Genomic DNA, 72,089 nt, shown 5'->3' on the forward strand with positions numbered 1-72,089 from the left:
GCCATCAAGGTAGAGATGCGACATACAGATGGGCTCGTGATCGAGGGGTGGACCTGACCATGGATGTCGGATAACCCGACCGAAAGCCCTGGGACAAACGGACACAACGACCAGCGTTCTGTGCCGTAAGCCAATTTATTACTGCGTGACAGTATCTTATATAGTGTCAAAGCGTCCCACCCAGGAACCCAGGACCCCTCCCACTGTGCTCGCAGGCACCCCAGACCCTTCCCCTCGTGCACGCAGGCACGACCCAGAATAACCCCACAATTGACACTATAGCACAGGTTATTCATGACTGTGAATCATGTGCTGCAATCAAGCAAGCCAAACGGTCAAAGCCTCTTTGGTATGGAGGACGATGGCTGAAATATAAATATGGGGAGGCCTGGCAGATTGATTACATCACACTCCCTCAAACTCGCAACGGCAAGCGCCATGTACTTACAATGGGGGAAGCAACCACCGGATGGCTGGAAACATATCCTGTGCCTCATGCCACCGCCCGGAACACTATCCTGGGCCTTGAAAAGCAAGTCCTATGGCGACATGGCACCCCAGAAAGAATAGAGTCAGACAATGGGACTCATTTCCGAAACAACCTTATAGACACTTGGGCCAAAGAGCATGGTATTGAGTGGGTGTATCACATCCCCTATCATGCACCAGCCTCCGGGAACACTGAACGATGCAATGGGTGCTGGGACATTCAAAAATTGGGATACGCATTTGGCAAAGGCCACCTGGTTAGTCAATACTAGGGGATCTACCAACCGAGCTGGACCTGCCCAATCAAGCCTGTTACGTACTGTAGAAGGGGATAAAGTTCCTGTAGTGCACGTAAGAAATATGCTGGGTAAAAGAGTCTGGGCTACTCCTGCCTCAGGAAAAGGCAAACCCATTTGTGGAATTGCTTTTGCTCAGGGACCTGGATGCACTTGGTGGGTAATGCAAAAGAACGGAGAGGTCCGGTGTGTACCTCAAGGGGATTTAATACTGGGTGAGACTAGCCCATGAATTGAATTGTATCATGTTAATTACTATATACTACTGTATGTCATCACTACCATGATTTCTATGTACCCTAGATGAAGATGGTGATTAATTAGAATGTATGGGAAAGAGTGTAACCTGAGCATGACATAAATGGTATGGAATAAGGGGTGGATAGATGTCCTGGTTTTAGTTAGGACAGAGTTAATTTTCCTCCTAGTAGCTGGTAGAATGCTATGTTTTGGCTTAGGATGAGAAGAGTGCTGATAACACCCCTATGTTTTAATTGTTGCAGAGCAGTGCTTACACCAAGCCAAAGACGTCTCAGCTTCTTGCTCTGTCCTGCCAACAGGCAGGCTGGGGGGTGCCACAGGAGCTGGGAGGGGACAGACCCAGGACAGCTGACCCAAACTAGCCAAAGGGGGTATTCCATCCCATCTGACGTCATGCTAAACAATGTATAGGGGTGGCTATAGGAGCAGGTGATCGCGGGGGTTGGACCCCAGGGGGTCCCAAGCCAGACCAACCCGCTCCTGACGAATAAACCCCACGGCACAGACCCACACCTGGAGCAGCTCCCAAAGAGCCTGTTTTTCGCTGCCTGTGGAGAAGCCCACACAGGACCAGCCCAGGAAGGTCGGCACCCCACGAGAGGGACTCCACAACAGAGCAGGGGGGAGAACGATTGTGAAAGAGCAGTGGAAACAAAGCACCACGGACCGATGGCAGCCCTCACTCCCAGCCCCCCCACACCACTCAGGGCAGGGAAGAGGTGGAAGAGAGTGGATGGGGGAAGGTGCCCCCAGCTTGTTTCTCTGTTTCTCACTGCTCCAGCCTGTCAGAAATAGGTAATAAATTTTATTAATCTTCCTATGCTAAGTCTGTTTTGCCCGTAACGATAATTGTAGAGTGATCCCCACTGAGGTACACTTGAGGAGCCCTTGAGGTACACTTCTTCATTTATAAGGTGAGAGAGGGAGTTAGGAGAATCTTATCAAGTAGAGATAGAGCGCTGACAGCATTAAACTAGGCTGCTACTTAGTGCTTTTGCATTGTCTATGGTGTCATTTCCATAAACTCCTCCCCTCTGCGCTTGCGCGGTGCCTTCTGGTGGTGGGCGCTGAGGGTCGTGAGGATGAAGTAAGATGTCTTCATCAGGGTTGAATTTTTCACATCGTCTCCTTGTGCATGCTCTCTGAGCCCCTGGTCACAATCTGGGCCATAAGGTTGCTTTGGTCCGGTTCTCTGGGTCTGAGGGGCCCCTGTTATCTCGAGGCCTTGCATGTTTGACATCCTCTTTTAAGAACAGTCCTCCTTATCTCTGAGCCCTTCGTCACAGTCCAAACCATATGGTTGGTTCGATCTGGTTTTTGGGGTCCCAGGGGCTCCTGTTATCTGGAGGCCTAAGCACAGCACAAGCACATCACAAATGTAGCACATATTAAGCAATGAGTGTTGCCTACATATTCATTCTTAATCAATCGCTCTCTAATTTCTAATCCCACGTTTCATGATGGCCTCATCGTTAAGAGTCTGATGTTATCATCAACCATGGGGCCTGTCGACCCCCATGGCCACACTCTCACATCTCCCCCTTCTTTATTAACATCAACCATCTTCTTGACATGAATTATTACTTCATATATCACAGTCACAATCTGGGCCATAAGGTGTTTTGATCTGGTTCTCAGGGTCCGAGGGGCTCCTATTATCTGGAGGCCTAAGCGCAGCACAGGCACAGGACATCGCAAATGTAGCATATATTCATTCTTAATCAATCGCTCTCTAATTTCTAATCCCATGTTTCAGTAGGTTGATAGTTGGACTAGACGATCTTGGAGGGCTTTTCCAACCCTAATGACTCCATGATTCACTCAGGCTGCGGAGCGGGCCCCGTTCCCCCCACAGCCACCCGTTTGCCGCCATGGCAACGGCGGGGCGTGGCCGCCATTTTGTGTCCGCCCCATCGGGGCCTCCTTGTCCTTCAACGTCCCACTCGAGCGCCACTCCCTCCTTTTGGCGCGTCGCGGCGGTGTCATGGCGTTCACACTGTACTCGCTGCTGCAGGCCGGGCTGCTCGTCGTCAACGCTGTCGCCGTGCTGCACGAGGAGCGCTTCCTCCGCAACGGTGAGTCGCCGCTACCCTGCCCGCCCTCAGCGCCGCCAGCCCCGGGCCCCGTCCTGTCCCCCTCCCCCCCCCCCCCCCCCCCCCCCGCCACGGTCCCGGGCCCCGTCCCTGAAGATGGCGGCTGGGCTCCTGTCACTGCTTTGTGTCCCCTTTTTCTATTCCCTTCTTGTTGTTTCCTTCCCCTTCTCCCCTGTATGTTTCTGAGCTGTTTTGAGAGAGGGAGTTAGGAGAATCTTATCAAGTAGTGATAGAGCGCTGACCACATTAAATTAGGCTGCTACTTAGTGTCTTTGCTAATTATGGTGCATTGTGCAAATTTACTAAAGCAAGAAGCCTTGGGCCCCTTACCAAGGCCAGTCTCCTAATAAGAGTGTGAGCCTATCTTAAGAAACTGGCAGAAACTGGTCCTGCGGATGGACAAGAGCCAAGGAGCAACTGAGTGTGCAAAGACAAGATGTCAGCCATCAGTGATGAGGAAGAGTCAACCTTCATCCCCACGACCCCCGAGGGCCACCACCAGGAGACACTGTGCAAGCACAGATGGGAGGAGTTTATGGAATTGACTCCTTGGAACTAACTTTAATACAAAGCGGGGACAGGTTATGAATATGTACAGCCGTATTGTGAAACTTCATGCATATGTAACTCTTTACTGCATAGAAGCAAGGCAAGTTGCCGCGTCAGGTGTGCACGACTTTGGCGGGACTACCCCCCGTGCTGCCCAGTGCTGAATAAACATACCTACTTTACAGTCTTATTGACTGTGGAGTCTGTTTTCCTCAAGTCAGTTTGGTGAGCCAGCCAGGAGATGCTCTGCTCGGCTGTGGGATTGACTGCGGAGTGGACGCCCCTAGGTGCACCCCGAGTATTTTCCTCGGAGGAGCCTCCACTATCAGCCGCACACTGCGGAAGCAGACAAAGACCTCCTGAAGCCACGGGCAAATGGTATGTTTTACAGTAGAGGAAGGGCCTGTAAGTCGTATGCGTGGACAGGGCAGCTGGTAAATCATGCAGAGACATCTGGCGTGCAGCACAGTCCCCATATGGGAGGAGGGTACCCTACAGGCTGACCGGTAGCCAGCCGGACTACTTGGGAGCCAGGACGGACCTGCTAACGACTATAAGAAGCAGGAGAATGGTAAGCGGGCCTCTCACAATTGTGACAAGGTTATCTGGGTAATATTTGCAGCTGCTGGAGGGATATTAATTGGAGTGGTAATAATTGTATGTCTTATTTGTGGATGGCTGGGTATCTCATGTTGAAAGCATTTGTGTAAGTGTATGTGTTTGAGACCAAGTATTGTTGTGAAGTGAATTACTCCACGAGGAACACGGTCAGAGACGATACAAACCAGTTTGGTTATTGTTTAAGTGATATATTCTTGTGGTATGAACGAGAAGCGCAAGGGGCCTCTCTGTGTGATTGCATGATTGTGCTGTGTGAGTGAGATGCAGCATCGCTGCAAAGCGAATGCAGAGTTCCGATCCGCGGTTCCATATTCTCCGTGAGGGGATCGGCCGGAGACGAACAAAACGCATGACAGACCAAAAAGAAGTGCTGTTTTATCCAAGTGTTGACTGGTGGTGCCTGATATACGGGCCTGGCAGTGCATCTTGTAATCCTATTTTTGTTCTTAAATACATAAATGCATATATTTATTAAATAAATAAATAGGAGGGGGGCTGACTGATTATCAAAGCGGTAGAATGGAGAGTCGCTTCTTTAGTGGTTCGGGCTTGAGCCCTGAGAATTTGGTAAGAAGGGGGAGAGCAAATTTATTTAGGCCTCAATACTTTTTTTAACCCCCATATTGACTGATACGCAGATGTGATTCCTTGTTTTGTGTGGGCTTACTAACAAAGTGCATGAGAAAAATTGTCATTCGGTTTGAAATTTGGTCCTGTTGAAATGAAAGTTTTGTGGAAAAGGTGGTATTGTTTGTCTAGAAGACAGAAGGCTGAGTGCTTCAGGTGTTTTCCTGAAGCCCTGTGGATTTATGATTGGAACAGGGCTCATTAACAATATGAAATAGTAAAGTTTGTATGCGGAAGGAAGAGTTTAATCCCAGAGAACTGGGACATTTGGGAAGAAGATTAGGAAAAGATAGTAAAAACCCGCAGTAAAAAGGTTTGCGTGGAAATTGAAACAAGGGACAGTAACTAATATAAATAAATAAAAGGGAATGAATGGGAAATCAAGGAAATGGGTAATATCCAAAACAAAGACGTTTTAAAGAAAGCCTCCTTGGGTGCATATTGGCACGTTGGAAGGATATTGTTAGAACTGGGGGCACAGAAAGCAAGAGGACTTTCATTAAGTATTGCAATCAATGTTGGCCACTACATAAGCTAAACGGCCACTTTATGGACCAATCGACTATAACACTATCTTGCAAATAATGTTGGTTTTGAGGAGAGAAGGGAAATAGGATGAAATGTTGTCAGCATCTTGGATGGAAAAGGCGTGGAATTAAGTTGGCCCCTGACTGAGCCTTTGGTGTTGGCATGAGAAAAGCACAGGCTGGAGAAAGATAAAGGAAGGGTTAAAAGGGTTGTCGAAGGTGTTAAAGGTGTGGCATGTAGTATTTGACAAAGCTGTTTGAAGTTGAATGAGCAGGGAAAGAGCATGTAGGAATGTTAATAGTTCTGCCTCAACCCGAGGCCGAGATCTCAAAATCACAGGTGTGAGCCCTCTGGGGCAGAGGGACCATGATTGGTCCGAGAGAGTTGTCATGGAAACAGAAAAGCAGCTAACTCTTAAAACAACCTGATTTCATGTGTGAGCTCAGATTGCCAGTGGGACCGCTCAGGGAACTGTTAACGATTGCATTCCCCTGACTGACCCCCCACTGAGACCCTAATCACCCCGGAAATAATGAACGGTTATGTAAATACAAAAATCTGGTTAAATTGGGAATTGAGAATCTGTTCCAACAAGGTCCAAAAGAAACCCCTATGGAATTTTTGGACCAACTTCAAAATGCAATGGAAAACAAAACAAAACAAAAAGAATTTGGACCTGGCTTCAGAATACAGAGGCAATTGGCTAGCCTCTTTCTAGGGCAATTGGCCCCTGATATCAGAAAGAAATTGTCCTAGGCTGCAAGATAAATTTACAGCAGTCAGGAATGATGGGGACCTGGGGCATCTACCCTAGCAGGTCCACTAGTTGAAGAAAAACTAGGAAACGAAGAGAGAGGCTGGAATTTTTTGTTGGTTAAGGGAGCTTCTTTCCCTGTGTTAAGTAGTCTGTAAATGTAAGAGGAACAACTGGCCAACAGGAAAAGGCGTGGTTTTTCTTTTGTTTGTTTGTTTGTTTGTTTTTGTGCAATGCTTGAAATTTAAATTGGGGAAAAATGATTGGAATTACAAAATGGGAAAAACAGACAAGTTTGGTTCACGGTACTAGATTTACAGGCTGCCTTTTTCTGCCTTCCTGTGGTAACTGAAAGCCAGAAACTCTTTGCCTTTGAATGGGAAAATCCTAATAGAGGATGGAAAACTCAGCTTACTTGGACGGTGTTACCACAGGGGTTCAAGAATAGCCCCACCATATTTGGCACTGTGATCTTGAAGCTTGAAAGACCCCTTTGGGAAAAGGGGACATTGTTGCAACACACAAATGATAGCCACTGAAGAAGAAAAGGAATGTGTATAATGGACTATTAATTTACTATATTTTTTTTTTTCGGCACCAATACTGTGAACCCAGCAGCCTCTTTCCTTAGTAACAGAGTTTCCAGATTACCCGTTCATGATTGCATCAAGACCACGGACATGGTATACTCCAGCTGACCAGACTTAAAGGATACACCCCTAGAAGATGCAGAGGATTGGTATATAGATGGCAGCAGCTTCATCCGACAGGAATTTCGCCTCACAGGATATGCGGTAACAAACATCAGCCCAAAAGGTGGAAATCATCGCCTTGATAAGAGCTTTTGAGCTGGCAAACATTTGGACAGATTTGAAATATGCCTTTGGTGTGGTGCATGCACATGGGGCAATTTGGAAGGAGAGAGGACTCTTATCTTCCTCAATTAAACATGCAGAAGAGATATTGCAGTATACCTGCCTACATCAAGGAGGGGATACTGATATTGAAAGGGAAAATAGAATGGCTGATGCAGGAGCCAAAGGGGTAGCAGAACGGGCATCTGAGAGTCAAATTTTGGCATTAGTATCAGGAACAGAAAACCAGGCATTAACAAAAGCTTTTGAAAATGAGTAGAATACTCTAAGATGTAAACGGAAAATCTTACCTACAGGTTTAACATAAATAACTGTCCTGGTTTCAGTTAGGACAGAGTTAATTTTCTGATGGGAGAATTGTGATACCATATTAAATTGAATGGTAATTGGAGAACATAATAAAGCATGCTGGGGAGCTGAAGTAGTGTAAGAGTTTTTAAATAGCAAATGGATAGGGCCTAATTTGTATACCATTGTTAGACAGGTATAAAAGTAATCAAGCTCCAAACAGCGGTAAATTATTTTTTTTTTGAACTCCCAAGAAAAGGGGGTGTCAGTATTTGTCGGTATTAACTGACACCTTTTCAGGATGGCCAGAAGCATTCCTGACCAGAGCAGCCAAGGCTCTGGAGGTAATTACAAGCAATAAAACCTCATTTTGCAGTTTCAGCAACTATATCCTCTGACAGGGGCAAAAGTGGTACAACAAATTAGCTGCCATTTGGGTATAGACTGGCAACTTCATACCACAATTGCCCTCAGTCGAGTGGCCAAGTAGAAAAATGAACCACTTAATCAAACAGAAAATTGTGAAATTGGGGCAAGAATCAAGTTTGGTCTGGCCTCAGTCTATTCCTTTAGCCCTTTTGCATATACCAAGGGCAAAGGAAGGGCTAAGCTCCTTTGAAATCTTATATGGACGACCCTATGGAATACAAAGAGGAATATCCATGCAAGCTGGGGATGAACCCATGACCTCCTATATGGTGGTCTTAGGTAAACAGCTTAATGAAATTGGAAAGCATGTGAGTGGGACTCCGGGTAGAGGGTTAGATGGACCACTGCACAATAGACAAGCTGGAGGTTATGTGCATGTAAAGTGTCTTGCAGAGAAGACCTTGGAACCTCAGTGGGAAGGACCATTCCAGGTCACAGAGATCAGAATCAAGGAGCAAAACGCCTGGATCCATCACACCAGAGTGAAAAAGGCACCCAAGACCCCATGGAACATTACTCAGGTGTGACCTGGAAGGTTACATTTCTCACAGTCTTAATGGTATCACTGGTCAAGGAAACTGAACAGTGGGTGCACAATACCTATGTGAAACTCACCCAGGCAGTGAGTGATAGTTTCAACCTTTCTGACTGTTGGGTGTGCACACTGCTGCCTAGAGGCAACCTAGAATTCCCCATGTGGGGCATACCCAGTATGAATTGGACATTGACCTTTGCGCACGCAAGAAATGGAACATGTCCATTTGGCAAGGATGATTGCGAACATCTAGGGGAGAGATCTGAACTACTCCCATGTGAAAATGTTAACATGTAACTTTTAATCTTACTAAAACTTGAGATTATGGTGTAGGTGTCACAATATGTGCTGATAAAAAGGATACGAACTCAGGATCTCATAGCCTCAATTCTCTCGCACAAATTTGCAAGCTACAAAAAGGATTCTATTGGCTATGTAGAGATGGGCATGCTAGAAAAGCTTACCCTTAAATTGGAAGGGTCATTGTATCGGGGGCTGTCTTAGCCCTTGTGTTGGGTCTGTCTGAGCTGGAGTCACCTTTTCCCTGCAGCAGCCCACACAGTGCTGTGCTCTGCACTCATAGCTGGAACAGCACTGATATCACTCCAGTGTTGTGTCTATTGCTGCGTAGTGCTGGCACAGCATCAGGACTCCTTCCAAGCCCCCAAGAACCAGCAGGCTGGGGGTGGGCAAGTGATGGGGAGGGGACATCGCCAGGGCAGCTGACCTAAACCAATGTCGTGGTTTAACCCGGCCGGCAGCTAAACACCACGCAGCCGTTCGCTCACCCTCCCCCCTCCCTCTCTGGGACGGGGGAGAGAAATGGAAAGTGAAGCCCGTGAGTTGAGATAAAGACAGTTTAATAAGACAGGAAAATAATAATAACAAAATAATAATAAAATAATAACAATAATAATACAATGGTGATAATAGGAAAGTAATAATAGTATGTACAAACAAGTGATGCACAATGCAATTGCTCACCACTCGCTGACCGATGCCCAGCCTAACCCCGAGCAGTCCGGCCCCCCTCCCCCCGGCTAGCCACCCCTATATATTGTTTAGCATGACGTCAGATGGTATGGAATACCCCTTTGGCTAGTTTGGGTCACCTGTCCTGGGTCTGTCCCCTCCCAGCTCTTACTGCACCCCCAGCCTGCCCGTTGGCAGGACAGAGCAAAAGGCTGAGATGTCCTTGGCTTAGTATAAGCACTGCTCTGCAACAATTAAAGCATCGGGGTGTTATCAGCACTCTTCTCATCCTAAGCCAAAACACAGCATTCCACCAGCTACTAGGAAGAAAATTAATTCTGTTCTAACTGAAACCAGGGCAGGAATTCAGAAAAATATTGTTACCAGCAGCTGGCTTCAAGGACAAGGTCTGTGTGACTGCTAATCACAAGGGGGTTGTTTTCTTGCAGTTGTTTGTCTGAGTGCTTTTGACCAATAATCTTGTGTGAAACACTGTCCACCCCTGTTAAGTTCTTTATAAAAGTTAGGCTATTCGGGCAATAAGATGGAGCATGATCTGACCATACTGGTGTTTGTTGTGCTTTCGGCCGTGCTTCCTGCAACAGGCAGCAACAATACAGGCTACTCTGCACCCGTAAATTAACCGTGGTTGGACCATTCCCCACGGCCACACGGTGCAGAAGAGCTGTGCCCACACCACGAAGCACTCACCTTTCAGCTCAAGGTGGCCACATCCAGGCTGCCAGTGGGGAAAGGCTGCAGGTTTTCGCCGACTTGCCATCCGTGCCAGGAACTGTTCCCCAGGGCATCAGTGGGCTCACACACAGCCCTGTCAGAGACACTACCACAACTTATCTACAGAGTTGATTTCAAGTACAGGGCAACATTAGGATAGGCATACACAACCATATCGACTACTAGGTAAATTTTCTGGTACTCTTTTTGTTTTCTTTATGATGACAGTTGGTGGAAGAAAATGTTGAGGGTTGAGTCTGCAGAACATGACAGTTTAACACTACAGTGGGGTCCTCATCGCTTTAACACAGACAAACTTTGGCACAAGAGGAGAGCAAACAAGAACCAACAGCTGATACGAAGCTTCCTTGGCTGTTTACTGAAGTAGATTTGGTTAGGCGGTGGCTGTTCTGTGTTTGTTTTCTAGGATCATGTTCTTGAGCTTTATCAGTGTGAGGGATGATTTTTTAATTTGAGAAACTTCTTTCACGCTTCATTCTGAGACCTATGTTCCACCTTAACTGTTGCAGTTGTGGTCTGCACGTTAGTTACAAACCAGACAAGTGGTGTTTCCATTTCCTGATTGGGGAGTTTGGCCTAAGTAACCAAGTAAGAGTGCAAACTGAACATCTGAGGTTTGAATGTTCAATTAGAATCATGCAGGTTATACATCCAATCCTTTATCTGTGTGAACTGTATAGTTAGTGCACAGCTCATCACTTCTGCAGCTCACAAAAACAATATGTGGATGCACAACTTGCTTTGGAAAGTCACTTGGAAACCTGATGGTCTGAGCTCTACTGAACAGAACATAGAAAACAAATCTGCTGCAGATCCCTCATGTCTGTTCCTGGGACTGCACAGGCTGGCTCTCAAATGGTGAGGGACAAGGAATTACTGTGCTTGCCTGACCACATCCAGGAGCTTTGGCACTCTAAAGCCATTAGAGCAGTAATTTCTTATTGAGCAGCATGATTACTTTATGTCTGGGCAAAATTTTTGATCTGTAGCGGTAAGATATTTTACCACAACACTACAGAAGAGTTATTCTTCACAGAAAGTATGAGAAAATATCATAACGTCAGTCTATGCTGTAATAAATGACTGAGTCCCAAATAGGATTGCAATCAACGTTCACAATTTATTAAACGAATAGAGGCAAGCAAACAGTGTTGGGTGTGCCGGGAGTCTCTGCTCCACCAAGATGCACACCAGTTACATCAGGCGGCTTGTTTTTATGCTCCTAGGATAATACATATTCATTAATACTTCTAGAAAAGGCAGGGTTATTATAATTAGTTCCCGGAATCTGAACCCTCCCACTGGAGCATGCGTATCAGTCTCCGGTGGTCCCTCTGGGGGTTGCTTGTGCTGAAGGCTCGTAGTCTTCTTCCCAGGCTTTGTCCTTCAGTTGTCCTTCAGCTTCCCTTCTCTCCTTATTTGATAGTCTCTGGGCCAGATGTCAGACTTGTGCAGCGTCTCCTGCAATAATCAGCAGTTATTTTGAAACCCTTTTGTTCTCTTATCTCCTAGACCCGAGGCTCAAGGTTTATCCTTCAAACCTTCTATTGACACAAATTGCTGGACCATTCCTTTGCAGGATACAAGAACTATATACATTAACCACTCTGTTTTTCTTAGACTTGTGCTTATACAAGGGTATGTAAGACAGAAGGTCATATTTCATCATGTGGCCCTAGCATTGTTCCATATCGACACGAATCAGATGAACACATTTCACAATCCCCCATCTCCTTTTTCATGGCATTGATCCGTGTTTTCCTTTCCAATTGAGTTAATACTTGCCAAATTGATATCAATTTTGGATCTTCTTTTGTTTTTATTATCATCATGGAATGGGTTTTCTCTTTCCCTGGTTCTGGGTAAACAGGTACCGCAGATATTTGCATTCCTTGTATAACCGAGTGTATTAGTCTGGTAATACAAGGTATTAAACATGGAATTATTAACAATCCTCCACATATCCCCAATACAACCATCCCTATTTTATCAAGCCAATCACCACCCATAACGTTCACCCCATAATCCTCCTAGATCAATTCCATTCCAGGTTTGAACTGGGACATGTGCAATTTTCTTAATTTCTTTTACAAGCTCATTTACAGCTTTTCCTTCATCATCAATCTCTAAAAAGCAATTACTAAAGTTAAATTTTCCACAGACTTCTCCTTCTTGTGCTAGTGAATAATCCAAAGCTAAGCGATTTTGATACAAAGCAGTTCTCATCTTGGTATTTTGCTTTGCAATTAACATAAGTGTATCTCCGGTTTTATTTACAACTATTTCTACTACAGCTTCTAACCTAATTATTCTATTAAGCATATATATTGGGGTCTTATAGCCCCAGGATCCGTCTTCTGCCCATGTAGCTGGATTATAATAGGCAAATGCTTTCAATAAAGGGGTTGGGCCCGCTTTCAGGGTTGATTCAGGCTTGTGTTACCGTTCGGCCTTTCGGGGTGATCCAGCTCCTGGAAAACGAATCATAATTTTATATGGGTTTAAAACAACCTGACCTTAGTGTGGGAGAAGTCCGGTCGAGGCCCTCTCACTCGGCAGTCAATACCCATAGGGGTTGCCTCCCTTGGTAGACCATACACACCATAGTGGGGGGTCCTGCCCCTGTCTTGCCTTCTCCCTTTCCTCCCTTCAGGCTTGTCCTCTTTATTTGGCATCCTTAATTCCTGCAGAGCTTCATTGCCAGAATATTAGTCCCTCTTTAGCCTTAGTTTCAGTTCCCCAAGAGTGGACTCAACCCTCCAAGCTTTGGTAGTTATTGGTCCCTTTACTCTGGATGCAATGGTCCAACCCCTTTCTGCTGTTCTCACAGCTGTTTCAGTAGTAAAACAAGGTACTGTCCCTCCCATCAATGATTCAATGATTCAATGGTTCAATGATTCTTCCCTCCAGCTTTTTATTAAGACCTTGTCTCTTGGTTGTATCTTATGAATAGCAAACCCCAGTGGGGTGTTAGAGTGCGTTGCAGGAAGCACGGCCGAAAGCACGACAGACATCAGTAGAGTCAGATCATGCTCCTCCATTTTATTGCCCGAATAGCCTAACTTTTATAGTGAACTTAACAGGGGCGGACAGTGTTTCACACAAGATTATTGGTCAAAAGCACTCAGACAAACAACTATAAGAAAACAACCCCACCTGCAAGAAAACAACCCCTTGTGATTAGCAGTCACGTAGATATTGTCCTTGAGGCCAGCTACTGGTAACAATATTTTTCTAAATTCCTCAATTGGGCGATGTGGGAACACTGTCATGGGAACTTCTCATAGTTGCCCTGGTAGCTCGGTTTGCTCAGCTACAGCAGGCCATGGGATTTGCTAAGGCCTACTCCTGGTTGCTTAAAGCAAGCTCAGATTGAGCAATTGTTCCCCGGACTCATGTCCACGCCCTTTGTGCCAATTCCCAACAGTGGGGTGTTTTGTGCTAAAATTCCCTTTTCCCTTAATTGTTGTAGTTGTTTCCCTGTCATGATCCCATATTTCTGGCTTTCATAGTTCTCTATCAAAGAAAAATCCCATGGCTTTCCTTGGGAATATGGCATTCCATATATCATCTTACAGGATAACCGTTTCACTATGTGGCATAGTCCTAATATTCAATAATGCCAATGGCAAACATTTTATGCAAGACAGTTGGGTTTCAATCATTAATTAAGCCAACTGTTGTTTAATCATTTGATTCATTCTCTCAACTCGACCTGAACTTTGTGGATGCCATGGAGTATGGTATTCCCATTTAATGCCTAAGGCTGTGGATAAGTCCCGTAACACCTTAGGTGTGAAGTGTGTCCCCTGGTCAGAGTACCAGTGGACCTGCTAGGGTAGAAGTCCCAGGTCCCTGTCATTCCTGTGATTTAAAGATCAAAGCCGAAATTTCCTTAAGTGGTATATTCTTTATTGCAGCGCTGGATGCATGGGGGATCTTTCCGCCTATCGTGCATGTTCGAAGCGACAAACTATCTCATATTTATACAGCAAAACAATGAATATTCTATTAGCGAATATACATATTCATTACCTAAACCCGCCTACTCTCGCTTCGTGTGCTAATTAGCTTATCAGTCCTTGCGCTTGCGCAAAGCCTTCCAAGAATTGTGGGCCGGGGTCTTCAAAATGTGGGCAGTGGTCTTTGGGAGGAAGGCCGTAGATCTTCCTCGTAATGCACTTTTCACCTTTTGCTTAATCAGTTGTTTTCCAAGCTGTAAAAATGCTGAGTTGGCTTTTGGTTTAACTGAGGGTCGGCAGACAATAGGATGTCTCAGTTAACAAGACATAACAGACAGTTGACTCAAGTTATCTCAAGTCTCAGCCTGACTGAGGGTTAACAGATAACGGGATGTTTTCAAATAACAAAATGCTTCAACATAACAGAAGGTCAACAGATAGCAAGATGTCGTTTACTTTGTTCTCGCTAACTTTTAACCACAAGTTTTATTCTATCCTAAAGTGAGTTTATACTATATCACCTGCCTGCAGCCCAAGACAATTTCTTTCTGATATCAGGGGCCAATTGCCCTAGAAAGAGGCTAGCCAATTGCCTCTGTTTGTATTCTGAAGCCAGGTCCAAATTCTTTTTGTTTTGTTTTGTTTTCCATTGTGTTGGGAATTGGCATACAGGATGTGGACATGTGCCCGTAGAACAACTGTTCAATTTGAGCTTGCTTTAAGCAACCAGGGGTAGGCCTTAGAAAATCTCAGGGCCTGCTGTAGCTGAGCAAACCAAGCTGCCAGAGTAACTGTGAGAAGCTCCCATGGCAATGACTCCCACATCGCTCAATTAAGGAACTCAGAAAAATATTGTTACCAGCAGCTGGCCTCAAGGACTAGGTCTACGTGACCGTGACCGCTAATCACAAGGGGGGTTGTTTTCCTGACTGCTAATCACAAGGGGGGTTCTTTTCTTGCAGGTGGGGTTGTTGTCTTATAGTTGTTTGTCTGAGTGCTTTTGACCAATAATCTTGTGTGAAGCACTGTCCGCCCCTGTAAAGTTCACTATAAAAGTTAGGCTATTCGGGCAATAAAATGGAGCAGCATGATCTGACTCAACTGGTGTCTGTCGTGCTTTCGGCCGTGCTTCGCAACACCATTGCATTTTGAAGTTGGTCCAAAAATTCCATAGGGGTTTCTTTTGGACCTTGTTGGAACAGATTCTCAATTCCCAATTTAACCAGATTTTTGTATTTACATAACCGTTCATTATTTCCAGGGTGATTAGGGTCTCAGTGGGGGGTCAGTCAGGGGAATGCAATCGTTAACAGTTCCCTGAGCGGTCCCACTGGCAATCTGAGCTCACACATGAAATCAGGTTGTTTTAAGAGTTAGCTGCTTTTCTGTTTCCATGACAACTCTCTCAGACCAATCATGGTCCCTCTGCCCCAGAGGGCTCACACCTGTGATTTTGAGATCTTGGCCTCGGGTTGAGGCAGAACTATTAACATTCCTACATGCTCTTTCCCTGCTCATTCAACTTCAAACAGCTCTGTCAAATACTACATGCCACACCTTTAACACCTTCGACAACCCTTTTGACCCTTCCTTTATCTTTCTCCAGCCTGTGCTTTTCTCATGCCAACACCAAAGGCTCAGTCAGGGGCCAACTTAATTCCATTCCTTTTCCCTCTAAGATGCTGAAACAACATATCGGTATATTACATTTCATCCTATTTCCCTTCTCTCCTCAAAACCAACATTATTTGCAAGATAGTGTTATAGTCGATTACTCCATAAAGCAACCATTTAGTTTATATAGTGGCCACCATTGACTGCAATACTTAATTAAATTAAATATACAAGTGGCGGGCGATTCCGTTAGTCCCAGCCAGGCTGCAGCATACATGTACTTGCTCTCTTCCGGGTCCACAGGTATTCTACTATTAACAGGAATGTTCAAAGCCTGACATACCCAGTGCTCCGTGGACCCAAATGTTGAGGGATTTTTTGAAACAGCAAAAATCCCATGGCTTGCTGCAGCTGAGCAAACCAAGCTACCAGGGCAACTATGAGAAGTTCCCATGACAGTGTTCCCACATCGCCCAATTGAGGAATTTAGAAAAATATTGTTACCAGCATCTGGCTTCAAGGACAATATCTACGTGACTGCTAATCACAAGGGGGTTGTTTTCTTGTAGTTGTTTGTCTGAGTGCTTTTGACCAATAATCTTGTGTGAAATACTGTCCGCCCCTGTTAAGCTCGCTATAAAAGTTAGGCTATTCGGGCAATAAGATGGAGCATGATCTGACTCCGCTGGTGTTTGTCGTGCTTTCGGCCGTGCTTCACGCAACATATGGCGCCCGAACAGGCTGAGATCCGAATAAGCCGGGAGCCCGGAGCGGCACCGAGAGACCGGAGCAGCGCCGAGGGACCGGAGCGCCGCCAGGAGACCCGAGGCACACGGAGGGACTACCGCTGCACGGAGAGAGCCCTGAGAGATGCTGCAGAGCCACGGACGACTCTGAGAGACATGGAGAGACCTGGCAGAAGCCAGAACACCTGAGAGACATTGAGAAACTCCAAGCACCGACCCGGAGAAAGGACCTGCGGTGAGATGCGGGGAAAAGAAACCGCGGGGGGACGCGGGGAAGGAAACCGTGGGGGGACGCGGGGAAAAGATCCGCGGGGAGATGCAGGGAAGGAAGCCGCGGGGAAAGGAAACCGCGGGAAACGCGGGAGCCGCAGGAAACGCGGGAGCCGCGGAGGGATGTGGGAAATTGACGTAGTTGCAGTGTAACGCGGGACATCTGAGATCTAGTTGCTACAGGAGACCAGAGGTGTCAGTGGACAACGGCAGCCAACCCTCACCGTGTGGCGAGTTGGCACATAGCAGTGGGACGGACATCAGGACCCTGCAGCCTGTCTGACATAACCATGGAGGCAGCAGCGGCTGTGCTGCTTCTCTCTAGCATTCTTTTTATAAGAGGTTTATCTTGCAATGCAAAAAAGACTTCGTCCCCAAATCGGTGTTATAACTATGCTGTTACATAATTTGATAAATGTACAAATGTTCCTGGATAACATTCTGTGGGGTTGCCACGTTGTACGGATTACTAATGACGGCTTAGCTCTATTACTACCTTTATTGCAGGGCAGGAATGCAGAGCCGTGGATCACACTACCAAATGACCACCGGCAGGCTCTTTCACAAACAGCTTCTAAGGTTGCAGCTGGCACTGCCTGGAGCCGTATAGCAGACGTTACACTCTCTTTCCTAACTAGTAATCATGTGTCTCATCCATTTGTGGTGAATGGTCAGTGGCAAAAAGAAAAGGGGGAGAGTAAGGGGCGACAAAGACAGAAACGGTACCAGGAGGATGCCACTGACACTAACAGCACGGGTAATAGGAGTAGTATAAGTGACACAGGTGACAGTGCGGGGCGGCGGCGGGCACTGCTGCGCTGCGGGGCACTCTGTCTGCTGCTCGCCCTCGCCTGCCTGTGCACTGCTGCCGACGGTGCTAGAGCAAAATGTGAAGACTGCTCAGATGGCAGTGATGAGAGTGCTTGTGTGAAGAAGACGTGTGCTGAATCTGACTTTGTGTGCAACAGTGGTCAGTGTGTGCCAAACAGATGGCAGTGTGATGGGGATCTGGACTGTGAAAATGGGTCTGATGAGAGTGCTGAGCTGTGTAATATGAGAACATATGAGAACCAGCTATACTCTGCGCTGGTGAGGCCTCACCTCGAGTACTGTGTGCAGTTCTGGGCACCACAGTATAAAAAGGACATGAAACTGTTGGAGAGTGTCCAGAGGAGGGCTACGAAGATGGTGAAAGGCCTGGAGGGGAAGACGTACGAGGAACGGCTGAGGGCACTGGGCCTGTTCAGCCTGGAGAAGAGGAGGCTGAGGGGAGACCTCATCGCAGTCTACAACTTCCTCGTAAGGGGGTGTCGAGAGGCAGGAGACCTTTTCTCCATTAACATCAGTGACAGGACCCGCGGGAACGGGGTTAAGCTAAGGCAGGGGAAATTTAGGCTTGACATCAGGAGGAAGTTCTTCACAGAGAGGGTGGTTGCACACTGGAACAGGCTCCCCAGGGAAGTGGTCACTGCACCGAGCCTGACTGAATTTAAGAAGAGATTGGACTGTGCACTTAGTCACATGGTCTGAACTTTTGGGTAGACCTGTGCGGTGTCAAGAGTTGGACTTGATGATCCTTAAGGGTCCCTTCCAACTCAGGATATTCTATGATTCTATGATTCTATAAGAACATGCCAGGTAAATGAAATCAGCTGTGGTCCTCAGTCAACCCAGTGTATCCCAGTGTCCTGGAAATGTGATGGTCAAAAAGACTGTGACAGAGATCCTGATTGCAAGGATGGAAGTGATAAAATTAACTGCCCTTCTTGGACCTGCAGGCCAGACCAGATATGAAGATGGGAACTGTGTCCATAGGAGTAGGCAGTGCAGAGGTGTGAGAGACCGTCTGGATGGCACTGATGAAGCAAACTGTAACAATGTTATTCAGTGCTCTGGACCTGGCAAATTCAAGTGCAGAAGTGGAGAATGCATAGATATCAATAAAGTGTGTAACCAGCAGAGAGACTGCAAGGACTGGGGTGATGAGCCCCTGAAGGAATGCAACAAAAATGAATGTGACTGTCCAGCTGGGTTTGACTTTGTAGACAAGAGAACCTGTGGAGATATTGATGAATGCCAAAACCCTGGTATCTTTAGTCAAATCTGTATCAACCTGAAAGGTGGCTACAAATGTGAATGTAGCCGTGGCTATCAGATGGATCCTGCTACAGGAACCTGGAAAAGGCCATACCGGTACAAAAATACAAATAACACCCGTGATTACAATGACACTGCTAAGCAGGGTTTAGGGGCTTATGGCATGGAGACAAGGGGTAACAACTGTAGTGTTTGGAACAACTGTACAGCTTTGGCCTTACCTCTTGATGTTTTTCTGATTTGTGGGGATAGGGCCTGGCAAGGTATCCCTGCAAATGCTATCAGATGTCCATGTTACTTAGATAAACTCATTATATTTGCTCCTAGCTTGTCACAGTTGCTTGAGATCACCAGACATAAATGGGCATTGCTCGCACCGGATTGCAATGCTAATGTTGAATTGCTTGGTGTTGCAGCTAGAGTGGCATTGGCAATTTTAGTGCCAGGAGTGGCATCTGAGGCCGCACGTAACAACTTAGAAAAATTGGTATGCTGGGCCGAGAAGCAAGCCTATGCCACGACAGAGATACTTGAGGAGATGTTACCAGATCAAAATAGTCTGCGACATCTGCTTTTACAGGATCAAGCTGATATTGACTACTTGCTTTTGGCTCAAAGGAATGGGTGTGAGGACTTTAAGGGAATGTACTGTTTAAACCTTTTTGATCATAATGAGTCAATTCACAAATCCATTACTTTCCTGAAAGAGCACATGGGAAAGATTCAATATGGTATCAATCCTTTCAATCAGTGGTTCACTGATTTGTTTGAAATGATGCATAGATGGTTACTGGGATTAGTCAAAGAGGGATTAAGGATTCTGTTTGCTGTGGTGTCAGTCATCATTGCATGTGGTATTGTGATAAATGTGGTTAAAGGCCTACTTGCAAAAATGTTATATTGGGCGTGGTTTGCTCAAAAAAGGAAAAAAAAAAGGGGGGAATTGTTGAGGGATTTTTTGAAACAGCAAAAATCCCATGGCTTGCTGTAGCTGAGCAAACCAAGCTACCAGGGCAACTATGAGAAGTTCCCATGACAGTGTTCCCACATCGCCCAATTGAGGAATTTAGAAAAATATTGTTGCCAGCAGCTGGCTTCAAGGACGGGATCTACGTGATTGCTAATCACAAGGGGGTTGTTTTCTTGCAGGTGGGGTTGTTTTCTTGCAGTTGTTTGTCTGAGTGCTTTTGACCAATAATCTTGTGTGAGACACTATCCGCCCCTGTTAAGTTTGCTATAAAAGTCAGGCTATTCGGGTAATAAAGGAGAGCATGATCTGACCATATTGGTGTCTGTCGTGTTTTTGGCCGATCTTCCTGCAACAGTTTTACTACCATGTTGTTAAATGCAGCTGGACAAAATGCAAGCCAGCCAACACCAAGGGTATGACCAGCACAGGGCTCTGTGAGAACACACTGCCACTACACACAGGTGCATGTATTCCTATCAGGTCAGCAAATTCTTCAAAAGATCTTTTTGCTCTGTGTTGAGACTTTCTAGGCAAAGGGAAACCTTACTTGCATCTTTCAAGTGCATTAGCAATATAAAAAATTAAGGTGCAAACAGCAGAAGACAAGGTCTGCTGCTTTATAAATGATCACAGCTATACTTGAAGCAGGTCAAGCCACAGAAGCGAGCAGCATTCTGTTGCTGAATGAGCTTGCAAATAGGATCAGTTTTCATTTAATATGGCTTTCCATGACAAGAACATGGAAACTGAAAGCCATTTACACATGAGACTGCCTAGCAGTGCTGTGGGTGGTGGTTTGATGCTATTCATGTCAACTGCCCCCAAAATGCTCAGTTCCAAACGTGAGACCCAAAGAAAGATGACTTTAGAGTTAACTCCAGGTAACCTGTCAGGAACATTTTCTAGAGACATACAGCACTACTTTCCATGTCTCACATGTTGACTCCCTGCTGAAACAGGGATAAATTTTATCCTTTTTAAAACAGATTGAGAAGATTTAAAAGCCAAATGACTCTCATTTACCAGCGCAAATCACAGTGAGAACCCCTACCACCCGAGAGTGAGAATTACCCTGGCAGTGTTTCTGTCCCCAGCAGCTTCAGGGCTGGACAGAGGTTCAGTCCCCATGGTCACTCAGCCCTCTGCCCAATGCTGCAGTGAGCCAGACTGGGATACGAAGCCTGTTACCCACCAGCTTTTTTCTCCCTCCTCCTTTTGCCTCAGGCATCTTCAAGCCACAAGCAATACAATTTTACCTCCATGTTCCTTTCACTGGATTTCCTAAGATTTCTCTCCCTAGCTCCTTCTTATCCAACACCACCACAGTCCGTTAGTAACTTTGCCAGGAAATCCTGGCAAAACTAAGAGCTTCTAACCCCCAACCTGAAGCAGCAGCCCTGTCTGGCAGCGAGAGCCTGGAGCAGACCCCATCTCTTTCTGTGCAACACACACTTCTCTAGAGGAAGAATCTTGGATTTTACACTTACCTGCTTTACAAAGACCCATTTTCTTGTTTTATTATATGGGGAAGGTTTTTTTTTTGGTAAGTCTAAATCTGTAAATAGGTTTTATGGTCACTTACATATATTGTTTATAGCACATTATCTCTTTTCCATTTTAATCCTGAAGAAAATTGACCAATACTTTGTGGTACATTGAAACCACATATTTTTCAAGCTGGCATACACAGTCGCCACTTCCTTGGTTGGCCATATATGTTCTTTTCTTTTATTTGAATTTTATTTCATGTAGTTCAACTGCAGTGTTTATTTACATGGCAATGACAGAGCATTAATTTTACTGTAGAAGAACAAAAGGATAATGAATGGCAAAACTCCAAGATGCCATTTCACCAATACCACACATCAAATATTTTGATCTACACAAATTATTTGAAAACTACCTCACTCCCAAACCCAAGTAATGACTGAACTTATACTGAAGGATGAGGTTATCACCTTTCATTAATATCTACACTACCTCAGGCTCTTCTTTATTTATGAAGCTTTCAATATTTGGGCTAAAGATGGAGTAATTTCCAGAGACCTGCCTTGCACTGTCTTGCTTCCCTGAACTTACCCTATCTGATGCTACAGAAAGTAGGAAAACATGTTCTTTAAATAACAGGAAAACACCGTCTGTGTTCCCACCTCTTCTTTTGATTCAGGGAGGTGCAACATTTCTGGAGAACAAGTCTTACGAGGAGTGGCTGAGAGAACTGGGATTGTTCAGCCTGGAGAAGAGGAGGCTCAGAGGCAACCTTATTGCTCTCTACAGGTACCTTAAAGGAGGCTGTAGCGAGGTGGGGGTTGGTCTGTTCTCCCACGTGCCTGGTGACAGGATGAGGGGGAATGGGCTAAAGTTGCGCCAGGGGTGTTTTAGGTTGGATATTAGGAAGAACTTCTTTACTGAAAGGGTTGTTAGGCATTGGAATGGACTGCCCAGGGAAGTGGTGGAGTCACCATCCCTGGAGGTCTTTAAAAGACGTTTAGATGTAGAGCTTAGGGATATGGTTTAGTGGGGACTGTTAGCGTTAGGTCAGAGGTTGGACTCGATGATCTTGAGGTCTCTTCCAACCTAGAAATTCTGTGATTCTGTGATTCTGAACATTCCTTTGCTTGTAGCAGCAGTTTTTGTTGAATTGTTTATCTCAGGGTACTGGCCATATTGGTTTTTGTCCCTGGAGTTTTTATGAAGGAACTTGGAGGTCTAACAGAATGAAGAGTTTCTGAACTCTTCAATAAACTATGGTAAACCATCATGAGGGTATTTTGTCTGAGTGTTGGTGAGACATTTCAGTCATGCAGGAGTTAACAGAAGTTAGCAAAAGGCAGAACAGGCTGACAATTAGTCTGGGAAGGCTTTAAATATCTATCCTGGTTTGCTGTGAATCATATAGTGCTTCATCTATTTCTCAAAAGAAAACAAAGACAAAAAGTGAGAGTTTAAAAAGCAGATTAAAAACACATGCGTGCGCGCAAAACAAACAAACAAACAAACAAAAAACTCCAAAAACCTGACAGTATCAACATCAGTAAAACAGTGAACGGAGATGCTGTCAGACCTCCTTTAGACTTTTGGAAGAAGCAAAAGGTGGCCGCAAAGAAGCTTTTTTCCTTCATTTTACATTCAACACAACTCAGGAGAATGTTGGGGCAGACAGCAGCAAAGCTGTGACAGCCAGGCATGGAGAAGCCTGCATGACAGTACTGATCTCTGTGTTGTGCTGTGCTATAGACTGGCAGTGGAGATGCCCCGATCATTCCAGCTCCATAACACTACGTTCAATAAATGAATGTAGTTCATCTTACTGTGTCTTCTAGGTTGTCCCAATCTATGTGGGATTTTTTTCTAAAAGCACATTTTCCCCTGTTGCTGCCAGTGTAATTCAAAAGGCTTTAACTGATAGGTCTTTTACCATTTCCCTGTGTATGCAGTTCAGTGTTCTGGTAGCTTTATGAAAACCCTTCTAATTGACTATTTTGTTTTCTTTTATTTAACACATGGCCAGCACATTCCATACCTCCCAGGCAACACCCTGTCGTGGTTCCGCTCGAGTGGGCAGCCGAGCTCCACCACAGCCGCTCTCTCACTCCCCCTCCTCAAAGAGGAATGGGGAGAAAATACGATGAAAAGGGCTCAAAGGTTGAGATAAGGACAAGAAGATCACGCTGTAATTATTGTAACGGGCAAAACAGACTCGGCATAGGGAGATAGTAAGATTTATTGCCTATTACTAACAAGCTAGAGAAGTGAGAAACAAAGGAAAGAAAACAAAAGCACCTTCCCCCCCCATCCACCCTCTTCCACCTCCTCCCCCCGAGCGGTGCAGGGGAACGGGGGAATGGGGGTTATGGTCAGTCTACAGCGCTTCTTCTCTGCCGCTCCTTCTCGGTCACTCTCGTCCCCTGTGCTGTGGGGTCCCACCCACGGGATACAGTCCTTGATGAATTGATGCGGTGTGGGCTTCCCACAGGCAGCAGCTCTTCCAGAGCTGCTCCAGATATGGGTCCGTACCACGGGGTCCATCCCTCAGGAGCAAACTGCTCCAACCTGGCTCCCCCACGGGCAGCAGCTCCTGCCAGGTCACCTGCTCCTGCGTGAGCTCCTCTCCATGGGCTACAGGTCCGGCCCAGAATCTGCTCAGGCAAGGGTCTTCCACAGGTGGCAGCCTCCATCGGTGCAGGGCCACCTGCTCCACCATGGTCTCCTCCACGGGCTGCAGCGTGGAACCCTGCTCCTCCATGGTACTCCATGGGCTGCAGGGGGACAGCCTGCTTCACCATGGTCCTCACCACAGGCCGCAGGGGACTTCTGCTCCGGCGCCGGGAGCACCTCTCCCCCTCCTTCTGCACTGACCTTGGTGCCTGCAAGGCTTTTCCTCACTCCTCTCACTCTCCCAGCTGCTGTGTGGCACAGCGTTTTTTTCCCTGTCTTACATATGCTCTCACAGAGGCGCAAAACAACATCGCTTATTGGCTCAGCTCTGGAAAACAATGGGGCCCTTACCAAACATGGGGCAGCTTCTAGATCCTTCTCACAGAAACCACCCCTATGGCCCCCTGCTACCAAAACCTTGCCACATAAACCCACTACACACCCCATTCATCAGACATGGGGCAAGAGCCCTCTTAAACAACCCATTTCAAGATGAAAAATCCAAACTGTTATTTCCACTCCTTAAACACGCTCCTTAAACTCCAAATCAATTCTCCAGCATCAGCTAGAACCACAAAAACATGTCCATAAATTACCCTGCCTTCAAAAGCCTCCAAGAAGCTGGTTAAGAACACTGACATCCCTGTACCGCCAGAAGTTCCCAACAGGTTTCCTGATATCCAGCCATTCCTTCCTGCAGAGAGGGAGTGTGGCACAGGAAGTGGTGTAATGGCTCTGTGCTAGAAGACCCCCTCCCTTCCAACAGGCTTTAACAGATTTTTATTAGATCTGGGATCAAAGTTCACTGGGAGGCAGAGATACCCCCCATTTTCTACTCCTGATGACGCACTGTTTTCAGTGTTATCAAATCCAGATACACCAAAACAGACATCCAGCTTCAGATTTTCTCTACAAAAGACCTGCTTAGGAAGCCTGAAAAGCTACAGCAGATGTTCCATCAACCTCAGTAGAACTAAGCCAAAAATCCTGGCAAGATAACTGAGAACATACTGCTCCCGCTTTTAACAGTCCAACAACAACCCATGAATAACACCAAAACCACAGATAAATGTCTTACTGAAGACAGGGAATGATGCATTTCCTTTCAACGCCTGGAATTCCTGTTCTAGCCTCCTCTGTAAGTCAATTTGTTCAAATTTGTTCAAACCTTCTGGAGTTCCTCTAACAAAGAGAAAAGTGCTTTTACTAATCTGTATAAATAATTCTTGAGTTAACAGTCGTAAAGCAATTCATTACTATAAGACAAAATATTTTAGCAGTCATTAAAAAAGCGTTGCATAGACCTACAAGAACAAAAGACCTCCAGAACAAAAATGCCCCCTATTACACTTATATTTTATTAAAACAAAGACTAGTTTTATAACATAAGAGGCCCTTATTTATTTTACCTTTCCCCATGTTTTCTACATCCTTCTTCAGTGAATGATGTGAATTGGTTTCTTGTGTGTGTTCACCTTAAAAAAAAAGAAAAAAAAAGTTACTGATTTACCGATACTGCTTTCCACCAGTATTGTCTTTATTATGCAACTGCTTCAGAGAATATGGAATGAAAAAGGAAAAAAAGATACAAAGAAAGAATAAGATTAGGGTTTCCTTACAGCATCCAAGTGTCATTCACAAACAGGACAAGCCCTGCCTGAGACCAAAGACGTTTTTCCTCATACGGGCTCTGAAACCCCAACTGGGTACCACCTGCACTCCTCTGAAGCTCTGGCTCCTCTCAGGGTCTCAGGCATGCTACTGCACACTGCTCTCTTGGATCCAAAAACACTCTGCCAAATTTTACTTCTTGGACACATTTTGTGAGTACAGCACATTTTCACGTGCCTTGTAGAAGCAACTGCAGGACTTGCATTTGCTTCTAGTTCAGTAAAGTGTTTACCCAATCACTGCTTCCTGCAGGTGAGACTTGAGGTCTCCATGATACCAAGGAGAGTTCCTCTTCCACGTATGCTGCCAAACTGGTCCACGCTTTCATTCCAACCCCTCCTGAAGATGCTCTTATCGGAGAATGACTAGAAGTGAGCTGAGAAAGGGGCAGAGCTTTGTCTACAATCTCATCTCCTCTCTTCACAACAGGAAATCCATGCTTTCTAGATGGGTAGGATCCTGTTCCAGAATCCACACGCAAAATCCTTTTCCATAAGCCTCTTCGCCTTCCTTGTCTCTTTAACTTTATAATCTTCTATAGCTCCATGCCAAGGAGCATGTTGTTAATTAAAAAAAAAAAAAAAGGCGATCGGCTCTGGGGCAGACGTGTTCTGCAGCGGAGTGGGGAATCGGACAGGCAGGGCTTTTTTTTTCCGGCATCGAGCCCACTTGAGGAAGCCGCCAGGAACCCGGCAGACCTCGCGAGGGAGGCTGACGAGGCGTAGGCGGAGCCAGCAGCGCCCCCTCCACGGCCGTTCAAAAGGTGCCCCTAGGGAGCGCGGGCGATCAGGGACTGGCGCGGCAGTTCATGTGGCAGCAGAGCAGAGCAGAGCGTTCCCCCCGCCCATACAAACAACTCCTCTAACGGCGGTCTATTGCTACCTAGGCTGCAATGGTCTCCACCAGGCACAGTGCTCTCTCTAGGAAGTCTGTACGCATCCAGACTGACTGCCAGCTCAAAAATGCAGCAGTTCAGGTCTCTGGATGCAGGGAGTGTCTGAGCCTTTTGCTACCATCTATGGGAGGCAGAGAGACTGTATGCGTGAGGTGCGAGCAAGTGGATGACCTGGTCCGCACGGTGGCAGAACTCACGGAGGAGGTGGAGAGGTTGAGGGTTATCAGGGAGTGTGAGCAGGAGATAGACTTGTGGAGCAACTCCCTGCAGGGCCTCAAGGAGAGGTACCGGGGTGAGACACTGTACTGGGTCTGGCTGGAATGTTAACTTTCCCGGCAGCAGCCCATACAGTGTCATACTCTGTACTTGTAGCTGGAACAGCAGTGTTATCACACCAGTGTTGTGTCTACTGCTGAGCAGCAGTGGCACAGTATTGGGCCTTTCTCTAACCCTCCTAGGGGGTGGGCAAAAAGTGAGAAGAGAAACATCACTAGGGCAGCTGACCTAAACCAATCAAAGGGATATTCCATACCATGTGATGTCACACAGCAATAAAAGGTGGAAACAGGAAGAAGAGGGGAGGGGTGGGCTCTCGCTGAGAAGATGTCGGTCCTCTTCTCGAACACTGGCTGCGTGCGTTGAGGCCTTGCTTCAAGGACGTGGTCAATCATCGCTCATTTGTGGGATGTAGAGAGTAATTTCTTTCCTCTGCACTTCCATATAGCTTTCATTTATTTTGTTTGTTTGTTTTCCTCCCTTCTTTTTATTTTTCCTTTTCCCCTTTCCCTTTTTATTTCCCCTTAGTTAAATTGTTTAGTTCATGGTAGTCTTTATTTAATTATTATAATTATTTCCCTTTAATTAAATTATCCTTATCTCAACCTGTGAGTTGTTCTTTGCTTTACTTCTCCCCCTCCTCATCTAAAAGAGGGGGAGTGAGAGAGCGGTTGTGGGGTTTAGCTGCCCAGCACGGTAAAACCACCACAGACACCCCAAATGGGGGTGGACCCCCTGCCCTGTTGCTGTCGGGCAGAGAGAGGGGACCTAGGAGTTGAGGAATGGAGACAGGTCCCTGGTCGACATCGAAGGTGAAGTCCCCCCCTGCTGGACCCACCTTCCCAGGTGCCCTTACACAACAGGTTTGAGGCCCTGGAGCTTGAGAGACTGGTAGGTGAGGAAGAGGTAGAAAGTGTTCCCAGGAGGATGCCTAGGGCGAGGAAGTCAACTCCCCGCCTCAGGACTGCTTCCACCAAGAAAGAAAGAAGGGTGATTGTTGTAGGTGACTCCCTTCTCAGGGGAAAAGAGGGCCCTATTTGTCAGCCTGACCCTACCCGTAGGGAAGTCTGCTGCCTCCCTGGGGTCAGTGTCAGGGACATTGCCAGAAAGCTTCCCAACCTGGTTCGCCCCTCTGACTATTATCCTCTTTTAATAATCCAGGCTGGCAGTGATGACATTGAAGAGAGAAGCCTGAAGGCTATCAAACAGGACTTTAGGGGGCTGGGACGATTAGTGGAGGGAGCGGGAGTACAGGTGGTGTTTTTGTCTATCCCTACGGTGGCAGGGAGGGGTACGGAGAGGACACAGAAAGCCCACCTGATAAACATGTGGCTCAGAGGCTGGTGCCAACACAGAAATTCTGTTTTTTTTTGACCATGGGGCGCTTTACTTGGCACCTGGCCTGATGGCTGCAGACAGGTCCCTATCTCTAAGGGGAAAATGGATACTTGGCCAGGAGCTGGCAGGGCTCATTGAGAGGGCTTTTAACTAGGTAGGAAGGGGGACAGGGCTGAAACGAGGCTTGTTAGAACTGTGCCAGGGGGAACAATGTCAAGGCTGGGAAAGAAGGCAATGGCCCAACTGAAGTGCATCTACACTAATGCACACAGCATGGGTAACAAACAGGAGGAGCTGGAAGCCATTGTGCAGCGGGCAGGCTACGACTTGGTTGCCATCACGGAAACGTGTTGGGACCACTCTCATGACTGGAGTGCTGCAAAGTCTGGCTATAGGCTCTTCAGAAGGGACAGGCAGCACAGAAGGGGTGGTGGTGTGGCTCTCTACATTAGAGAGTGTTTTGATGTTGTGGAACTTGAGGCTGGGAATGATAAGGTTGAATCCCTATGGATTAGGATCAGCAGGAAGGCCAACAAGGGAAGCACCCTGGTGGGGGTCTGTTATAGACTGCAAAACCAGGATGAGGAGACTGATGAGTTGTATAGGCAGCTGGCAGAAGTTGCGAAATCCTCAGCGCTTGTTCTCATGGGGGACTTCAACTTCCCTGACATATCCTGGAAGCACAACACAGCCCAGAGAAAGCAGTCTAGGAGGTTTCTGGAGAGCGTGGAAGATAGCTTCCTGACGCAGCTGGTTAGTGAGCCTACCAGGGGAAGTGCCCCGCTAGACCTTCTGTTCACAAACAGAGAAGGACTGGTGGGAGATGTGGTGGTTGGAAACTGTCTTGGGCAGAGTGACTGTGAAATGGTAGAGTTCTCCATTCTTGGAGAATCCAGGAAGGGGACCAGTAAAACCGCTGCATTGGACTTCCGGAGGGCTGTCTTTGAGCTGCTGAGGACACTGGTTGGTAGAGTCCCTTGGGAGGCGGTTCTGAAGGGCAGAGGGGTCCAGGAAGGCTGGGCACTCTTCAAGAAGGAAATCTTAATGACGCAGGAGCGGTCTGTCCCCACATGCCCAAAGACAAGCCAGCGTGAAAGAAGACCGGCCTGGCTGAACAGAGAATTGTGGCTTGAGCTTAGGAGAAAAAAGAGGGTTTATAATCTTTGGAAAAGAGGGCGGGCCACTAGGGAGGACTGTAAGGATGTTGCGAGGCTGTGCAGGGACAAAATTAGAAAGGCCAAAACTCATCTGGAGCTCAATCTGGCTACTGCCGTTAAAGACAACAAAAAATCTTTTTACAAATACATCAACGCAAAACGGAGGACTAAGGAGAATCTCCATCCTTTCCTGGATGCGGGGTTAAACTTAGTTACAAAAGATGAGGAAAAGGCTGAGTTGCTTAACGCCTTCTTTGCCTCAGTCTTTAGCGGCAATACCGGTTGTTCTCTGGATACCCAGTACCCTGAACTGGCGGAAGGGGACGGGGAGCAGAATGTGGCCCTCACTATCCATGAGGAAATGGTTGGCAACCTGCTACAGCACTTGGATGTATGCAAGTCAATGGGGCCAGATGGGATAACCCGAGGATACTGTGAGAACTGGTGGAGGAGCTGGCCAAGCTGCTTTCCATCATTTATCAGCAGTCCTGGCTACCGGGGGAGGTCCCAGTTGACTGGTGGCTAGCAAATGTGATGCTCATCTACAAGAAGGGCCGGAGGGTAGACCCAGGGAACTATAGGCCTGTCAGTTTGACCTCAGTGCCAGGGAAGCTCATGGAGCAGATTCTCTTGAGAGTCATCACACAGCACTTGCAGGGCAAGCAGGTGATCAGGCCCAGTCAGCATGGGTTTATGAAAGGCAGGTCCTGCTTGACGCACCTGATCTCCTTCTATGACAAAGTGACGCGCTGGGTGGATGAGGGAAAGGCTGTGGATGTGGCCTACCTTGACTTCAGCAAGGCTTTTGACACCATTTCCCACAGCATTCTCCTCAAGAAACTGGCTGCTCTTGGCTTGGACTGGCATACGCTTCGTTGGGTTAAAAACTGGCTGGATAGCCAGGCCCAAAGAGTTGTGGTGAATGGAGTCAAATCCAGTTGGAGGCCAGTCACTAGTGGCGTTCCCCAGGGCTCGGTGCTGGGGCCGGTCCTCTTTAATATCTTTATTGATGATCTGGATGAGGGGATCAAGTTCACCCTCAGTAAGTTTGCAGATGACACCAAGCTAGGTGCGTGTGTCGATCTGCTCGAGGGTAGGAAGGCTCTGCAGGAGGATCTGGACAGGCTGCACCGATGGACTGAGGTCAACTGTATGAAGTTCAACAAGGCCAAGTGCCGGGTCCTGCACCTGGGGCGCAATAACCCCAAGCAGAGCTACAGGCTGGGAGATGAGTGGTTGGAAAGCTGCCAGGCAGAGAAGGACCTGGGAGTGTTGGTTGATAGTCTGAATATGAGCCAGCAGTGTGCTCAGGTGGCCAAGAAGGCCAAGAGCATCCTGGCTTGTATAAGAAGCAGTGTGGCCAGCAGGGCTAGGGAGGTGATCGTCCCCCTGTACTCGGCTCTGGTGAGGCCGCACCTCGAGTACTGTGTTCAGTTTTGGGCCCCTCACTACAAGAAGGACATCGAGGTGTTCGAGTGAGTCCAGAGAAGGGCGATGAAGCTGGTGAGGGGTCTGGAGAACAAGTCCTATGAGGAGCGGCTGAGGGAGCTGTGATTGTTCAGCCTGGAGAAGAGGAGGCTCAGGGGCGACCTTATTGTGCTCTCTAGAGATACCTTAAAGGAGGTTGTACTGAGGTGGGGGTTGGTCTGTTCTCCCATGTGCCTGGTGACAGAATGAGGGGTAACGGACTAAAGTTGCGCCAGGGGTGTTTTAGGTTGGATATTAGGAAGAACTTTACTGAGAGGGTTGTTAGGCATTGGAATGGACTGCCCAGGGAAGTGGTGGAGTCACCATCCCTGGAGGTCTTTAAAAGACGTTTAGATGTAGAGCTTAGGGGTATGGTTTAGTGGAGGACTTGTTAGTGTTAGGTCAGAGGTTGGACTTGATGATCTTGAGGTCTCTTCCAACCTAGACAATTATGTGATTCTGTAAATACAATTATAACAACCAGCTGAGAAAAAATTAACACCAGCTGGATTTGCACCTAAAGGATACACATGTGAGGTCAACGAAGTCAGAGACTTCTGTCTTTGGTTGCTTACATCACTTTTAGTGATACAGTAGTTAAAAAATGTTCTAAATAACATATTTTCACTATTTCTAGATATATACATACTGCTTCTTTCAGCCTTTTACACTGCAAATAAAACCCAAGAAAACAAACAAACAAACAACAACAAAAATCTTCACAAAGTGTTATATTCACCTGGATGACAGTTTGACTTAAATACAAACCTTTTGACAGAAGGTTTTATTTTAATTGTCTTGGGTGATTTTCTCCTCTACTTTCTATCAATAGGGTTTTGAAAAAAAAAAGCCTGGAAAACACATTTTTAAAAGACAAAATACCACTCTCACTGAAATAACTGGGAGATTTTCTATTACTTACAGTTGAAATATAATAGGACTCTCAGTAATTAAGAAAATCTTTGGTAAGTAGTCAATTATCGAACTAATTGGACTAATTCTCACTTTTGTCCAGACAGTAAATGCACATCATTAAATACTGTTGAATAACCACAAGAAGGACACACATGTAAAGCTACTCGTGTATTTACATATTTGGAAGAAAGAGTCAAAAAAAAAAAATCTTGGTTTGGGGGGAAAATAAAAAGCTATAGCACTGAAGAAGTCACTGTACAACAGGTAAGATAGTATGAGTTTTTTAAGTAGCTGCTGTCACAATGCATTTGATAGTACATTGTTACGATATGCAAATTTGAAAATTGAATTGGAATGTCTTGTTTCATATGCAATCAGAAATCTTTTCACAAAACATTTATTTCTGTTTTTAAAAATCGATGTATTCTTATATCCAGTAAATCTTGAGGTCATAATATATGCAACATATCCAATAGCTATGCATTTCAGCATCTGCTCTCTTTTCTTATGTCCTTATTAAAAAAAAGAAACAATTAATTCAGGCATACACATTTACACAATTGATACCCGGTGCCAGCAATTCAATTTAAAAAATCTGTTTACATAACACAATTATAAAAAAAAAAAAAAAAAAGTATTATATTTGATATAAACAAAGTATTTTCTACAGGTAAGCTGTCTCACCACATTAAAAGAAATAAGCTTAAAAAAAAGAAAAAATATATCACTTTTTGGGCAGTGGTTTGAAGCGTTCCCATAATGCAAAATGGCCTTTTTTATCTTAGTTAACATAATCCAGTTTTAAACAGGATTGCTAGGAAAAGAAGTATTTTCATAGATAAATACAGAATGAGGGTATACAATCAAAAATGAAAAAATTAAGTTTAGGAAGGGTATTTATTAAATTATAAATATTAGTGTATTTTTCCAAACAATTTAATTTTAGCCATTTTTTTCTGAATGTTTTATGCGCAATTTTGAGGGAGAACAGACTCAGACAGAAAGTAACAGGATTCTTCATGGGTGGGAAGAGAAAGGGGAAGAGACGAGATCCTAGTACAGAGCATGGCAGCCACACAGACGGCTCTTTCCCAGCTGCTTGGATGAGCTTTCAGGGCCATATGGTTTGAGGCTGCGACTCACTGGGACTTAAAGAACTACATTAAAATGAAAATAGGTGTGTGTAGTATGATGAAAAACTTCTCCAGCATTTATAGCCTCCTTACTAAACTACTGAAAGGGATTATTAGAAAATCTACAATCCTTGCCTCTCAAATAAGTAAAGAATAGGAAGGATAAAGTGAACGTATTTAAAGACAAAACCCAGCACATCAGTTTTAAAGAATCAACCGCATTTTTAAACAGCTTTCTGATGTTCAAACAAGGCCTTGACATTATTATTGTTAATGGTAATAATGATAACAATCAGATGAGTTTCACCTTTCCAGTCCCCCTCAAAATGATAATCAGGAAACTGCTCTTCTCAGTTTTTCCATACTTCCCAGAGGTCTTATCATGTGTTGTGTACTGTTATACCTTAATTGAAAGGGAGGAGGTATTGAATATTTAACCAGCTTCCTTTCTCTTAAATGTTAATTAAAAGCTAAATAGGTGTTTAAAAACAAAGAAACAGTAAGCCCAAAGAATTTTAATCAGTCTAAGAAAAAATCACTTCCCCTCATAATAGCTCCACCATAACTCTCTTGGGTCTTGTCTGCTAAACACAAACTTGGGCCTGCTCAGCAGCACATAAAACAAAAGCACTGAAAGCTGCACAACCCCCCTCTGTGGACATTTAGGGTTTGTTTCTGAGAGTTTCAGCTTTGTTTTAGTCAGAAAAATTGACCTGTACCTCAACAGCCTGCTGGCTAGGGGCAGGAGGGGACAAAATATCCATGGCCACTCTGCACTGCCTCTGCTAAAGCTTTCAGTATCTCTGTTCATGCCAATTAGCTCGGGTTCTTTCCACTTAGTGCAGACATTTTTAATCTGGAATAAAAGTGGGTTATATTTTGGGGTTACACAAATGGCATTCTTATTCTTGAACATGAACATCCACCCACGGAGGAAAGGAGAAGTGGTGTCTGTGGGTAGGCACGCCTCAAATGACTTTTTTCAGTTCTCTGAAAACAAGAGGTCCCTGTTTGTACATCAGCACAACCTCAGCTCTTGGATGCTACCATTTCATTAGCTCTGCACACACTGGAGTAATTAAGATTTGAATAAAAAAATAAATAAAAAATGCTCTGTCTGTGACTGGGCATCAGCCTTGTTATTCCTGGATGGCACTATGTACTGCAGAGCATACGTGGCCTGCAGCTCAATCCTACAAGGTGAGCTTCATGGTGAGAAAGCCTGCAGCATTGATGGTCTACCAGGACCGCCATAACTTACATGTGATTTTTTTTTTTTTTTGCTGGAGAAAGTACTGTGTGCAGGCACAAAAACCGCGGTGCTAACGATATTGGTATCTTCTGGGTACAAATATATATTTATTTAAAAAATATAGGCATATGTGAACCAGCAGACTTTGAGAGCTCTAAAGGCTCCATCTGTATTTACAATTAATGACTTGCTTTAGGACACGCACAGTTCTTGTGTTTGTCCTGAAGAAATCCTACCAAAACACACTCTTATTGAAAATATTCATGCAACTTGAATATTCATGCCACATTTGGGGGATGAATAATCAATAGGCTAATCAGACCTTTGGAAAATATGCCTATTTTAGGAAACATAATAAGCATATTTTAATTGCCTTTCTGTACTGGGGCTGATATACATGCCTTGCAAAATCTGGAGATTCAAATGTTAATTTGCTCTGAAAGTGGTTTAACTTTAAAACAAACTAGTACTATTTTTGCAGATATAAAGCCTAGCTTATAACCTCCATTTAAAGTTCAAAACATGGACATCCGATTTTAAAATACCTGAAAAATATCTCTAACAGCTGAAGGAAAAAACAGGTTGGGGATTTCACACTAAACATTCAAAAACTGTGACTGACAAAAAATATTAAATGTTTTAGACAACAAATCAATTGGCTTTTGGTCTGAGCCGTGGGCATACATCTGGGAAGTATTTCATAACTTTATTCTAGAAGCACAGAACACCATAGGGCTAGCACATTTCTAATTTTTGGTTTGTTTTAAATGGAAGGTGAGATTCTCACCAGCATCTAGAAGACGGGACTTACCCCCCCCCCCAAAAAAAAAAAAACAAAAAAAACAAACCACTGAATATTGTGAAACTTGCAAAAATAAAGAAATTTAACAATATTCTCCCCTTTTAATAATTCAAAGAGAGCTCCTAAACTCCTTAGTAATAACAGAAGAGAAAAGAGACAGGAATAGTAAATAAGGACCCAATCCTACCGCCTGTCTGCAGTTTTGTCTGCCGTGCGCATCCACGTACTCACATGCAACCTTATCTATTAATTTGCAGTACTGGGTCTCAAATTTAAATTTCACCCCCACTTCAACTTTTAACTTCTTTGCTTTTTGGAAAACCCCTTCCATAATGGATTCCACTGGATCCAGTGCTTTACCACTTATCCCCATAAAGACTATACAACTGTCCAGCTTGCCATACCTAAGACATACCATGCATTCCAATCCTCTACAAACTACTATAAATCTACAGTAATTGCACTAATATTTTCAGAGTTATTCTGGATATGTATTTATGAATAAATGAAAGAAGAATCTGGCTCACTGTTCCTTGTCTGAAGTTTCCCTGGAATGTTTGCCAAGCCATTTTTTTTAGAAATCAAAAGAAACAAAACCAGGGAAATCATAACAACATTTGAGAAGCTGGCTTCTAGCTGTTATCATCACTTACTTTTAGAACTCACATTTCTTATTAAAACAGATGCAAATTTAGATTGGTTTGGAAACAGCTTACTGAACTCAACTTCTCTTTAAAAAATATGCAGTATTTGCAACACAGCTTTACAATGCCATTGTGTGCCTGACATGCACAGCTTCTCTACCCTTCAACTGCAGGTGCCGAAGGAGGGATGGGATGGCAAACTGCAGCTTTCCAAAAAAACAAACAAAAAAAAAAAAAACAAAAAACAAAAAAACACCCAAAATTGGACTAGTTACATAAGTTGGTCATTGATATCTTTCAAAACTGCCATGGGAATATGAATAATTTTGAGCTCTTTTGGAACACTGCCTGACCAAAAAGAAGAGGGGGATTTTTGGATTTTCACCGACAGTTTACTGGCTGTGCAGTACGAACAGCTGCAGGATCATCAAGCCCTTATCTGTTTCAGCCTTGCAAATAGTTCTGCCTCGTATACCTTTCCAAGTTCACTGGCACATTGAGAATACTAAGCGAACATATGCAAATATTGTCTCTGGCACAGAAAATATGGCATTTGTTTTAGGACTCTTTTTGCTAAGTCTACTTAAGAAATACAAGTTGATCTCAAATCAAGAGGAATTTTTCCAGAATCATTTAATCTTTCTTAATCATATTAGGAACACACAGCTTTAAATAACTCATAAATGTATTGACTGTATTAAACAAATTGGAGAGCCAGGATATTCTGCAGAATGTTTTGACAATCAAGCACAAAAGCACTGTGAATATAACCCACTAATTCTGGGCAAGATTAAGGCGGCCTAATCCTATATGAATATACCGATACAAATCTTTCTGAAGATAATGGGACTGCTCTTGCCTAGAGAGCACACAGAAAGCATTTTCAGAAATGAGCCCCTAAACATTTTGCACTTCTTTACAGTCAATTTATCTCAGATCCAGTCCAGAGACCTTCAGACACCTAGGTGCTGCTCTCGGTTTACTCCGTATCTTTAAGACTCTCCCCAGATTCAAAACACACAGGGTAGGTAACATCTTTGAAAACTAAAATTTACATTTAAAATTACCAAGTAGATAAACATATAGCTGCCTCAGACACAGATTAACAATGAATACAAACATTTGGGTATAATATATAGAGAGGCGCTATAAAGTCTAAGTAAAAAAAGCAAAATATTGCCATAATTTACTTTTTAAAATGAGCATGGATAGAATCACTTTTGAAAAGACAAGAAAGCATTTTTTATTTTTTATTTTTTCAAAATATATTGGCCACAGCACAGGACACTTCCTATGCACAATGTACTGTATTCCTAAAAATTCTCAGGTTCTTAAGGTTTAGTTCTGCTAGTATCACTGTTGTGCTATCAGCAGTAACTGTTTCAAAATACAGAAGGTAATTAGGTACTATCCACTGGTCCACAACCTTGATCCAACTCAATCACAAAATTGACAAAATCTGAAATACTAATAGGTTTCTTCCTGATATGCTATACCTAAAGTAGGTTTTATCAAGTATTCCTAAAAAAATGCCCTTTAAAATGGGACAGATTTACAAATGTTTGTGATCTTTCAATTGTTCTCTGCTATTATATAAGATTTCTATAAGATCTCATTTCTTCATTTTCATTCCTTGTACAACTCTCTCTCCCCCCACTTGCTGTCTCATTTGACAGGCAAATTTGCAGACATTGCCTGAGGATAACAACCTCGTTTGACAGTCAATTAACCATGAATAGTCAAAGCCAAGGCAGTTTGCATTACATAAATGGAAAATTAGATTCCTTTTTCCCAAGAAACAAAACCCTCTCCTTAAGACACTGCAATAGACAACTTAGTATCAAAACTTCTAATCATGTCTTTCCCAAACCCCTTGGAGACATTTAGCAATCAGTAAAAGGTGGTTTCATTTAATTTGTATAATGTAATTTTTGTAAACGTATTATACATTTTGTGTAGAGATCATTATCATGGAGATAATATAAATGTTGGCATAGATGTCATAAAACACCTTTAATGTCTTTCTGACAGATATTAAAAGCAATAAGCTGTGATCCTTTATAATGGAAGGTTTCAAAGAGAACATTTCAATTATTGTCAGGTTATGCTTTTCCAGCCTGTTTCATTGTGTAACCTGATACATTTCTGAAATTTCTGCTGAAATATGTCCAGCAATTAATAATCTTATTCCTATTAATGTCTCTGCTTTTCACCTATTTGTATTTTTCTCAGTTATATCTGCTTGCAATTTATTATTAAAAATATTTTTACCCTTGTACTAAATATTCAGACATTTGATTATGAATTTGTCTCTTTATCCTCTACCATCTTCTGAGCCTACCTGCTATATCTCTCTAGAAGTCTCCTCCTGAAGGCTCTGAATCTGTGATGAAAAAATTATGCTCCTTGTTCTTATCTGAAATCCAAACAAAAGGCAGTGCTTAAAATACTTTTGCCAGCAAGAAACGGCAAACCAGAATGAGTATCAGAATCCAGAAAAAAGTAAATACATATCAGTATATTCAGCATGCACAGAGATGCATTTTGGATGTGAATGAATAGTGTTAAATTACCACCGCAGAGAGACTATTAGAATGTTTAATGGATTTTTTTTTTAATTGAAATCATGGAAGTGATTTATTTTTGTTTAAATTGAGGGACAGAGAACAAACCCACACAACACATGCAACTGAGAATTCCCACACCTTACGGCAAACGGGCAGACCTATGCCTGTACTCACCTGAGAAGTTATCCTCTTTTGTGGGCAAGATGACTTGATTGCTCTCCTTGCTTTTCTGATTCTAGAAAAACAGAAAAGAGCAAAACACACAAAATCAATACTGAAAACAATTAGGAGCAGATATGTAGTCTTGGGCAGATTACCAAGAGCGAGCACAAGAAGAGCACCCATGGGAACAACATTTTGGGGGATCCCACCATGTTCTCTTTCACAACTGCCTTTCAGGAAGGAATATGTTTCCCCCTGGAAACTTGTGGGCAACCTCCCAGGTGTGTGCAGGGTGGACAAGGGGCTAAGATTGGGCCTGGATTATTTTCTCCTGAGCATTAACCTGGGATGAAGGGGTGTGCCATTTCTCAATGACCACGAAAGACCTTGTGGTACCAGACACCAACAGCCATGTACATCACTGCCATGTGCTACACTGAGACAACAACTGAATAAATCTGCTCTTTTTAAGCCTCCAGGGCTGGACTGGGCTGGGCCCGGTGTGCTGGGCACATTGTGAGGCACTCGCTGCCTCAAAGCAGCTTGGTGCCAGGGAACAGAATGAGGGGCTGCAGTACATCAGTTTTGGGGTGGGGACACAGGGTGGCCCTGCCACTGCACCAGGCCCCATGGTGGCCTGGCACATGGTGGGGGGACTCATCCAGCAGGACTCATCACTTCTGCCACGCAGCCCACTCAGGATGAAGCCTGAAGGAGCAAGCCATTTACATCTTTGTAGGAGAGCTGCTCCTCCAGCAACGGGGTGGTGTGCTGGGCTGCTGCTGCCACTGCCAGCCTTGGGGTGCCTGGGAGGCAGCTGTGGTGGGACCTGGCCTTCGCCCAGCTTTTCCTCGATGGGCAGCCGGGTGAAGGGGATAGCAGCAGTGGGGCGATCCTGGCCACCCTTCTCCAGTGGACCCCAGGTGAGCAAGAAGTGACTGGAGGCCACCAGGTGATCAGCTTCCTCCTCCTCCTCTCTGTCCTCTTCTTCCTTGGGGGGCTTGTGCCCCTCGACGTCCACTTCCTTGGCCTCCTTCTCCTCGCTGCTGCCCTCGCTGGCGAAGCTGCAGCTGGTGCCTCCGGGGGAGAGGAGGTGGTGCAGGGGTGGCGACGGAGGGTTCAGGTGCCGGTCGCAGCCCCCCTCCTCGGGGGGCGGCAGCAGGAACTGCAGCGACGAGGCGGGGCGATGCGGGCCGCCGCCGTGCAGCTTGGCCAGGCTCTCCGAGTCCTCCTTGCCGCCCACCGGGCGGAAAGCGCTGGAGTGGTGGTAGCCACTGCCGCCACCACCCGACTTGCGGTCACCCCCAGCGGCTTCCAGCAGGTGCGGGATGTGCGAGGGGACCCGGCCGCCCCCCCTGCTGCCCCCTTCCGAGGCTGCGGGCGAGGCCGGCTCCACGCCGCCGCCTCCGCCAGGGGCCGACTCGAAGAGCGGGTCCCGCACCGCGGCGGTGGCTTGGGGGGGGAGCGGCGGAGGCGGGGGTCGCGGCCAGCCCCGGGGCTCCCGGCTCGCCGCCGGGCTCCGAGAGGTCCAGAAAGGCCTGGTGGAGCAGCCCGGCGCCGCCGCCCAGCGAGCAGCCCAAAGCGCCGGGGGGCTGGGGCGGCGGCTGCAGGTAGGTGGGCACCGGCAGGCCGGCGGGAGTGCGGGGCGGCCAGAACATGCAGAAGGGTGGGTAGAAGGTGGCGTCCTTCCTGCCGGGCCAGAAGAGCCCCGAGAGCCCCCCGCCTGACGCCCCCTCGCCGGCCTTGTGCCCCCCGCCAAGGGTCTCGGCCCCGCCGCTCCCAACGCCCTCCTCCTTCTTGTGGTACAGCCCGAAGGCAGCGACGGGGAAGCCGTAGGGGTGCGGGAAGAGCCCCCCGCAGGCGGGGAACTTGTGCAGCACACCGCCGAAGGAGCCCTTGCTGGGCACCGGGATGACCGGGTAGTTCCGCGGGCTCTTGCCGCCGTGCACCGCCACCACCTCCTGCAGCTCGTCGTCCTCCTCGAAGCGGGGCCGCTTCTGGTGCAGGTCCGGCGGTGCCGCCAGCAGGTGGGGACTCAGCAGCCCCCCGCCCACCACGGCGGCCGCCGCCTTCACCGAGCCCAGCAGGTGGCGGCGGTGGTGGCAGGGGCCAGGGGGACGGGTGGTAGGGCCCGCTTGCGGCTGCCGCCGTTGAACATGGCTTTGACGTCCTCCCAGGCGAAGACCAGCTCGTCCTGGGGGCTCTTGTTGGTGAGCTTGAGGTGACGGCACCACGAGTTGAAGTTGGCGGCATCAGGCTGCGTGTACTTGGCGTCAGGGGTGCGGTGCGAGTGGAAGATGAACTTGTTGGGGGAGAAGTACATGTTGCAGTAGCTGCATTTGATGCACTTGGCGCGGGAGCTGTTGTAGCGGGCCGGGATGAAGCTGCCCCAGCAGCCCCATGCACACTTGTGCGACACATTGAAGGCAAAGTTGTCTGGCAGTTTGGGCGGACAGTTCTCCCCCAGGAAGGACTTGCAGAGCCGCTCAGCCTCCCACTTGGTTATCATGCCACAGCGGCGAGAGGAGATGGGCATGGCCCCAGCCTGCCGCAGGATCTCCAGCTGCACCGGCGTGCACTGCACACAGGTGATACCCAAGGCCACCCGCCGGTTGTGAATCTCATTGTAGCTGAAGTTCTTGAGCAGCGTGTTGGAGATCTGTGCCAGGCACAGCCGCTCCTGCCCGTCGATCACCAGGGACACGATGGGGATGCTGTAGAGGATCACCTGCCCCACCTGGTTGGGCTTCATGGTGGCATGGCTGGCCCGCGGCTGGCTCATGGGGTCCGGTGGGTACGCGCTGGATGGCGACGATAGCAGGATGTCCGTGGGGCCGGGCAGCGGGCTCATCGCCATCTCCTCAGCGCCGGGGGGGCTGCTCTGCTCCAGCTGCGGCCGCCCAGGGAGAAAGGGGGTAGAGAGACAGAGCTGTCAGCCAGGGCCCCCATCGGGCAGGAGCCCGCCCACCCCATCAGACGGGTGCCAAACATCCCTGTGCGGCTCCCTGCTTGGCCGCGTTCCCAGACGGCGGCCCCGGCCCCTGAACCCGCCCTGAAAAGGGAGCGAGCGGGGCTCCACAACAAAGGGGGTGCTGAGAGCCGGGCCCGTTCTCACGCAGCGTTTCTCCGACGGCCAGCCCGCTTCTCCCGACCCACGCATCCCCCTCCGCTCCCCCCCAAGCAAATTCCCTCCGGGGAGGGGAGATGGAAAAAGTTCATTTCCCTGCCCTCCCGGCTCCCTTTACCTCCGCGGGTGCTCTCTAGCCGTGCCGCCGCCGGGCCCCCCTCCAACGGCACCTCCCCGTAGCAGCGCGGCCACCAGGACCCAGCCTCTGCGCAGAGCCTCCGCGTCAATCTGCCTGCCCCCGCAAAACCTGGGTGCGGTGACGTCAGCGGGGGAGGGGGGGAGCCGGGCCATGCCGCACACATTCCCCCGGCCGGGGGGTCCGCAGCCCTCCCTTTATCCTTTCTTCCCTCCCTCCCCGCACCAGGAGAGGTCGGGCGCCTAATCGGGGAGTGCCCCCCCGCCGCTGTCCCCCAGGACCCCACTCAGCACCCTCCCGGCCTTTCCCGCGCTCTGTCTTCTTTTAAGGGTTGGGGGACTTTTGCCTTCCCCCCCGCCCGCTTCTGAGGAACTAAACGTGCTCAATGAGTAAAAAAGCCGCGTCTTTCCGCAAACTGTTTCTGAATACCGTCAGAAATTACAGAGCTACAAGAAGGACATCGAGGTGCTTGAGCGAGTCCAGAGAAGGGCGACGAAGCTGGTGAGGGGTCTGGAGAACAAGTCCTACGAGGAGCGGCTGACGGAGCTGTGATTGTTCAGCCTGGAGAAGAGGAGGCTCAGGGGCGACCTTATCGCTCTCTACAGGTACCTCAAAGGAGGCTGTAGTGAGGTGGGGGTTGGCCTGTTCTCCCACGTGCCTGGTGACAGGACGAGGGGGAATGGGCTTAAGTTGCCCCAGGGGAGTTTTAGTTTGGATGTTAGGAAGATCTTCTTTACCAAAAGGGTTGTTAGGCATTGGAATGGACTGCCCAGGGAAGTGGTGGAGTCACCATCCCTGGAGGTCTTTAAAAGACGTTTAGATGTAGAGCTTAGGGATATGGTTTAGTGGGGACTGTTTGTGTTAGGTCAGAGGTTGGACTTGATGATCTTGAGGTCTCTTCCAACCTAGAAATGTGAGCTAGGGGAGAGAGGGAAAATTAAAAAAAAAAAAAAAAAAAGTTGATTTCAGGCAACAACACAGCTGCTGCGACCCAGGTGAGGGTGGTGGTGCCACGCTCCTCTCCCCAAATTGCGATTGGCAAAAAAAAAAAAAAAAAAACACGACAGACCCGGTCCGAGGTTCTCACTGAGGAGCCCACAAAAAGCAACACGGCGCAAATGGGATTTTTCTAATTGCGTTATGCCCCCAACGAGGGGCGGGGGGGAAATCCCCGCAAATCGTCTGCAGTACGGCTGCCATGTCTACCTCCTTCCCCCCCCCCCAAATAGGTGAAACAGATATTTCACGGTCTTGCCGAACCCCGGCAGGGAGCAGGGGGCTGCCAAAGGTCCCATCCCGGCAGCAGGAGAGAGCGAAGAGGCCAAGTCTGCCCACTGCCGTCTTTTGGGGAGAGGAAAACTGCGGAACCGGCTAAAAACCGCTTAAAAAAACAAGACAACAAACAAACAACTCTTTTCTAGCTAAACCGGGGGGAAATATTATAATACTCCTTTTTTTTTTTCCCCCCTTTTCACAAAAATTAATCCATCTCCGTCTTTCTCTTCATCTACACGAGCAATGCCAAACATTTCTGCGCGTTTACCCACAAAAAAGTGATGCGTGTTTTCCCTTTTTCTTTCTCTTTTTCGCTCGGCCGTCCCAGAGCCGGGCGAAAATCCCGGCGCCAACCAGGACACCCGCGGGCATCTCCGTCTCTCTCCGTTCTTTGTGCCGGGCAGCAGAACAGCAGAGCCCCCCCGATCGCTCGGGTCCGCGCTAACATGGCAAAAATCACACCTCTTCTTATTACTTCTTTCACTTCTTATTAAACTCCGCTCGCCCCCGTTCCGCAACTGTCACACAGAGCGTGAGTCCCTTTCTCCCTCCCTCCTGCTTTCCCGAGCCTCTTCTGCACGGAGCCCGCTGCTTTCGTGCGAGCAATAGCTGTAAGCATCACATTGTTGACATTTTAATCAATGCTTCCTAGCCATACTTACATGAATTTTACACTTCAAAACTCTCCTCCGCCAGCTAACTGATTCAAATTGTTTTATTGGTTAAACCCGTGTCACAAATTGTATGATCTATTACCACGCCATGGATAAAAAAAATCTCCCTTCCTTGTCTTCTCTTCCTCGGTGCTTAGCCGGCACCGGGATGGACGGGGGGGTTCCCGGGAGAAGCCGCCGGCCCTTGCGGGAGCTCAGTGCGTGCATCCCTGCAGAGGCCGCCGGGCTGCCCGCTCCCCCAGTGGCGGCGGAGCCCTTCCCCGACGGTTTCTGGGAGAAGCGGGGATGTGTAGCTTTGCTTTGGGCTCTGAGCCCTGCGATGGAGGAGGGTTACAAGCTGTTTTAAGGGGTGAAAGGGACGCGCGGGTCGTGCAACGTGCCTTCAACAAAGGTCCCCCCTCAGATCGAGCCTCGCAATCCGAGAGAGGCTGAAAGCACAGGCTCGGTCCGGGGCAGTCGTCAGCCAGTGCTTGCCTCTCATTTCATGGTCATTAAACAAAAAGCAAAAGTAAACTTGTTCGTTCATCTGCTCAGCTCCATTGGTCTCTTCACACTCCATAGCAGAAATTGAAGGGCTTCCTTAATTTCTGCTGTAGGGAGAGCTGAACCCCATGGGGCCTGTCCTCGTGGACAGGAGAGTGCTGGACAGTGCGTGTGACACAGCACAGCCACATCAAGGGGCCTCAGCTCGGCGGAGCTCTCCGAGGTGAGAGCAGACCGATCCGCTTCAGCGCCAGGGCGAGCAGATATACCTTTCTACTTTTTCTCCATGTAAACATGTTAGGAATTCTCACGGAGCAGTGCGACAAGGGCGCGGGATGAGGGTGATGGAGAAAGGTCAGACTGCCCAGGGGCCGGGCAGATCCCGCAGGTGGCCCCGAGGAGGGCACGTCCCACAGGGCTGCACCAGCCGCCAACAACCCCACAGACACTACCGGGGCCGGCCGGAGTCCAGCCCAGCCCGCACCCCACTGGGGGGGGCGGCCATCCCGACTTGGAAGGTGTGTCCGCACTCTTCCCCCCCCCCCAGTAGCTGCAAAGCCGGGCTCCCGTCCTGCAACTGCCTCCACCTAGTCCCCTTCGTCTTCCCATCTCCCCCCCCCCCCCCCCCCTTCTGTTGCTGTTTGCAATAGCTGGGTCGGAGCCACCTCCTTAGAGGAGAGAAGGGAAAGTGGACAAACTTCTCCCAGAAGCTTGAGAGGGATAAGTACGAGTCCTAGCTCCTTTTCCCTCTTCCCTTTCCTATCGCGATCCTGCCCTGGAGTGGCTGGAAGAGAGGCGAAAGCAGATCTCGCTGCGAATTGCTTCGTGCAAAAGCGAGCAGCAGAGAAAAGCGGCCAAGTTTAAACCACCCCATCTTATCCTTACGGCCTTTAATTACTTCCACGGCGCTTAAATATTGTAGCGGACAAGCCACAAGGAACGAGATAACCTCACTACCTTTAAGAAACTACAAAGAAAACCACCCCCAACGCAGACCCATTCCCTCCTCCCACCCCTCCACATCCCATTGAAACTTACAGCCGTGAAAGTAGTAGGCATACGAGGTATCGTTATAAACCCATTTTTCCTAACAAAATTTAGGTGGCAAAGGAGGTTTTAAAAATAGTTTTGGGTACATTTCGCTGAGCTACTTAGTCTACAGCAAGGCCATTTTCAATATATATATATTTCTTAATCGCGTTTTGTTATATTAAGCGGAAAGCAGAGGGGCAGTTGGAATAGAGGTGGTCCCATCTGGAAAATCCCGGAGCTCATTTAGATCACATCACTTCGGGCTTTTGTCTCTGCTCTTTTATAACCCAGCTAGGGACAACAAAAGGGCAGAGATCTATGCGGATTTTTTTTCCAGTGGCAAAAGGACACCTCGAAAAGATGCGGCTACAATCATTACAACAGGAAGGGAAAAAGACTCAAGCGATCTTCTCCCGGCACTTTACAGGCACTTGGAGAGTTTAGGGCTCAGACACTTCGGGGGAGTTTGATACCCCTCCAACAGCTGAAAGCCAGCGAGGCAGCTGAAGGAAAGGAAGCGCGAACAGCATCATCTTTTGTCTGAGGGAGCCCTGTTAACTTCCCAATTTAATACGCTCCGAGTGATGAAAACCGAGTTGGCCGTTGCCGAAGGTACGTGCAGACCCCTGCCAGCACATGCCAGGACCCCCGTCGGGGGAAGGGGCCCCACCGGCCCCCAGCACCTACCCACCCGAAACAGCACAAAAATTGCTGTTTGCGATCTTGCTTTCCTCGGAGAAGAAGCGACTCGCAGCCCGCAAGCACTGCGACGCAGCCCATCCTCACCCTCCCTAGCGCCTAAAAGCGCAAAAAAAAAAAAAAAAAAAAAAACAACAATTTTTGTCCTGTCTGGGGATGCGGTGGCATGAGACAATAGCTGCACCTTTAGAGGTGGGTTAATTAATCCCCAGGGTAGGGAAAGATCCCAAACGAAAGACACCTCAACTATTGATTTTACTTTCTGATGCATAGATCAAAGCGCTCTGAATGTCTTCCATTCTTTAAATATTTATACGCGCATTCTTTAAATATTTAAATGAACAACAAACTTCCACGACAGTAAACCGAGGCCCCGACCAGGCTTAGGACCGACGACCCCAAACTTCCGAGGGAAACGTGATGTTATGGGACGAAGACTCATCGCGTCAGTAAATAATTCAGTTTTGCCTCTTCCAGAACCCAGTAACCTTGGGTGTCTTAGAAAGCAGCTCGTACAAATAGGCAATTAAGATGAACGCTGAGACTTTCAGAGGAGATATAATGAACCAGCTTTAATTACTATTACATTTTCAATTTCAAGATATACAGATTTAAATTTATTTTCACCTAAATTGTGTATATGGCTTTTTTTTTCCATGCTAAGAAACTAATTGCCACCAAGCTTGCCACTGAAAAAAGTCTGAAGTACTTTCCAAACCCTGTTTCCCAACACACAGTAATAATGATACATTTATCACTACTGATGAACACCCACTGGTTTATTATTACTTTGTTGCAACTATTGCAATCAAGAGGTTTATTTATTGTTAACATTCACTTAAAGCTGAATGTTAACGACTCTTCTGAATTCACTGAAGAGTTTAGTTATATTTCAGGAGTAGTTACGCTTCGCGTTTCAGAAACGGCATAAAAGGAGAAGAAATGCTGGGTGATTTTTTTTTTTTAAAAGCTGCTTCTTAAGAGTCTGTTTGAGAGGATTTGTCGGATTTTCAACAAAAAGTTGAAAAAGGCTTGGCACAATGCACGTACTTGACTGTAGCTAAATACGTGAGTATTTTATTACAGGAGATTCATTCGTTATTGATAAGTGTCTGCAGTAACTTCCTACTATGTGGAGTTGTATTTTATGAGGAATGCACAACTTCTGGGGATTGGGAGTGTTTGGCTTTTACACTCCTGCTCTCCTTGACAGTTCACATTACCCACTTAGGGGTCTGGCTCATCACCTTCTACCTATCTCCAACCAAATGGAACGTCTTTCCCCTTCTACCACCACATCCCCCTCTCCCCCTTCTTCCTCGCCATGATTCCATCACTATGTTAAGTGATTCATCGGGGAGGATGTTCTGCTACAAGCGCGCTTTCCCTACAGCCAGCTCTATATGGGTGGTTTTCAAGAGTTCGTATACACTGCAGTGAGCCCCTGCTCCGGGGCAGCTGACGGGCAGGAGCCGTGCAACAAGCATGCAGCCGTCGAGCAAGGGTTTGGGGGGAAAGAGGGCTTTCCCCAGGGCTGCTCCCACCTGCATCCCCCCCCCCCCCCCCCGCTTTGGCCGCAGCTCTCCGGCCCTCAAAACCCTCCGGGCGCAGTCGGTAAAAATACTAATAAAAATGCATCGTCTTCTCTCCCCACGACGTTAAACCTCGGAGCTACTGGTAGAGGCTGTTGCCGTTTCCTATCCCACCTCTTGGTGTTTCCCAGCCCCTCCCCCCCACATCAGCCCCCTCCCGGCGGGAGCGGTGGAGGCCGAGCCCCCCGAGGGGTTCCCGCTTTGGGGAGTACCCATGCCTGCACCTCGCGGCCGTTCCCTAAACCCAGCCCGAACTTCACGATCTCGAACAGAAATTTAGAAAAGACATAAGAATTATATACGTAGCTATGTGAGAGAGAAGACGACGCACATCCCCAATTAATCGCCCTTCCCCTCCACTACAGCCCAAATTTGCGGGAGACAAGGCAAGGGATCCTCCTTGGGCCCCCTTGCCCCACCATCAGGTGCCGAGCACCATCCTTCCCCTACCCCATGGCCGCACGACCCATCGCGACAAGCGACGATATCTCCTCGTTCTCAGCCCTAGGAGGTGGGTTCCCCACCTCTGTCCCTCCCAAGTTCCCCCCTCCAGTCCCAGCCCCACGGGCTTACCTGGCCGCCCGAGCTCCATGGAGGCCCCCCCCGGGCCACGCTCCGCGGAACTTTGGCTCCTGCCTCTGTCACGGCAGCTGTGCCACGGGTGGCTCAGGTCTCGGACGCCTTCTAGCAGGCAAGCCGCCCCCTCCCCCAACGCCCCTCCCTAGCCGGGGGGGGGGGGGGGGGGCAGCAGTCGCCCCCACTCCGCCGCCGTCGCCCCCAGGGCAGGTCCACCCCGACGGCTGCAGAGGATAGAGGGGGTGCCCCACACTTTATGAAGTGGGGCTAGAGGGGGGCAAGAGGCACCCTGGTGTGGGGGCGGGGTGGGCTCTGCTTTCCCAGATCCCCTCCCTTCCCCTAAAAAAAATAAAAATCCCTGCGCCCCTTCTCTGCCCCTCCCACTGAAAGCCGAACACCTCTGCAACACAGGGTGCTCTGTGGGACGGCAGGAGAGTACACCCCCCCCCCCCCCCCCCCCCCCCCCCAAGCAGGGCCAGAGGGGAAAGGAGAGACACAGCTACCTTCGCAGAGCCCCCAGCAAACACCCCTTCCTCCTCTCTTCCTCTTCTCACCCCCAATCACTCAACATACAGAACACGGCGGCTGCTTAAAAACACAAAGCCGGAGCCCTAATGAGTTCAATTACAATGTGGTAAACACATTTTCTCTATGCTTTAATTAAGACGGCTGTCCAATTTTAACTCATTAGTAATTCATTAAGAGAACAGCCAGTAGCTGGCTGCAAAGAGAGGAGCACCAGAGCTTATGCTGTTAGACTGCGTGCATACCCCAAGGTATTGGGGGACAGGAGAGTGTTGTGTCCCAACCCCTCCCCCCCACAGCAAAGGGGGCTCCCGGCCTCCAGAGCGGAGTCACCAGTTGTCCCGCTGCTGTGTCCTTCACCCATCAAGGATAAAGACTCTGAAGGAGCCAGGCTGGGGAAGAGGAGAGGAGGCCTGGGGGGTTTGTCCACATGCGTGCCCCCTTGATCTTCTTTGCTGGGAGAAGGGTGACAAGCTTATGGGGTGGGGGTGGGGCACAGCCAGGGCTCCTGCGGCCCCCTTGGGCCGGGATGGCCCCAAACCCAGCACTGGGAAAGCTTTGCACACCGCATTGCGCTCCCAAAAGAGACGCTTCAGTGCCCACAAAGCCTGTGTTGTTATTATTTTAATTTTAATAAACCTTTTTTCCTTTCTCTTTTTCTTCCTTTTTCATCTTTTATTTATTTTATATATATATATGTATATATATTAAACAGAAAAAGTCTTTGAAATGTATCTGGGCCAAGAAACAGGTCAAATTTACCTGGGCACCAAATTCGCTTTGGTGCATGCGTGAAGCCAGGGGTCCGCTGGGCAGGATCCTGCCCCTGCTCCCCACGGAGCTGGAGGGGTGCAAGGGGCTGAGGGGTCTTCAGGTGCTGGGGGGCTCCCCCAAGCCCCCCCTCAAGCCCTCATGCCAAAGCCCTCCCTGCCAGGCTGCTGCTCGCCTTTGTGCTGCGCTTTGGCGCAAAACCGAAACGGTTTGTGTGTGTGTGTGTGTGAATTTCCCTGTGTTTTGCCCTGAAGGTCCCGAGGAGCTCGGGACCCTCAGAGTCCCAGGTGGTCCCCGTGGACCTGTCCCTATCCCTGGGCTGGGGGCGGCGATGCCAGGATTTTGGATTTCCATGGAGGTCTGAAGCACTTTTGCTCCGAAATACAATGCCTGGGGGTGGCTCTGAGGGGGTATGGGCTGGGCAAGACCCCCCTTTCTCCCAAATCCCCAAACTAGTATTTTTATTATTTATGTTAGTAGCGTTGTTACCATTTTATCAAAGCTCCATCACACTGGGGGTTGCAATTATTTCTTTGGACCGACTGAAAGTTTATTTATTTATTTGGCAACTATTTGACGTTCTAAATCTGAAGATGCAAACAGGATTTAGCAGATTGGAGCCGGCTTGATCCAGTCCCCCAGGCTTACTGTGAGTTCAGAGAAAAGCACCTCTAGGTGCTTCAGAGAATGCCACAGAAAAGTGCCAAAAACCTTTCAGAAATTTCAAGAAGTTATTTTCTGGCCATGGCCTGATTTTCCGTCCCCCACAGTTTGGTTGAACCCCCCAGCCTGGCAGGGCTGCAGGTGGGCACACGCTGCCTCTGCTCTCTCCACACCCAAATTCAGGTGCAGTAAGAGGGGGGCTTCAAACTCCAGACCTGAGTTGTAAACAACCAAATCCCTTCTGAAGGAGCCTCTAGGCAGATCTCTCAAGAAGAAACTCTTAATAAGGGTCTCCTTCTTTGAGTAGATTTTGAGCAGTTATCTAAGACATATTTTTTATATTTTTCCCAAATAGCAGGTCCTCTCCTGGAGTTTTAATTTTCTTTTGGCTTCAGGCTTATAAAATTGGATTGTCTGGAATTAGGATATTTGGATATTGTTTCTCTTGATGTCAAAGGATTTTATTTTATTTTATTTTTATTCCCAACCCCCCAAGAGAATATGACAAACTCAGGATCAGGTCCTAGGGGAAGGCAAGACTGTGGGCTCCCTACCCAGGGCTCACAAGCAGCATCATTTAACCTGTTGCCCTGTTGTTGTTGTTACCTCCTTTGTATTTCTTGATCATAAAAGTACTGTCCCAAAAGCTGAAAGAATACTTTTTAGCTATTTCCAGAAGCATCCCCCACTCCTTTGTCTTGACTAACAAAGACTTCTGGACACACAAGGGAGAGTTTCTCTCTAGAGTCTCCTGGTATAAATCTAAAAATCATCTTGAAGCCAGTGGGCTACAATTCATTTTATTACCCCAGTGTTAATCAAATACAGGTACATAAAGACTGTTGGGACAATTAATCTGAATTAATTTCTAAAGTGAATTAAATTAAATTGAATGAAGACCACCTGAATTCTGAATAAGAACACCCTTCACAGGGGTTTCACGGAATTTAATCCACTTTTAAATTCTCACCTTCAGCTAATTTGGGTTATTTTCCTGCACGTAGGTAAAATCTTAAAGGTAAACGTGGCTCATGGGAATTCTTCTGGATTTACCCAGGTGTAATTTAGAACAAAACATATCCTCTAATTTTCTTTGACCATGGTACAGAAATGATGCAGAAATAAAGGGGCTACACATTGTGCTGCTGCGTGAAGCCAAACTTTATAAAGGAAACCTTTTCCCAAAATGTTTTGGATGTTTTACCTTTTCCTCTCAGCCTGTACCTCTGTGTGTATAACTGCAGGTACATGTGTATGTACACCCACAGACATGCAGGCAGGCTGTAGATGTGTATACCCTACAACTGTTTTCTTTCACCTGAGGCTCCCATTGAAGTAAGTGAGGTTGGGAGCCGAAAGAACAGTGGGATCAGCCGGTCACAAGGAAGGTTCACTGTAGGTTCAGAGCTGAAATAGGATGACAAATCCTAAATTCACAGCCACTCAGGGCCCAGCAATTTAGGACAAATTTATAAAGGAAAGGCTTTCTTTCAAAGACCAAAGCCCCTTCTTCTGGGTAAGGAAGTTTCACTGGTTTTATAAAGGTTGTAAGTGCAATTTTCAAGCAATGTTGTAATATTATTGCTATACTGCTGCTCTCCTTTTAATGATGCCTGGTGAGTTAGGGAGAGGGACCGGAGATAACACAGGAACATTTTATTTCTCTCCTTTAAAGCCATTTCAAACAGTGTAATTTCTATCTCAGCATGTCAAGCAAGTGCACCATGCAATAGGTCTCTTTGAAAACTTATTTTAAAGAGAGTGGAAATTACTTTTCCTTCAGAAATCAGTAGGATGGGACTCATGGGCTAAAGATCTCTACACAGCTTTTCTTAACCAACACTGCAAGTGACTTTTGGGGGTTCTCAAGTCAGGTTCTCCAGGTCAGCGATGATCAGATCAGTCTGCTCTAAGCATTTGTGCTAGAAGTCACAGATTCTCATGCCAGGAGCCATGGACCAAGCAAATGGAAATGCTTTTGGGCAGTGGCTCAGGTTGCAGTGGAGAAATCTGCTGTTTTTTCTACCTGGAGTTCTCTGTTTCGGTCTGAAATAGAATCTCTGAAATAATTCCTTAAATAACCATATTTGTAGGGTAAGGTATAGTGGTGTGATCATGTCAGAGAACACCCAGCATCCTGGAATTTTAAGTCTTCAGTTCAATGAATTACTGCATGACCTTGCAGAGAGCCATTTATAGACCAACATTTTAAATCATAGAATCATAGAATGGTCTGGGTTGAAAAGGACCTTAAAGGTCATCTAGTTTCACCCCCCCTGCTCTGGGCAGGGTTGCCAACCACTAGAGCAGGCTGCCCAGAGCCGCATCCAGCCTGGCCTTGAATGCTTCCAGGGATGGGGCATCCACAACCTCTCTGGGCAACCTGTTCCAGTGCCTCACCACCCTCTGAGTGAAAAACTTTCTCCTAATTTCTAACCTAAATCTCCCCTGTCTTAGTTTAAAACCATTCCCCCTTGTCCTATCACTACCAACACATGTAAACACAGGCGCTCCCCCTCCTGTTTATACGCTCCCTTCAAGTACTGGAAGGCCGCAATGAGGTCTCCCTGGAGCCTTCTCTTCTCCAAGCTAAACAAACTCAGTTCCCTCAACCTTTCTGCATAGGAGAGGTGCTCCAGCCCTCTGATCACCTTTGTGGCCCTCCTCTGGACCCGTTCCAAGAGCTCCACATCCTTCTTGTGCTGGGGGCCCCAGGCCTGCACGCAGTATTCCAGGTGGGGTCTCACAAGAGCAGAGTAGAGGGAGACAATCACCTCCCTCTCCCTGCTGGCCACCCCTTTTTTAATGCAGCCCAGGACATAGTTGGCCTTCGGGGCTGCAAGCGCACACTACTGGCTCATGTCCAGATTAATAAGGGTGCCCTGTGAGTAATCTGTTTTGCTGCCCATCTGTCCAGATTGAGTATTTCCAAAAATCAATATACTTTGAATTGATAATTCTCAGATGAGATACCTAAGTTTGAAAAATATGACCAGCTACTTATTAGTCAAAACTCAAGCCAAAAGCCCCTGTGACACTAGAAGTCAGTCAATAATATATATCTATCTCAGTCTCTACCATTAATTCAGCCAAGTAGATCCTATGCACTTACCTATTGGAACAATCCAATTTCAGGGTTGTGGCTGTAAGATCAATCTACCTTCTGATCTGTTCCCTTCATACATTTGGAAACATTTAAAGGAAAACACTCCTACCAATTTCTTTGTGAAATTTAGGCACCTATCATCTACCCATCAGAGAGTCAATCACCATAACGGACACAGGAGATTTTCAAAGCAGGCTGCAGCATATTTTATGGCACCTACACCTGTTTCTCCAACTCGACTTGAAATTTTCATTAAAAGAGAAATATTTTTGACTTATGCTATCCTGTCCCTCCACTTCAGGCAGTTCACAAATGCTATATTGGTGATGAAATATGTGGTTGGATTATATATGGAATAACTTGACATACGTAATTTTAACAGTACATTATTAACTGTAACTCAAGCACTTATCTGCCTTGCCATTCAGATGACATGGAGTTCATTTAGATTAGTCTAGCCACTGATTCACATTCAATATCACAAAAAAGGCTATCTGAGAGCACTTGGAAATACTGAATTCATAGGAATGAAGATTTCTTTAAAGTCATACAATTTCCAAGTCCAGTTATCACTGTACACTCTTTTGGTATTACTGCTGTTACTCCTATGATCTGACTTGCTGCTATTATTTATTTTACTGTTGTTATTAACACTCCAGTCTTTAGATGGACTGTGCTTACACATCCACCCAATTTACCTCACTGCTGTAATCACTTTCAAGCAGCCCCCGTTCCTGCTCCCTCAGGAACCACTGTGTGGCTTTGATCTCTTTCACTGTGGGATCCCTGTTTTCACCCTTCCTATATACTCAAGGTTTACATTTTTTTCATAGAGGGAACTCTTGAGGAGCCTGGTGTGAAACAGAAAGATGGTTGCTCATGATACATCAGATATGCTGCTCCCATTTCTTGTAGTGATTACTAGCAAAAAAAAAAAAAAAGAACAAAGCTCCCCTTTCTACTGCCCAGGGCTGAGATCATCTACTTATTTGGTGTTAATAGTGAGTCCAATAAATGTAAGTCCACATTTTTCAACCTACCTGCAGTAATAACTTCTCTTTAGACCATATGAGAAAAGCCAACAGAGATAGCTTTTGATAGGTAAATGTGGAAGTGTCAACAGGAAGGTTTTCCCCCTCTCCTCCTGTCTATCAACTCAGATATATCTTAATGGATTTCCCCATGCGTGTGCTACAGATTCAGGACAGCACTTATGTCACAGCCCTCTAAACTGCAGTTAGATGTGACATCTTTCAAGAAACAAAATAGGGAATGTGATGGGGTAGAAGGTGCGATGATATTCAACTGAAGTACTCCCAAATTAGGCTCCTGGTTAAATTTGCCTGGGTGAATGCCCAGTGGGGATGCCTGGGCACCTTACCTACAACCTCTGTCCTCTTGCATCTGCCCTTCTTCCTGAGAATTCACGTTCCATATGTTAGAGCCCAGAGATTTCAACCCTTTCTCAGAGCCATCTCTGTTCCTCAGTGTCTCATTGCTACCCCTAAAATAGCCCCTGTTCCTCCATGTCTGAGACTTTCCCAGCTCCATGGATGTCCCTTCTGCCTGGTGTTCCCACCACCTCCCACCTGGGGTTAGGACCACTCACAGAAGCCTTGCTACCACCGTGCCAAATCACATCTATTTCCACCTTGCTGTTTCTTTTGTTGCTGTCAACCCAGTAATTATCATTTAGGCATTTCCAGAACCCAGGACTTTGGTGGCAAGGAGCCATGATCTTTCACCAGTGGTAGAACCAGTTTAATTCCCATCTTCATTTTCTCTTCTCTTGCTTCACCCCCTACCTCTTATTCCACTCCTCCGCTACAGTTTAGCCTCCGTTTATCTGTGATAGAACATCTGCAGGTTCATCCTCCAATGCAGAATAGTGGAAAGCTCCAGAGCAAACAAAATTTTCTACTTTCATAAGTTGAGAGTTCCTCATCACAATAGAGAAATGCAGGGAAGAGTCTTAAAAATGCCTTCAGCTGCTCTTGACAGCAGATCCTGACAAGGATCTGTCCCTAACTTGTCCCCATGAGGAAGTTTGTACCTTAAATAAAACCTTCTATTTCACAGGAGTGCTAAGATACATTGTTGAGCTGATGTTTAGATATCAAGCAAGCACATAACTGTTAGAAATGGCTCAGTCTTCAAAATAGGATTAAATAAAAAAAATAGGATTTGTTGCGAAGCACGGACGAAAGCACGACAGACACCAGTAGAGTCAGATCATGCTTCACCATTTTATTGCCCGAATAGCCCAACTTTTATAGTGAATTTTACAGGGGTGGACAGTGTTTCACACAAGATTATTGGTCAAAAGCACCCAGACAAAACTGTTAAGAAAATAACACCACCTGCAAGAAAAGAACCCCCCTCTTTGATTAGAAGTTAGGAAAACAACCCCCTTTGTGCTTAACGGTCACGTAGGCCTAGTCCTTGAGGCCAGCTGCTGATAACAGTATTTTCTGAGTTCCTTAATTGGGTGATGTGGGAGTCATTGCCGTGGGAGCTTCTCACAGTTACTTTGGCAGCCTGGTTTGCTCAGCTACAGCAGGCCCTGAGATTTCTAAGGCCTACCCTGGTTGCTTAAAGCAAGCTTAGATCGAACAATTATGCCAATTCCCAACAATTCCCCCGTTTTCTTTTAGTACAGGCAGTACTTGGTTTTACAGTAGGTGTCAAATATACAATATAACACAACTATATAACTTAACCCTAATAATACTATAATTACTGTAAGCATTTGATGGTAACACAATCTAATAGTAAGTAACACAATTTAATAGTAACACACTTAAACCTAATTACTTAATGGTGATCAACACAACTATGCAAATTAACCCTAATGATACTATAATTACTGTAAGCACTTAATGGTAACACAATCTAATAGTAGGTAGCACAACTTAATAGTGACACACTTAAACCTAATCCCCCTTTGACTAATCCCAGTAACCATCTGTGCATTGTTTCAAACAAATCAGTGAACTATTGATTAAAAGGATTGATATCATATTGAATCTTTCTAATAAATCTTTTGATAATTTTTGCCGGCCTGCACTGTGGTAACAATAACCTGTACTAAGGCTATATTCCAGAATCCTGCACTTTGGCAACGACAACCTGTATTATGGCTATATTCTGGAATCCTGCACTAAGGCAATGATAACCTGTATTATGGCTATATTCTGGAATCCTGCACTAAGGCAACGATAACCTGTATTATGGCTATATTCCGGAATCCTGCACTAAGGCAACGATAACCGGTACTATTGCTATATCCCAAGATCCTGCACCATGGTGACAATAACCTGAACTATTGTTACATTCCGGAATCCTGCGCTATGGCAACGACAACCTGAACCATGGTCACATACACTCTCACTCACACAGCACAATCACACATACACAACACAATCGCACATACAGAGGCCTCTGACACATCTCACTCTCAATCATACCACAATCTCATTCGTGCAGTTTGGCTGTTGACTCTATCTGCTGTTTACTCTTCAATATTCTACCTCTGACGACAGTCACTTTTTGTTTTCAACGGCTGGTTTTATGCATCGGCTAGGCACCCAGATTGTACCTGTAGGGGAAGAAACACAAACGTAACCATGCCCCAGGTAAATCACTTCAGCAGGGCCTAGCCATTGCCCTGTTTTCATGTCTCTGTATAACACCTTCATGCGTGGTGGCTTAAAAGTTTCTGCCCCAGCATGGTGACGTACTATAGGAGGCTCGGTGCTGTTGCCAAACACACATAGATGGTTAAGTACAAAAAGAGCCTTCCCTATTCTTTCTTTTATGTCTTTAATGTCTCTGAACTTTTCTAAGTACCGTTTCACTGTCCCATTTGCTCTTTCCACTATTGCCTGTCCTGTGGAGGAGTGTGGGATACCAGTAACATGATTGATATTCCATAATTGCATAAATTGCTTCAGTGGCCTACTATTATAAGCTGGACCATTGTCAGTTTTAATAGTACTAGGTACCCCTAACACAGCAAAACAGCTAGTGAGGTGACGCCGCACATCCCGAGCTTTTTCTCCGGGCTGTGCAGTAGCCCATATCATGTGGCTATAGGTATCTATTGTTACATGCAAGTATTTTAACCGTCCTAAGGCTGCAACGTGCGTGACATCCATCTGCCACACTTCATTAGCTTTCAACCCTCTTGGGTTAACACCACACCCGAGTCCAATTCCTAAATTATGATGACTACATATAGGACAAGCCTTTACAATTGCTTGAGCATCAGCATTAGACAAATTATAGGCTCGAGCTAGTCCCTTCGCATTCTGGTGAAATATGGAATGAGCTTCTCGTGCTCGGCAAAATGGTGATAGTGGTGATTTTTTCTTGAATTGTCCATCGTGGCTGCAACGGAGGAGCTAGCCATTCTAATACCACCGTCTCTCCCTGCTTCTCCCCCATTTTTATTTTTTGCTGTGTTATTGCACCCATCAAATATTGGGGGCCACACATTATTGTTAGATCAAGAGGCGCACCCTCTATACGCCGATGTGTAGCCCGAGTTGTAATCATTGAGGCTATTAGTTGTAATACTTGCTTTTGTTGGTCTGTAAGCTGAATTGGTGCTGCGGGGTCTGTCCCTCGTAGCAAAGGTCGTAGTTGATTTAACAGTTCGTTGGGAATACCAACCACTGGTCGAATCCATTGCAAATCACCCATCAACTTCTGAGCGTCGTTAAGAGTCTTAAGGTCTGATTGTATTGTCAATTTCTGCGGTTGAATCGTAGCATCAGTGATATGCCACCCAAGATATTTCCATGGGCTTGTCTCCTGTACCTTCTCGGGGGCAACTACTAATCCTCTCTGTTTAAGTTGCTCCGTCAGTTCATCCTTTTGTTGTGAAGAAAATGGTGTTGACTGTGCTAATAGAATATCGTCCATATAATGATAGATTATTGTTCCTGACCATTTCCGTCGCAACGGCTGTAACGCATTGTCGACATAGAGCTGACATAGAGTCGGCGAATTTCTCATTCCCTGCGGCAGGACCGTCCACTCAAACCTCTGGTCCGGCCCTTCTCGGTTTATTGCAGGAAGTGTAAAAGCAAACCTGTGCCTATCATTTTCATGAAGTGCAATCGTGAAAAAACAGTCCTTTAAGTCCACTATGAGTAAATGCCATCCCTCAGGTATCATCGCAGGATTAGGTAACCCTGGCTGCACTGCTCCCATATCGTACATCTGCTTATTAACTGCACGCAGATCGTGGAGCAGTCGATACTTTCCCGATTTCTTTTTAATCACAAAGATAGGTGTATTCCATGGGCTTGTTGACAACCTTAAGTGCCCCTGTTGAAATTGTTCTTTAATCAGCTTATGTGCTTGTACCAGACTTTCCCTTTTTAACGGCCATTGCTCGACCCACACTGGATTATCGTTCTTCCACCGGAGTGGGATCGGGAAAGTCCAAACAATGGCCATATCTATAAAGGGTGTTCTGAGGTAAGAACCATCCCCACTTGAGCAAGGATGTCTCGCCCTATTAGTGCGTGCACCCCATCAGGCAACGGAATAACAGAGACACAACATTTCACCACTTTGTCCCCTATTGTCCACTGCAGGGGTGGTGACTGACGGGCAAGTGTCAGGCCTCCGACCCCGGCTACCGTGGTATTAGTTTCAAATGTTGGCCAATGCTGCGGCCAGTTTTGTGTGCTAATTATAGATACATCGGCTCCTGTGTCAAGTAAGGCATTGATTCTTATGGTTTCTTCTTTATACTGCACTGTGACCATGTGTCGTGGTCTTTGCTGTAACCCCACAGTTAACAAAGCCACATTTCCCGTAGAGCCAAATGCTCCTTGCCCTCGCGGTTGCTCCTGCGTGGGCAAAATGCCTTCCGCAAGATGTGATAACGGAACCAATTGTGCTATCTTGGTGCCCTTAGGCACAAATAACGGTGGAAACAACGTCTGAACCATTATTTGAATTTCTCCCTGACAGTCTTTATCAATAAGTCCCACTAATACTTGAAGTCCCAGCATGGTCGCTGATGACCTCCCTATAAGTAATGCACCCACAGTTTGTCCATTAATACAAATTGGTCCCTTGACACCTGTAGGAATGCGAACAGGTTTTGAATCCATCAACGTGCAATCTACTGCTGTTGCCAGGTCCAGGCCGAGGCTTCCTCTTGTGGCTGGTCGGAGAGGAACGGGTTCCCCCTCGGTGTTGCTGTGTATGCGGCCGCATTTTTTGTCGTCGCGGGGCGACTCTTCCCGCTGTTTTGGCCGTTTCCCGGCACGTTGCGTCTACATGCCACTTCATTGTGATTAGTCGACTGACAATTTGGGCACCATACTGCCCCAGCTCTGCAGTTTCGTCTCACGTGCCCAAAAGCACCACAACGATAACATCGGCAGCGATGTGGTGATGGGTCACTAGAGGGTGGTACTCGACCACCAGAGCGTGAACCGGCGGTTTTCAAAGGAGCAAGAGCTGCAAGGACCTGACTCTGTGTAGACTGAACATGCTGTTTCACAGCCTGTGCCTGTTCTCTCATGCTGTCACCTAATTGCTTTACTGCTTCTATTAACATAGCCTGTGGGCCTACTGGCACCTGAGCCATTCTTTCCAACCCTTCCTCAATTGTCCATGTCCCGGGTAGGGAAGCTAGTATATTGCGAGTAGAGGGGTTGCTATTCTGAATTGCGCACTGTTTTAATATCATGCCCTTGAGGTAATCGGGCACCCCTGCCGCCTGTATGGCATTTGCAACGCGATCAATAAAAAGCCCAAATGGTTCCTCTCTACCCTGTTTGATTCCCATGTAGGAAGGTATTCCCCCTGGCTCCTTTATCTGATCCAATGCTCTTCTGGCCAGTTTCATTGATTCCTTGGCTTTATCAGGTCCCAGCAATGCCTGTGCTTCTGTCCTAAAATACGGTCCTATTCCCATCAACTGTTCCAGTGTGACCCCATGTAAAGGGTCCCCCGGTGCTCTTATCACTGCAACTGCTTCTTGACAAGCAGCGTGCCAATGGGCATTAAATAACAGCTGCTGGTGTTGGGTCAGAATTAGCTTCATTATACTGCGTATGTCTCCTGGAAGCAAGATATTTGTTCCCCAAATGTAGTCCAGCATCTGTCTCGTAGGTTCACCTTTCAGACCTGAGTCATTTACTGTGGACCGCAGCTGAGTTAACAATTTCCAGTCCAAATTCACTAGATTAACTGTAACATTACCCTGGGCGTCCGGTGGTGAATATATTACCGGGAAGGCCTCAGGAGTCAATTGTGTAGCTATCTCGTGTTCCCCCTTGCATAGGGCCTCGTTTACTATTTGGTTCCACATCCTCTGCCTCTGTTGAACACCGTCTGTAAACGGGTTCGTATTTTTACTGTCTAGTTTTTGCTCTCTTATTTCCTCGGCTATCTCCCCAATTTCGTGAGTAGGAGTCAGTGGTGGAGCTGTCGGTGGCGGGGGCACGGATAACGGTTCAGAGGATGGCAGCGTTATCGTTCTCACTGAAGGGGGCAATGGGCAATCCTCAGCTCCCTTCATCTCTCCCAGTTGAGGGTTAACACTACCAGCTTTTTCCGGTAAACCCAGTCGCTCTGTAGCAGCAGCAGCGATTTTTTGCTCAGCCTGATGTGCAGCTAAGGCATAAGTGACTGCTTTCCAAGGCTTCAATAATTTTTTAGCAGTCTTATTGTCATTAATAACTTCATGAAACAATTTGTCCCCGAATTTGCGCCACTCTGCTTGTTCAAAAACTGTATCTGGATTGATAAAACAACCCTGTGCCACACCATATGTTAACAATCCTGGTAACTCCTTTTTGCAGTTTATTCCCTGCGTGCCTCGCTTTTCTAAGAAACATTTGAGCAAATCATAGGCCGCTTGTCTCTCCATGCCTTTGTTTATACTGTTACAACCTTTGCAAGACAAGTGACTGGCAGGGACCGTCTATAGGTGCTCCCGGGCGTTCCCGGGTGCGGGGATTACGCGTTTACGTCCCTTTCACCTGTCAGAGTGCAGGTGCGGGGATTATCGTCCCTTTTACCTCTACCGCAATTACTTCAGTGTGTCGCGATTACTTCAATGTCCTGCGCGGTACCGTACCCCGCGTCTCTCACCGTGAGTCCCCGCGTCCCCGCGTGTCCCGCGTCTCTCACCGTGAGTCCCCGCGGCCCACCGTGTTTCGCGTCTCTCACCGGGAGTACCGCGTTTTCCGCGTCTCTGACCGGGAGTAGCGCGTCTCACCGTAAGTCCTGTGTACAGCGTTTGCGGCTCGGTGTCTGGCTACAGCGCCGGTCCGATGTCCGCTCCGATGTCCGGTCCGATGTTCAGGCGGCGCTCCGATGTCCCGCGCCGCTCCGATGTCTCAGTCTCGGGCTCAGGCTCAGCGCTGTGAGGTCGCGGCGCCGCTGGCCCCGGTGCCGCACCGATGTCCCGGCGCTCGGCAGTGCTGATCCCCGATGTCCCGGCGCCGCTGGTTCCCGCGCCGCACCGATGTCTCAGCGCCCGGCGCCGCTGGGCCCCGATGTCCCGGCGCCGCTGGTACCCGCGCCGCACCGATGTCCCGGCACCCGGCGCCGCTGGTTCCCGATGTACCTGGTCTCCCGCTTTAACCTGCGTTCGGATGTGCCGGTGCCGCCGGTGTCCCGCTGCGCTGGTGTCCCGCTGCGCTGCGATGTTCGCCCCGGCGACGCTGCGATGTCCGCTCCGGTGCTGCGATGTCCTGCTCCGGTGCGATGTCCGTCTCGCTGCGATGTCCTGTTCGGGTCCTGTTCAGGTCTCAGCCTGTTCGGGCGCCATTTGTTGCGAAGCACGGACGAAAGCACGACAGACACCAGTAGAGTCAGATCATGCTTCACCATTTTATTGCCCGAATAGCCCAACTTTTATAGTGAATTTTACAGGGGTGGACAGTGTTTCACACAAGATTATTGGTCAAAAGCACCCAGACAAAACTGTTAAGAAAATAACACCACCTGCAAGAAAAGAACCCCCCTTTTTGATTAGAAGTTAGGAAAACAACCCCCTTTGTGCTTAATGGTCACGTAGGCCTAGTCCTTGAGGCCAGCTGCTGATAACAGTATTTTCTGAGTTCCTTAATTGGGTGATGTGGGAGTCATTGCCGTGGGAGCTTCTCACAGTTACTTTGGCAGCCTGGTTTGCTCAGCTACAGCAGGCCCTGAGATTTCTAAGGCCTACCCTGGTTGCTTAAAGCAAGCTTAGATCGAACAATTATGCCAATTCCCAACAAGGATTTATTAAAAGAATAGAGGTAAGCAAACAGCGCTGGGTGCACCGGGAGTCTCTGCTCCACCAGGACGCACACCAGTTACATCAAGCAGCTGATTTTTATGCTCCTAGACTAATACATATTCATTACTACTTCTAAAAAAAAACAGGTTATTATAATTAGCTTCCGGGGTCCAGTCCCTCCTACTGGAGCATGCGCATCTGTCTCCGGTGGTCCCTCTGGGGGTCTCTAGGGGTCTTTCATGCTGAAGGCTCGTAGTCTTCCTCTCCAAGTTTTTTTCTTGTCCTTCCCCTTTGTACTCCCTTGGCACCGTCCCAAGTTTATAGAACATTCCTTGCAGGTCTTGTCTCCCAGCCGTCCTTCAGCTTCTTTTTTTCTTCTTCTTAATCTCTTGGCCACCTGGCCAGATATCAGAGGCTTGCATAGTATCCCATAACAGTCACTCGTTGTTATCAGTTGTTCTGAAACCCCCAGACATCAAAGACTTCATACAAACACAAATAGCTTTCTTTTTGACACTTCAGTAATTAAAACATTCTTCACCAGCCATTCACAGGGACAGTCACACCTATAGCAGTGTTAAATTAATCTCAAAGAAGACAGAAAAAAGGCTGTAACTGTTAGAAATAGAAGTTCAGAATAACAAAAGTAAACAGGTTCATAAATTTGAGGAGTATTTTCTGAAGACTTGATAAATTGACTAGAATGACGGGGGAGACTGGGACACACTGCATCTGTGGTTCAAGAATTAAATTGCCAGTGCAGGACCCAGAGGTAGACAGGACACGAATTGTTAAAACATTCCTAACATAACTAATTTCAAAGGAGTACCATTACAGATAAGTTTGGCCCAGAAATTAGTGTTTCCCATCTGCTTTTGTTCCTGATTATTAATTAATTGTTATGTAATTAATTGATTTGGGTTGAGAACTGGCTGACCGGCCGAGCTCAGAGGGTGGTGATCGGCGGCGCAGAGTCTGGCTGGAGACCTGTGACTAGCGGTGTTCCCCAGGACTCAGTGCTGGGTCCAGTCTTGTTCAACATCTTCATTGACGACCTTGATGAGAGAATAGTGTCTGCCCTCAGCAAGTACACCGGTGATACAAAGCTGGGAGGAGTGGCTGACATGCCAGAAGGCTGTGCTGCCATTCAGCGAGACCTGGACTGGCTGGAGAGATGGGCAGGAAGAAACCAAATGAAGTTTAACAAGAGCAAGTGTAGAGTCCTGCACCTGGGAAGGAACAACCCGAAGTATTGATATAGTATAAACTCACTTTAGGATAGAATAAAACTTGTGGAATGATATTGTATAAACTCACTTTAGGATAGAATAGAACTTGTGGTTAAAAGTTAGCAAGAAATTTCGGCTATGATCTTTAAATCAACCCCTAGAGGAAAAATGGAATGGACTGTATCAAGTGTTGCTGACAACTCACACTGCTATCAAGATTAGAGAACAAGCCGCTTGGATCCACTATTCCCGAGTGAAGAAGGCTCCAGGAGCTCCTTGGAAAGTAACACTAGGTGACAATGAACTGAAACTAAAGCTTAGTCGAACAAGATGAGGACATTATGGTCGGGAGTATTTGGTAATATGGTTGGCAGAAAATTTGTTCCTAGAATTGTTTTGTTTTTATGGCTTATCGTTGTAATTGTGATTCAAGAAGGTGCCTCTGTGATAATAGAGAATGGTGGGTGGCCTTGAACTAAAGCCGTAATAACAGAGGATAAGAACTTTAACGGAAAGTTAGCAGTTATGGTCATCTGGTGAACAAATGGTAACTATTTACATAAACCATCAGAATGGCGAAAATTAGGAGAAGAGTGGACACAAGATAATGTATCCTGAGCTCTTAGTTGTATGCAAGCACAGTTATGGTTGCAGGCAACGGCTGCCTTGATCATTAGGGAAGGAAGTGAAGACATTTTTTCCAGCTGAAGTCCAAAAGGCAATTTGGGACAATGCCAATGATTTTGAGAAGAAGTTCCAGTCCTTGTGGACCCTGGTAAATTGTACTTATGATCCCATTGTTAACATGGCTACTGCCTTCGTGCTTACTATACGGATGGAGAATGGGAAATGGCAGTCTGTAAATCTAGAATCATGTGTTACCGGGGAACAACGAGGATTTATTTGTGAAAGCAATACAATTGAGGCTCAGGATGTATGTTTTGACACGGAGCAAGGTATCTGTCACTTTGAAATTCATCCAAATACTAGCCAAAAGACTGTGCTTGTATATGTTGGTCAAGGCTGTGTGTGCTTAAGAACTGCTTGTGATTTTGTAGAAGTAGATAAGGAGAACATAACTCTCCATAGCAAACATCATTCTAATTTCTGTATTTGTAACTTTGTTAGAATCGTCGGGTGTGATATTCTATATTTGGCACCAGTGGTATCCCACCAGCTGATCAAGTCTAACAACACAATGTATCATAAGTTACTACCTACACCTATTGGGATGAACCTCACACTAGTGAAGCAACTAGTTAAAAAAAAAAACAAGACACAAGTCACAACTGGTGGGATACACTTTTTGGATGGTCGCCAACTGCAACTGGGATTTTGAACACATTGAGTCACCCAATTATTGTTTAATTGATATTAGTTGGTATAAGTTTAATATTGTCTTTTGTATTACTTGTTTGGAATTGGAAATTGTTACAACGAATGTCCATGTTAGCCTCCTTGACAAATGTGCATGGCAAGGTATTGAGGGGTACATATCATAAAGACTGGGAAGAAAATTTCCATATTAAGTAAAAGAATTTACTAGATTTTCCAGAAAAGGGGGGAATGATATTGTATAAACTCACTTTAGGATAGAATAGAACTTGTGGAATGATATTGTATAAACTCACTTTAGGATAGAATAGAACTTGTGGTTAAAAGTTAGCAAGGACAAAGTAAACGACATCTTGTTATCTGTAGACCTTCTGTTATGTTTAAGCATTTTGTTATTTGAAAACATCCCGTTATCCGTTAACCTTCAGTCAGGCTGAGACTTGAGATAACTTGAGTCAACGGTCTGTTATGTCTTGTTAACTGAGACATCCTGTTATCTGCCGACCCTCAGTTAAACCGAAAGACAACTCAGCATTTTTATAGCTTGGAAAACAACTGATTAAGCAAAGGTGAAAAGTGCATTACGAGGAAGACCTACGGCCTTCCTCCCAAAGACCACTGCCCACATTTTGAAGACCCCGGCCCACAATTCTTGGAAGGCTTTGCGCAAGCGCAAGGACTGATAAGCTAATTAGCATACGAAGCGAGAGTAGGCGGGGTTAGGTAATGAATATGTATAGGCGCTAATAGAATATTCATTGTTTCACTGTATAAATACGAGATAGTTTGTCATTTCGAACATGCACGATAGGCGGAAGGATCCCCCGTGCATCCAGCACTGCAATAAAGAATATACCACTTAAAGAAATTTCGGCTATGATCTTTAAATCAGTATCAGTACAGGCTGGGGGACGACCTGCTGGAGAGGAGCTCTGAGGAGAAGGACCTGGGGGTCCTGGTGGACGACAGGTTGACCATGAGCCAGCAGTGTGCCCTGGTGGCCAAGAAGGCCAATGGGATCCTGGTGTGCATTAAAAGGAGCGTGGCCAGCAGGTCAAGGGAGGTGATCCTCCCCCTCTACTCTGCCCTGGTCAGGCCTCACCTGGAGTACTGTGTCCAGTTCTGGGCTCCCTGATACAAGAAAGACGGGGATCTCCTGGAAAGAGTCCAGCGGAGGGCCACAAAGATGATAAGGGGCCTGGAGCATCTTCCCTATGAAGAAAAGCTGAGAGACCTGGGTCTGTTCAGCCTGGAGAAGAGAAGACTGAGAGGGGATCTCCTCAATGTATATAAATATCTGAGGGGTGGGGGACAGAAGGATGTAGCCAACCTCTTCTCAGTGGTTTGTGGGGATAGGACAAGGGGCAATGGCTGCAAGTTAGAGCACAGGAAGTTCTGCACTGACATGCGAAAGACCTTCTTCACGGTGAGAGTGACAGAGTACTGGAACAGGCTGCCCAGGGAGGTTGTAGACTCTCCTTCTCTGGAGATATTCAAGGCCCGTCTGGATGCCTACCTGGGCAGCCTGCTCTAGGGAACCTGCTTTGGCAGGGGGGTTGTACCCCATGATCTCTTGAGGTCCCTTCCAATCCCTACAGTTCTGTGATTCTGTAATAAACACGGACACCAGCTTTGACAGCTCTGCAGCAGTAGGAACATGAAGAGAGTACGGAATGAATTTCCTGGTGTTATTTTAAAACCACAGCCCAATTCCCAGGAAAAATCAATGGCAGCCACTCCAGAGAAGATGAAGAGATGGGTTTTGAAGAAGTACCTTCAAGCCAGTTGTAGTCCTGCTGCTTTTTGTATCACAAGACATTTTCCTTTGAGCCTGGCCTTGGCTGGTTACTGTAGAGCTGTCTGTTTTCATAGTTCCAGCCCCAAACTGGTTGAAATCTTAGGCCAGAGTTGTGGTATACACCAAACCTGCAAGACATCCCAATTCAAATCCTTTTGTTATTAGCAATCATGCATGATCTTGTGTAAGCTATGCAAGTAAATTCTTCTCTTCTAGTATTAAATGCCCAAGTTCTTCCCACAGTACACCTAAGTGCCATCATTTCATGACTGCATGGCAGGAGGAAGCAGCTCTGGAGTCTAGATCTCTGCTAGACTAGAAAGCTTGAACTTAAGGTGGCTAAATTTGGGAGATACAGATTCACCCATAGGACAAATTCTCATAGAAATCATTTAGAAATTGGATAAAAATATTTTGGAGGCTCAGTGCCTTAATTTCATTGTACTTCAGTTTGCACTAAGTGCACTAACAAGTGGGTAAGTAAATAATCATGATCATGAATAAGTGGAAAAGTGCAATAAAAGTTGCTGGGATAAAAAGTTGCACTGGGATACAGTGAGGTTGCAGATGGCTGGACAATGGGCTCTGCTCTTATCCCATGAATTCCTGCCTCAGGAATTAAAATCAAAATAATACACAGCATTGTGAGACCCACCCTGCTGTTTCCTTCTCTCAAATCTGCCAAGTGCCACTTCTCCTGCAGACAAGGCAGATGTTTGTGTGTTCTGGGGAGCCAAGACAGGCAAGTGCTGGTCCCATGGGGACAAACTCAGGATCACCTGGACATGCAATTGGCCTCTGCTTGCTTGAGGAGGAGGCACTTTCCCAGACCTCATTATCTGAAGAAACATTATAAAGGCATTCCTTTGGCCAAGGTTTAAGAAGGTCCAAGTTGGAGCATCTACTTGGCTTATTTATATTTCCTGCAGGCAAAGGAAAGGAAAGACCATTAGCAGCTCTTCTTGTCTTTTAACATTGGATCTAAACACCCATATCTCCAGAAGGTTTCACAGCAGTAGGAAAAACCCCAAGTTTGTAAGGTCTCCAGCCATTTATTACTTTTTTCCATCATGATTACCTTGGCTCCAGAAAGTTTTAATACCGTTCAAAATTCAGTCCAGTTTTATTGACATCTCTAGCTTTGACAAACAGTTAAACTGAAGCAGATGGCATGAATTTCAGTCAATCAATACTAATTTAAAACTGGGCACCCATATGTAAGCATACTCTCATTGGCAATGAGTGAGGAGGCTGAACAATCAATCCACAGTTGTATTTAAACTCAGCAACTGTGTTTTCAAAAACCCATGCATAAGGTAAAATTGAATGGTTGAATAAGGCAACATGTGATTTCTGTTATGTTACTATTAATAATCAATAATTCACTTAATAACGCAGCAAGAGCCTAATCCAAAGCCCACTGATGTCAATAGATTTCTTTGCAGTGCACTCGGTAGCACCAGAACAGACAAAGGACCAGATTTTTCATGGTGTTTAAGCTCTGACCTCCTATACTGAACTCGAACACCTTTACGAAGCTGTGCTGCTGCTCATGGCCCTTCAGCTCTGTACTGGGTCTGGTTGGGATGTTAACTTTCCCTGCAGCAGCCCATACAGTGCTGTGCTCTGCACTTGTAGCTGGAACAGCAGTGGGATCACACCAGTGTTGTGTCTGCTGCTGAGCAGTGCTGGCACAGCATCAGGACTCTTTCTAACCCTCCTAGGGGGTGGGCAAAAAAAGTGAGAAGAGAAACATCGCCAGGGCAGATGATCTAAACCAACCAAAGGGATATTCCATACCATGTGATGTCACACTCAGCAATAAAAGGTGGAAAAAGGAAGAAGAGGGGAGGGGTGGGCTGTCATTGTGAAAATGTCAGTCCTCCTCCCGATCACCAGCTACGTGCGTTGAGGCCCTGCTTCAAGGACGTGGTCAAGTATCAGTCATTTGTGGGAAGTAGAGAGTAATTTCTTTCCTCTGCACGTCCACATAGCTTTTATTTATTTATTTGTTTGTTTGTTTATTTATTTATTTATTTTCCTTTTCCCCCTCCCTTTTCTTTCTTTTTTTTTCCCCTTTAGTTAAATTGTTTAGTTAATAATAATCTTTCCTTAATAATAATTATTTTTTCCCTTTAATTAAATTATCCTTATCTCAGTCCGTGAGTTGTTCTTTACTTTACTTCTTCCCCTCCTCATCTAAGGAGGGGGAGTGAGAGAGCAGTTGTGGTGTTTAGCTGCCTAGCTTGGTAAAACCACTACAAGCTCACAACAAGGCAACGAAGTGATGGCAGCAAAATGTTTGGTGACTTACAGAGAGCGGGCTGAGAGTAGTCTCCATGTAAGAGACTCAGAGAGAGATTCAGTGCCACAGATTTAAATTTTGGATTTACAGCAACAGATTGAATATGCCTACCCATTCAAATATATATTTACACCCTATATGTATGAATTGTGTTTATTTTACTGTACTCCTACATAACATGCAGATCGTATGAATTATTGATAGCTATCATGCAGTGTATGCATCCCCATTGTAGGCTCTGGCTGTGTGCTACCAGGGGCTGATGTGTAAAAGACAAGAAGATCCAGGAAATGCCAAGCTGATAAGTTTATTTAAAACTTTCTCTGGCCTTTTCCTGGCTGCTGTTAGCATCTTTAAGGTAGCTTCTGAGAAGTCCTGTGGCAGCCAGACACCCAGGACCAGGGCAGCTGGACCTTCAAGCAAATATTATTGTTATTATTACTGTTTTACCTCCCTAATTAACCAGTTGGGCACTTGCCAGCTCTTTATATCTATATTATAAGGGTTGTTTCCATTGAGTTTAGGCAGACAGTCTTACTTTAAGATTTCTATTGATCAGCTGCCATTCTCACGTGGTTAAAGCACTCCTCTAGGGGAACTCTCTCATGTTTTAAGCGCACACAGTTACTCTTGTTAGAAATGGCTCAGGATTCAAATTAGGATTGAATAAAAAAAATAGGATTTATTAAAAGAATAGAGGTAAGCAAACAGCGCTGGGTGCACCGGGAGTCTCTGCTCCACCAGGACGCACACCAGTTACATCAAGCAGCTGATTTTTATGCTCCTAGACTAATACATATTCATTACTACTTCTAAAAAAACAGGTTATTATAATTAGCTCCGGGGTCCAGTCCCTCCTACTGGAGCATGCGCATCAGTCTCCGGTGGTCCCTCTGGGGGTCTCTAGGGGTCTTTCATGCTGAAGGCTCGTAGTCTTCCTCTCCAAGTTTTTTTCTTGTCCTTCCCCTTTGTACTCCCTTGGCACCGTCCCAAGTTTATAGAACATTCCTTGCAGGTCTTGTCTCCCAGCCGTCCTTCAGCTTCTTTTTTTCTTCTTCTTAATCTCTTGGCCACCTGGCCAGATATCAGAGGCTTGCATAGTATCCCATAACAGTCACTAGTTGTTATCAGTTGTTCTGAAACCCCCAGACATCAAAGACTTCATACAAACACAAATAGCTTTCTTTTTGACACTTCAGTAATTAAAACATTCTTCACCAGCCATTCACAGGGACAGTCACACCTATAGCAGTGTTAAATTAATCTCAAAGAAGACAGAAAAAAGGCTGTAACTGTTAGAAATAGAAGTTCAGAATAACAAAAGTTAACAGGTTCATAAATTTGAGGAGTATTTTCTGAAGACTTGATAAATTGACTAGAATGAGGGGGAGACTGGGACACACTGCATCTGTGGTTCAAGAATTAAATTGCCAGTGCAGGGCCCAGAGGCAGACAGGACTGTTCTTTATGGACACGAACTGTTAAAACATTCCTCACACTCTCATGACTGGCTTGTAAACAGGTTTTAATGGGGCTATTAGTGTAAAAGTACAGGAAACTTTCAAAACCAGCCTTTTAAATATTAATGAAGATGTTTAATCTGGTGCTTAATCACCACTGTTTGCATATTAGGGGGACGGGATGCAGCAGTGCTTCACTGTTAGCTATCAACAGGGCATTAATAAACACTTTTAGACCCATGTTTAATGCATGAGTGACAGCCAAACTTTTAACAAAGCAATCCCTGGTTTTTGCAGAAGAGCCCCCCAAAATGGGTGTCCAAGGAGGGCACTAGCTCCCATAAGAGGAATTTGGGGACTGGGCTCTGGTCTTGCCTGTGCTGAGTGGGCTGGGTCCATACCTCCTGCTCTGCTGCAACAACCACATGCTCCTGAGCCTGACCGACCACACAGGGACATCAGGGTGGACATCCCCACCCGAACATGAGGTCCTGAATCCCAGAGGGATCACCTGAAGGTGCGGATGTGCTGTGTTCTGTGGCTGTCCCCTACCACAGCTGGATGGACCCTACTCATAGTGATGGGTTGGTTCATTCAATCCTTCGCAGCGGGAGACCTGGACAGGACCTGAACAGACATCGCACCGGAGCAGGACATCGCAGCACCGGAGCAGACATCGCAGCCGAGCACGGACATCGCAGCGGCGCCGGGGCAAACATCGCAGCGCAGCGGGACATCAGCGGCGCCGGCACATCCGAACGCAGGTAGACCAGGAGACCAGCGGCGCCGGGACCGGCGGCGCCGGGACCAGCGGCGCCGCGATCTCGCCGCGCCGTCGGGACTTCGGAGCGCCCATCCGACCGGCGCTTGAGCAGACCGGACACCGGCCCGGAAACACGGTACACAGGCCTCACGGTGAGACGCGGTACTCCCGCTGAGAGACGCGGAAAACGGTGGGACACCAGTGATAGGACCCGCGGGAATGGTGTTAAGCTGAGCCCTGCCTCAGTTTAGGCTGGACATCAGGAATAGGTTCTTCACTGGGAGGGTGGTCACACACTGGAACAGGCTCCCCAGGGATGTAGTCACTGCACCGAGACTGTCTGAATTTAAAAAGCGACTGGAGTGTGCACTTAGTCACATGGTCTAAACTTTTGGGTAGACCTGTATGGTGCCAGGAGTTGGACTTGATGATCCTTATGGGTCCCTTCCAATTTGGGATATTCTATGATTCTATGAAAAAAAAAAAAAACACAAACAAACCAAAACCAGAGTAATGAACGCAAAACACCAGTGAACTACATTTCTTACACAAACCTCTCATGTATATTTCATACATTTCCCCACCCAGATGCCTAAATGCACCAGCTTTCAGTCTATACTTATAGACTCTCTCTATATAGAGTCTATATATAGTAGTATAACTCCTTTTCGGTTGGAGTGTAGCGGGCCTCAGATCCTCTGTATCCCCGACTCCAAAACCCCAGGGGTCGACCTCGAGTTTCCCCAGGTTCTTTCTGCCAGAGGCTCCAGGTGGGGCCGTTCTCCCCGGCTGCAGTGTAGAGCACATTCTTTACATCTGGTCCTGTTCGGACTGGCCCAAGGGCTACTGCATGAACTATGTCCTGTTTAATCTGTTCAAAGGCTTGTCATTGCTTGGAACCCCATTCAAAATCATTCCTTTTCTATGGGTTACTTGGTAGAGCGGGTTTACAATCAGACTGTAATTTGGGATGTGCATTCTCCAAAACCCCACAACACCTAGGAAAGTCTGTGTTTCTTTTTTGTTAGTTGGTGGAGACATAGCTGTTATTTTGTTGATCACATCCATTGGGATTTGATGGCATCCATCTTGCCATTTTATTCCTAAAAACT

General features: G+C 46.6%; 1 protein-coding gene and 1 long non-coding RNA gene across 2 annotated transcripts; one reads left to right on the forward strand and one right to left on the reverse strand.

The window, feature by feature from the left end:
- The first annotated feature begins 2,784 nt into the window (after positions 1 to 2,784).
- Positions 2,785 to 3,878, forward strand: LOC137847045 (uncharacterized). The gene is made up of 2 exons (XR_011090744.1): positions 2,785 to 3,121; positions 3,510 to 3,878. It is a non-coding gene; the product is annotated as an uncharacterized lncRNA (long non-coding RNA).
- Positions 3,879 to 23,273: 19,395 nt separating this feature from the next.
- SKOR2 (SKI family transcriptional corepressor 2) lies at positions 23,274 to 48,320 on the reverse strand. Its single transcript, XM_068665323.1, is given in 10 exon segments — positions 23,274 to 25,061; positions 25,300 to 25,365; positions 37,782 to 37,856; positions 38,182 to 38,242; positions 38,899 to 38,922; positions 38,924 to 39,641; positions 39,643 to 40,261; positions 40,264 to 41,059; positions 47,761 to 47,871; positions 48,267 to 48,320. Coding segments are annotated over 8 exon segments (2,475 nt in total). The 5' UTR covers positions 41,027 to 41,059; positions 47,761 to 47,871; positions 48,267 to 48,320; the 3' UTR covers positions 23,274 to 24,912.
- Positions 48,321 to 72,089: the final 23,769 nt, after the last annotated feature.

Source organism: Anas acuta, chromosome W (genome assembly GCF_963932015.1).
Source record: "Anas acuta chromosome W, bAnaAcu1.1, whole genome shotgun sequence".
In the NCBI taxonomy this organism is placed as follows: Eukaryota; Metazoa; Chordata; class Aves; order Anseriformes; family Anatidae; genus Anas; species Anas acuta.